The following is a 72,089-nucleotide window of genomic DNA, read 5'->3' on the forward strand; positions in this document are numbered from 1 at the left end:
TAAGTTACTGTTGTATTGTATCCTTCTATGGCCAGATCTTATTGAAGCCTGTAAATAAGGTTATGTGCATCAATTGTATAATTAGTGTCAACAAGAACATGTCCACTTTCTGCATTTCAACGTTTCACAACTATGTGAAATCCCCTGACGTTGCGGCGGTAATTTGAGGAATAACTTTAATAAATTTGTTGCTCCTGGTATTGATTTCCCTAGTTCTGCAGGTTTTCCTGGCAAAACATGGATCGTGTTGTACAATAACTCAAATTAGTTTGTCAATTGCTTTAGTACGGAAAAACTAGCTGCTGACCTGCTGTAGGGGACAAGAATTTTCACTCGCTCTTTCAATCGATGGGTGGGAAATTTGTGTAAGAACAAAAACGAAAACAGCAAGTTGCTACGCTACCGGCCCTACTACGTGGGCTGCCAAACTGGCCCATGCAGCCCTCGGCTCCGGCCCTTTAGCCTGCGGTGCGGTGCGGTGGCCTTGGAGCTGTCACCGCCTGGCCGTTTTAGGCCTCGTTCGGTTATTCCGGAACGGCCTGTTCCGGGGCTCAATCCAGTTGGATCCGAACAGCCTATTTCGAACAATGTAGCAAATAGCGGGCTATAGCCGCTATAGCGTGTGGACGAGGCTGCCGCTACGCAAATCCAATTTCCTCCGCTACTTCAAGTACAAGCGATTTTGCGTTATTTAGCGGCGCTAATTGCCGTAGCGGCCATGCGATTTAGGCCTCGTTCAGCAGCCCAGTTTCATAGCCGGGCCTGGTTTCCTTTCAGGCTAGGATCGAGTGGATCCTTGGCTGGCACTCAAACCTGGTCAAGGATTGATTCCGGCCCGGAATGGTTTCTAATGTGTATTTTCTACCGTTTGGCTGGAATGGTTCCTGACCACTTCTTTTTTTCTTCAGCTGTTTCCTAAAATCTATCTACCTACCATACATTTCAGTCAATTTAACAAGAGACAAACAAGCCATCAATCAAAAAAACTGGCTTCCTTACGGATCCTTCATCCGTTCAAAATTCACATGAGCATGCATCAGCCAAATTTAATAGGAAAGCATTTCATTTCTGAGATAAATAATTCTGCTCCTTCAAACCTTGTTTCCTTGGTAAGTTCAGGCAAAATGACAAAGCTGAGATAAGTCTAGTCTACTGGCCACCAAATTCAACCAAGCAAAGCTGAGACATTGCAGTTAACTAGCTAATTTGGGTTTCAATAAGAGCTACAACCAAATCATGCCCAGCCATTACAAAATGACAAAAGTCTAGTCTATTGGCTACGTGCGCTTCATCAAATGCGCTGAACCACTGTAGCTACTTTATGCAGCATATCATCGCCTTCCTCAACTTGCATGAACAAACAAAAACCATGCAGTATATATTAATGTACAAATGACTCATCAGATGGTATAATAATGTTGAGCAAATGTGTCCAACCTTAATGAATATGCAGTGAAATCAATGTATGACTACTTAGATGGATCCCAAGAAGGGGGAGCTTCACCTTCTCCAACTCGAACAGGTGGGGGAGGGATCTACAAGTACAAAAGATTTGATAGAAAAGAGTATTTTCAGATTAGAGAACCACAATAATTTGTTAAGCTCCTGCTATAATACTAATCTACAGCTATCATAACTACAAGAAGCCAAGTAATAAGTCTATTCAAGTTGACTTTGAGGTGGTCACACTCAGTTGGTGCAGATGAATAATTACATACCTTAAGCTTAATGCAGTGTCTAAGCTGGATAAGTTAGTGTCTAACCAATGGGCTGCAATATCATACATACCTACCAAGCCATCTCACTTCTGAGCCAAATCAAGGCTAATTCTTGATCTACTTCACAAGCACATATGAAAGCCTCTCTATTTTCTTTGCTCTTGATGAAGATTGCATATGCTTTTGCCTTTTCTTCTTTCGTCACTTCCATTGTGTTCAGAACTGAGATGCACTTTTTTATCGAGAAATCGGAAGCTTGAGCAGCATCCTTTTCTCTTGCCTCCCTTTCTCTTGTCTCCCTTTCTCTTTCCTCCATTTTTTTTGCACGATGTGCAGCTTGAGCTTCTGCTTGCTTGGTCCTCATTTCTAGGTATGCCCCCATCATGCCTACTATATTTTCATTCTTCTTAGGCCTCTTTAGTTCCTTTTCTTGTTTGTTTCTTGATGCAGCAGGTCTTTGTTGTCCACTTCTTTCAATAGCTGGAGCATCATTTTTTTCATCTCGTGACAGAGTATCAGCCATTCCTTGAAGCCCCTCTTCATTCCTTTCAGTGTCATCACCACCTTCAACATTTATCTCATAAACCACATTGTCATCAAAGCCTTGTGGCTCATCTTCAGGATGCTGAAGTTGCTCAGGGGGTTCTTCCTCTTGCGGTATCTCAAGAGAAGTGACATTGTAAATCCCTTCATCCAAGTGCCCTACACAATAACAACGAAATATGAGATCATCGCAGCAAGCAGGTCACAAGGCATCTATTATGGCAGCAAAACTTACCATCATAAAGTTCTCCCAAAGCATCAAAGAGTGGAAAGGTTGCCTTGTTGTTGTTAAACTTCTTAATTTTAGGGAATGTCTGCACAATTAAAGAAAATATTGATCAAATACGAGGTTATCACTATGAGGTTATCCACATTGATAAAAGAATTCAACTTCAAGAAATCAACTCACCACCATGAGATTTGTCCACATAGCTAGTGGTCCTTCAACCATATTCCTTTTCTCGTTCCAGCTCGACCCGCTCTGTTGCTTTGCCGCTTTGAGCATCTTGTAGTCTCTCTTTAACTAACCTTCTTTCTCCTGAATCTGAGCCTTTGTGTAGGAAACATACTTGTTCCTCAGATGGAACTCCTTGACCATCTTATTCCACCCTTCAGAGTTCCATCCATTGTCACTTCTATAGCCACTATCTTTATACTCATGGAGAATGTTGACAAGGGACCTCTCTAGGGCTGGATTCCAATCCGCTCTTTGTTTCACTACATAAAACAATAGTCAGGCATCAATAATAGAAATTTCATAGCATCAATAATAGAAAACTTATAAGAAAGCATGAAGAAACATTAAACACCATACCTCTTGGAGAACCTTCACTCTTTTTTGCCCCACTGCATTTAGGAGAAGGCTTCTTTTTACTAGCACTTGTTGTAGACATGTACCTACGCAGCTTTGGTGAACTGCTCATATTGAACCTTGGGGAGCCTTTTCCAACCATAGCTTTGTAAAGAAAAAGCTTATTCAACAACTTATTCATAATACATGCTTATTAAATTATTACAACCATGAAAAGACTACTTTACATGATACAAGACTATTAACTTATTACAACCTATTCAAAGACTAATTTAAATGTTGCTGGTACTGAGCCCACATTTCTTGGGCGATGGTATCTCTTAAAGCATTGCCTTGTGCAGTTCCTAGATCACTGATTTGATCACCATTTGGTAGAGCAACAAAGTTTGATGGGTCGATATTATCCGGCTGATGATCTAACCATTCCTCATCTCCATGAAGTAATCGGATTAGATTGTGGAAGATGGCAGCAGCTATAGGTATCTTTACTTGATTTTCCAACATGTGGAATGTGGCAACTTTGAGAATGGGGAAGCGCTTTTTAAGCACCCCCAAAGCCCTCTCCACATGGTTCCTAAGTAGCGCGTGGCGGTGGTTGAAAAGCTCCTTTGGGTTCTGTGGTCTTCGATGTCCAGCCCCAAATTCTTTCAAATGGTACCGAACTCCTCGGTATGGAGCAAGGAAAGATGTAGTATTTGCATACCCTCCATCAACCAGATAGAATTTTTCTGGAGGTACCTGGAAGCCCTTGCTCATTGCTGACCTTAGCACTCTGGAATCTGTAGCCGATCCCTCCCATCCACTAGAAACAAAAGTGATGTTGAGATCAAAATCACATGCTACCATCACGTTTATGCTTAGTGTTCCCTTCTGATTTCTAAAAGGAGAATGTTTCTCAGAAGATATGGAAATAGGAATGTGAGTTCCATCAATGGCACCGAGACAATTCTTGAAGAAAGGATAGAATCTAGGATTGTCATGGATTCTCGGCTGCACTTGATGAGGATCAGGAGGCTGAAGGAAACGGTGAGCAAGTGTGGGAATGACCACCTTAAAGAAGTGGTTGATGTGATGGTGGAAGGTGTCGTTGCTGTGCCCAAAGAATACTTGGAGATCCTCATATGAGGCGCTGTGACTTAGCATGTATAAGAAAAAACCCAACTTCTCCTCCACCGTGATCCTTGTATCAACGACAAGCCTTCTCCTTCTAAGATAAGTCGCCACCTCTCTGAAGATGTGGGGTTCCATCCTAAATGTAACTTGGCAGTTCTTGACATGTCCCTCGAGGAGTCACGAACCTTAATCTCGCCTGTCTCTTCTGATGTATGACGTTTCTTTTTTTCTCCCCCACCTCAGTAGAACCCATGAGATATAAGGCAGGGAAAATAAACAGCATCATGTCATCATCTTCATCCTCCCTCCTCTTTCTAACGTGATCTCGCAATGAGATACTCATTGTAGAACTAAATCATGTAAATTTATTATGTCATATACTCATTGTAGAACTAAACCATGTAAATTTATCGATGGGAGACTAAGCATAAACTCATTGTAGAATTTTAAAATAGAATAGACCACTGACATTTATGAACTCATTTCAGCATGTAGGTAAAAGTTGGAGTATATTTTGAAGTTTGTACCGGATCCCAAGAAGGGGGAGCTTCACCTTCTCCAACATGAACCGGTGCTGGAGGGATCTACAAGTAACAATAAAAAGTATCAAGAAAGAGACTTCAGCAGGTAGGTGATAACTCAAGTGACAGCACATAAGAAAGAAATAGTATCACTTATAGAATAGACAACTCGAACTGGTATTTCCCAAGTGAAAACAGCGACAAGGAGCAATACCCTATAAATCCCCAGCTTACGGCAAAGCTCTATAAAACTTGCACTTAGTTTTTGTGTGGTTACAAAGATCTAATTGGTCATGCTATAGACATAGTCAATATAATCTTTTTGTACAACAGGTTTTTAGCTACAAAAAGAGTTTTTCAACTCCTATGTTCGGCCCTCCCACTCCACCCACTTACACTTGCAGGAGTGGCAGTGGATAATAGAAATTTTTGCAAAGGAAACATACGTATTGCAGTCACTTCTTATTTGTTTTATATCCTTTGAGGAATCCCTGCTTGCATGGAACCGGGGGGTCTCTTGCGGGGCGTGGTAATCCTGATCCTGGGATGATTACGGCGGCAAGCATACTTAACCTACTCGTAACACTATGGATGCTGCAAACCAGATTTCCCCACGCACGAGAAAGTTAGCGTATTTCTCAGACTGTCAATCTGAACTCTGAACAGAGCAGATAACAGCAGCCAGCAGCGTCAATGGATCGGATGATGCCAAACGATCCATTGGCGATGGCCCGTGAGCCAGTCAAGTGGACAGCAGTGGACGGCGGTGGTAACTGCTATTCTTGGGGTGAAGCTGAACGGCATCATCGTGCCAATTTGCCTACGCAGGGCTGTGCGCGAGCGTGCACACGGGCACCGGCAAACGGAGCAGCACAGGGGCTAGTTTTAGTGGCCGGATTTTTCAAGTACCTAGAGGAGATCCTGCGCCATTCTCCCTCTCGAAGATTATACTTTTCTTCGTTCCACCCAGCAAGACATCCAAAAATCAAAACCAACAATTCTACCGCACAAGAAATGGATCGCGTCATCCAGGAAAACAAGAGAAATTGTGTTGCAGCGATCTAGCTCGTCCACTGACATTTTCCATCCTACCATCTTTTGTGCTAGTTGTTGTAAAATAACCAGACTTTGAGTACAGAAGGAAGGGAGGATAAGAAGTGCTATTCGTACTCTGGTTGCTTGCAGGCTCTTACCAAAACTGTAAACTTAGTTAGAGTGTATATATATGAGGGAAGACTTCAGGTAAATTAACGATATTCAGAGTTTAAAGAATAGCCTCTCGTATCTCCGTCCTACACTGCACGCCCTCTCCATCCTCAAACCCTTCCCTTTTTCGTCATGTAACAAGCAAGGAAGCAATCTCCCCCAGGTGATTCCAAATCACCTCCCTCTCCTCCTCTGTCTTCACCCATTCCTCTCCCGGTCTCCCCCGCCTCTGCTCCGCCCCGCAGCCCGCTCACCCCCTTCCCCATTCACACTGCCCCATAGCAACTCCCCCATTGCCATTGGCGCCCCCAATCCTAAGCTGCAAACCTCAGGAGCCGTCACCCCAGGGTCCGAATCCATGCCCCCACTACCCTCACTCCGCTGCCACTGTCCTGCATTGCTATAAAATCCGCTACATCTTGGCTCTGGCCCATCTAATCCGCCAAGAAGCCATGGCTGGAGCCCCCAAATCCACCGGCATTGCCCTCTTCCCCCTCCTACTGCTCGCCGCCGCCACCACCTCAGCACTCCCCCTGCTCAACTCCTCGGTCCCCGACCCCGCCGCCGTCGTCGCCGACTTCCACAGGTACGGAGTCTTTCGAGTCCTTGGTGCCGCTGTACGTGGTGACGGACTCCTCCGACCGCGACCCCGTGAACCCCGTCCCGGGCACGCTCCGCCACGCCGCCATCCAGGAGGGGCCCCTCTGGATCGTGTTTGCCGCCGACATGACCATCCGCCTGAACGAGGAGCTCCTGGTGAACAGCTACAAGACCATCGACGGTTGCGGCACGTGCGTGCACATCGGCACCGGCTTGCTCTCCTGCTCTACTTCGCTTGACTTGGCTTTGCTTGAATTGAATCGAATCGCGATGGGGAGAGAAGAGGGCAAGAAAGACGAGGACGATGCGTTACTGGCAAGAAGGCGATGAAGAGCGTGGATGATGGATGGGAGCGGTCGCTGTCGCCTCCCTTGCGCCGCGCCATCGCCCCGTCCCCAGCCGTCGCACGTGAGAGCTCCAGGATGGGATCCGGAGGGTGAGAGAGGAGGCTCTGATCCGGGCCATGGGAGGGGAGGAATGGCCGTTCCAGGCCTCTTTTCCTTCCGGGTTGGTCCAAACCGAACAACAGTTCCAAGCCAGGACTTATTTCAAACCAGGCCAGACGGATCCAGCCGGAATGGCACCCGGAACGGGCCATTCCGGGAAAACCGAACGGGCCCTTAGCGGTGCTCGTCGCTGGAAGGGGGAAAGCGATGGCCAAAGCCTAAGCATGATGCGGCGAGCTCTGGCTGGCGAGCGAGGCAAAAAGGCAGCTTGGCGAGCTCAAAATAGTGAGTGTAGTCCTGGTGCCGCGGCGAGCTCGGGGCGGCGTCGTGAGCTCAGGGAGGCCTCCCATGGTGAGCTCTTGGTGGGAAGCGAGCTGCTCGCTCCACGGCTCCATCGCGACACGTGGGCTGCCACCGGTGGCTGCCATCGAGCTCGAAGGCACGTAGGAACATGCGGGCAGCCGCCATCGGTGTTTGCTGTGTCCAGGGGGGAGATGACACAGCATTTTCGGCCATGCATGGCTGCATGGGGATGACTGAGCTGGTGATGGAAGGCAGGGATAAGGAAGAGTGGTGGGTCCCACGTCCATGTCCTTAGGTCTGACGTTTGTTTAGCTCCTTGCTTTGCAGTTTGCACATGTAGCATACTCCTTTTTACGCATCCGCTAAATGGCTTAGTGCCGCTATAGCGACCGCTATAGGTCTCTTAGCTGTTGGAGCATGGTGCCGCTAAATAGTATAGCCCGCTATTTCCTACATTGGTTTCGAGACCTGGGCTGGGCTGAATTGGAACGGTCGTTCGGTTTGGCCTGGCCCGGAAACTAAACAGGTCTGGACCGATCTGTCCACGCCTCCCACGGCCCCGAATGAAACCCCATCTCTTATCATCCTGAACAAAACCACGCGACGTAGGAGCTCACTTGAGGCGCAGTCTGCGTAGAGGCGGTGACGAGGCGGTAGCGCGAGGTGGCGGCGTGGCGGCGCGACGTGATGGCGTGGCGGGTGTTTTGTTCTCCCATTCCGTTCGGCTCGGTTTAGATTCATTCATATTCGTTCTTGCTCGTTTGATTGGGGCTAGCCGCCGCCCAGATTTCTTGCTGCGCTGTGTGGATCTGGTCTCGCTGAGCCCCCACCGCCCAGAATCCCGATTCGATTAGGCTCCGCCCAGTGCCGCCCCGCCTCGGCGCGTTCAGATCTTATCGGACTAGAGGGGAACAGAGGCTTCTTGATTCATCTTGGGACGAGATGGATCATGTGGTTGGGGGCATGTTCAAATTTGGAAAGAAGATCGGGAGTGGATCGTTCGGGGAGCTCTTCCTCGGTGAGTTCTCTGCTATCCCATATTTACACATTCAAGAAAAAAAACCCATATTTCGTTGTATTTTTAGGAGAAAGATGCTAAATTTTCTCCTGTTCTTGTTTGCAGCTGTGAATGTGCAGATTGGAGAGGAGGTCGCCGTCAAACTGGTATTGAATTCTGTCTGATTTTGATGCAGTTTTTTGTTTCTAACACAGTTTGATAAAATTTTCTATGCTGGGTGTTGACGACCAAAATTGACACATGTTAGTGAGAATCAGATGTTCTGGTTATGGAAATCAGAAGTTCCGATTTTCGGTGAATCCGAGTAGGGAATCCAGACCTGTTAAGATTTTGTAATCTAATTTGGTTTGTACTCAGGGCAAGACCTCCCTACCCTATAAATATAAATATAAAGGGTCATGGCCGATTGAGACTTTTTGAATCCAATTGATCAAATACAAAGCACTTTATTTTCATTCACCAAACCCTAATCTCTTTCAAACCCTAACTATTGTTCTTCTTGCGTCTCTACGGTGTTTGAGGACATCCTACCTAGCCTACCGACATTAGGGAAACCCAAGGTGCACCATCCCCGACGGGGTCTCTCCTAGAAAGGCGTTCGTTGGTTTTCACGGCGAGCTTGTGAAAATCGGAAGTTCTGGTTTCTCAAAACTGGAAGTTCTGGCTTTGGCAGGGCAGCCGTGAGGTGCGCGATCCGCGACGTGTCACACGTTCAGTGCTCAGTGCTTGGCATACTTTTGTGACAACACACTTTTTGGCAACTTCGCTAGGGAAGAAGATCTTTGTTCCAGAAACCGATCCAATCTACTCAAGCAAGATGGGCGCCAACACCAAGCTCGACAAGGATAACATCATCACCGCATCTCTCGAGGAGCTCAACGAGGAGGAACGCAAAGATTACTTGGTGGCCGAGGAATACTTGAAAGCACAATTCTTGAAGGGATTCAAGAAAAATTGGCAAGGCACGGTCACGAGGGTGCAAGACTTCGTGATGCCTTCCTTCACGCTCAAGAACAAGCAAATTGAGGTAATAAGCAATGTAAGCACTTCATCATCCAATTTGCTTGATCAACTATCATCTATCATGAACCAAAAAATTGCTGATTCTCATAAGTCCACCAGTAATTTGCTTGCTAGTCTAACGGATGAATTGCATACCTTAAAAAGGGGAAAATCAGTAGATGATAATTCTATTCCTGCTTTTAGTCCTAAAACTGTTAATCCTAGTTCATGGTCTACTCTGGTTAATGCTCTGAATCCACAGTACGGTATGCCATTGAACTATTTTGCAGGACAAAGCCCACCACCGTAGCAGCAACTGCCGAACATGATAGGACCGGTTTTATCGGTCCACGAGACCAGTCAGATCGGGGCGCTGGTGGTCAGCCCAGCAGCACTTGAACCGATTGTTTCCAGACACAGTTCGACTGCCCCTAGCCGAACGAATGAGGTGGCAAATTTTATGCCACCTTATTCTATAGTAGCATATAGTATACCGCCTATTCCTCCACAAGGGACGGGTATTCCTTATTGTCTGGTGCCCAATGAAGTATATGATAGCTATTTGCGGCGTGCACCTATAAATTGGGTTCAAACGATGTCACATGCTAATCCTACTGCACATCATGTTACATCTACATCACACACACCAGTGAATAGTAAATATGAAGCTGATTTTGGTAAATTAAAGGAAGATCTGGCTAGTATGATGAGAACCAAACTTGGAGTAGATATGGGAAGTTCTAGGTTATATCAAAAACCATATTCTACTGAGTTTGATTTAATTCCTTTACCAGTTGGTTGGTGTTGATGGCTCTTAAATACTAAATATATGCTGTCAACTCCTGTATGAACACATAAAGAACGAACATCAACAATAGTGGTAGGAATTATTACTAACAAATTCCACAAGTGTTGGTGAATCATTGATTTCAGGAAGCATGTCTGAAATAAGAGGAAACCACGAAGAAGACGCAGCATAAATGCACAGAAGATCGTCTGCTGCGCTACACAGGATTGAAGGGCCAACAAATCAGACCAAACGAGCGCGCCAAGGCACAAATCACCGAGGATCAATACCAGGGCCCACCTATCAGCTGTCCAGAGGAAGGCAGACCTGGGGGAGCACCATCTAGGTTCGGCCAACCCCTAGGTTCGGCCGAACCTGGACGGCTTCCTGGCTGCCCAACCTTTGGCGGGAAGATCGTCCTTATCTCTTTGGATGCGGTGACTAATGTTTCCATACGAAGAGATGGTAGGAGCCGCCCTTGGAGGCTATAAAAGAAGGCCTCCCCCCCTCATACACACACCACCACCAAGATCTCCAACAACTTCACTTGAAGATGTCGTGCTCCACTCCATGGCACAAGCCCTACTTAGGCTAGTGCTTAGAATAGGGGGGGAGAGAGAGGGAGTAGGTCGGAAGAGTGCTGAGTCTCTCATCACTCTACTCCAGCCATGTACCTCTACGGATGCTGGCTTCCTCTGGTATGAGTAAGTTAGTATTTGTGATTCCTATCTTGTATAGTACTTATATTTGAGTGAGATCAGTTATCTTACTCGCGGGTTTGTTGCTCTGTATTTATACAGAGTGCCCTAGTTTGCATCAGGAATTCAGCCGTAGTCAGACTGCGGTAGTAATCAGTAGCATAGACGTTGTGTCTAGGCTAAGGGTTCCTATCATTTGCCTTATATCCCATGGTTTGTTATAGGTAGGCCGCAGGTGGTGACAGCCCTTTGGTCCTTCATAATCCTCCATGTTTGGATGTAGCGTAGAGCCGTTGGCCGGAGTCTTCTGACAATTTTAGGGGTAAGCCGGTGCCGAAGTGAGTATTTCTGCCCGAGAGATCGACCTTTAACTCATCTCTAGTACTACCTCATGAATCCTCTCCACCCTCACCACTTATCTTTGTGTAACCTTGGACAGACTAAAGAAGAAGTTAGTGCACACACATTCCCTGTGGATTCGATACCCTTGAATACTCTCGGGTGAAAGCTACGGCGGTATCCGTGCGCTTGCGGATTTATTCGCAGTCATTAAAATACCCAACAAGGTTTCTGGCTCCGTTGTTGGGGAACGGTTGCTGTATCTTTCTTGGAACCTAGTTCGTCCTTGTATCTTTATCTTTTCTTTTCCAAAAAAATCATATCCTTTGTTTTTCCTTACCTCTACCTTCACCCCAGTTACCTAGTTCACCCTCGTATCTTTTTGCTTTTCTTTATCTCTAACTTTACCCCTGCTATACATGAAAGGTTATCCTTGGATACACCTTTCGACCCTTTGCGGTGAGTCTTTAGAGCCATCCTTTCTGGAACCCAATCCCTCATCCGACTACGAGATTCATCCCTCACTCAAAGAGCTAGTTCAGGAAACTTCCTTCTTAGGGATAAGCTATGAGAACCCCTAAAATCACCGCAAGAGGAGGAATAGGCGTAGCATGGGCTTGTTTTTATGTTCTTATGCAGATTTGCCTAGTCCTGTCCAAACCTGAACACGTGCTGTTCAACACTTTTGGTTCGAACTTTCTGAGGACGCTGGCCTATAGCTTGATGCCCTCTCCGAAGGCTGTTTTTGCTTAAAGATTCAGCTGAAGGGGAGGAAATCTTGGATCATATCCGAGAAACTACTCCCTTGATCGATCTGCATAACGATGCCCCATCAAGAGGAGAGCGCATTGAGCAACCAAGGACTATCATCAGCAGAATTCGAGCTTTCATCTCGATTGTATCTAAATTTTTCTAAAGGAACCTCTCCTGAACAACAGAAATCTTGGGGAAAGAGCACTTCGTGCGAATCCTACCCCCAGATTCACTTATGGTGCTTTCTTCTTAATTTTCCTCGAGACCATGTCTCGTGGGAGGTTAAGGAAGAAGGAGCGGTTGAAAGAAAAGGATCATTTTTTATGACTCGTCTATTTCAACCACAATTTCCTGGAAGAGGTACTATAAGAAAGCCCATCTTGTTCCCGTGTCAAGGTAACATCCGAGGTGTTCCGTATACACCAAGTAATATGCCTTGACATTGACCACCATATCATAGTCTGTCGGGCTCATTTTTTTGGTCAAGGGATCATAGGGGCCATGCCGTTCGAATCGAGTGAACCAAACTCATATCATCAAGATTCATGTGCACATCGTATACCCACTTGCTATGCTTTTATGAGAAGTTAGCATTGTACCATCAATTTCATTCCACAAAATAAAAAAGCTCCATAATATGTGTTGGTCTCTCTCTCCATCTATTGTTACAAAAGAGACATCGGGCTATCGAAAAAAAATATATGGACACGTGAGGGTCCAAGCATTAAAAAAAGGGTTGAACACATGAAAGTCCAAGAAAAAAAGAAAAAATAAAAAGGGGAAGAAAAGAAAAAAAAAGAAAGAGAAAGATAGCCATGTTCTCAAAAGGATTTACAAAAGGAGAGAGATCATACAAAAGGAGTTCTCATCCACCATTTAACATCCACTATATCCATACACGTGCACAACTTGATCTGATTGTATGACTTGTTTTTCTCCTTGGATCCGGTCTTTAACTTTGCAATATATGTGATGCAAGTGTGCCTTATCCTTCATACCTACCTTAAGCTCCACATATAGCCACCATTAGAAGTAGGATGAAGAAAAAGGCAAGTCAAATGCCTTGGTGAGGACATATACACATTGTGCGATCTAAGAGAATCAAATGAGGAGCTAAGCAAGGTTTGTGTTGAAAACTCATTGAAAAATCCCAAGCTAATTGACATAAGGAGTTGAGGTGACATGATTCATGACCGTTCCATTCCTCGACTACCCAAGATGGCATGATAGACACTTCAAAATTCAAAAGTGCAAGATAAGGTTTGGAATATCTCTTGTGCTCTCTTCATACTTTGGAAGTTTCGTTTTACCTTAGTCCTTTCTCCTTCACTCGAGGACGAGCAAAGGCTAAGTGTGGGGGTGTTGTTGACGGCTCTTAAATACAAAATATATGCCATCAACTCCTATATGAACACATAAAGAATGAACATCAACAATAGTGGTAGGAATTATTACTAACGAATTCCACAAGTGTTGGTGAATCATTGATTTTAGGAAGCATGTCTAAAATAAGAGGAAAACACGAAGAAGACGCAGCATAAATGCACAGAAGATCGTCCGCTACGCTACACAGGATTGAAGGGCCCACAAATCAGACCAAACGGGCGTGCCAAGGCACGAATCACCGAGGATCAACACCAGGACCCACCTGTCAGCTGTCCAGAGGGAGCACCATCTAGGTTCTGCCAACCCCCAGGTTCGGCCGAACCTGGATGACTTCCCGGCTGCCCAATCTTTGGCAGGAAGATCGTCCGTATCTTCTAGGAGGCGGTGGATAAGGTTTCCATACGAAGAGATGGCGGGAACCGCCCTTGGAGGCTATAAAAGGAGGCCTCCCCCAAACCTCCCCTCATACACACACACCACCAAGATCTCCAACACCTTCACTTGAAGATGTAGCGCTCCACTCCATGGCGAAGCCATGCCTAGGCTAGTGCTTAGAATAGGGAGAGAGAGAGAGAGAGAGAGGGAGTAGGTCGGAAGAGTATTGTGTCTCTCAGCACTCTACTCTAGCCATGTACCTCTACGGATGCTGGCTTCCTCTGGTATGAGTAAGTTACTATTTATGATTCTTGTCTTGCATAGTACTTATATTTATATTTGAGTGAGATCAGTTCTCTTACTCATGGGTTCGTCACTCTGTATTTATACACAATGCCATAGTTTGCTACGAGAATTTAGACGTAGTCAGACTGCGGTAGTAATTAATAGCATAGACGTGGTGTCTAGGCTAAGGGTTACCTTCGTTTGCCTTATATCCCACGGTTTGTTAGAGGTAGGCCGCAGGTGGTGACAGCCCGATTGGTCCTTGATAATCCTCCACGTTCAGATATAGTGTAGAGCCGTTGGCCGGAGTCTCCTAGCCATTTTAGGGGGTAAGCCGATGCCCGAAGCGAGTATTTCTGCCCGAGAGATCGACCTTTAACTCATCTCTAGTGCTACCTCAGAAATCCCCTCCACCCTCGCCACTTATGTTGGTGTCCTTGGACCGACTAAAGAAGAAGTTAGTGCACACACGTTCCCTATGGATTCAATACCCTTGAATATTCTCGGTTGAAAGCTACGATGGTATTCGTGTGCTTGCGGATTTATTCACAGTCATTAAAATACCCAACAGTTGGCGTGTTCCTGATTTTGTGAAATTTAGTGGCGATGATGCTAGAACCACCTGGGAGCACATTAGCCAATACATTGCACAACTAGGGGTAGCTAGTTTCAGTGATGCTTTAAAAGTTCGTTTGTTTTCTTTATCTTTAAGTGGAACTGGTTTTTCTTGGTTTTCTTCATTAGCCCCTAGCTCTATTTATGCTTGGAATCAATTAGAGCAAAATTTTCATGGTCACATTTATAGTAGGGATAATGAAGCAAAATTGACGGACTTAACATCGGTTAAACAAGGTATAGATGAATGTGTGCTTGATTATTTCAAAAGATACAAGGATACCAAAAACCATTGCTTTAGTTTGTCAATTTCTGAAAAAGATCTAGCTAATTTGGCTTTTGGTGGTTTACGCTCGCATCTTAGAGAAAAGCCTGAGGGTTTTGACTTTCTTTCTATTAATCAAGTGCACGTGAGAGCTTTAGGACAAGAATACAAATTTAAGAATGCAAAAGAAAGTCATAAAACTCATCTGTCCAATGTGCATATCGTTGATTGTGAATCTGATATTTCGGACGATGAAGAAAAGGATGTGTATGTTGCTGAATTTGTGTGGCCATCTAAAGCCAATTCTGTCGGTACATCCGGACAGGGGTACCTCCTGTTAGGGTGTCCAGGCCCTCCACGTGGCGCACGGCCCGAACCTGTCAGCTGGGATCTTGGTCCCGGACCTCCCCCGAGCTCTTACAGGTTCGGGGCCCCCGTGTGCCCACAAGGGCAGGGGCGCTCCCAGATGGCTCTCCACGCACCCGGACCCCTGGGGAGGTCCGGGGCCGCCGCGTGGAGGCCAGTCCTCCGCAGACCCGGACCCTCAGGGAGGTCCGGGTTCGCTCCAACCAGACCCGGACCCCCAGGGAGGTCCGGGCCGCCGCGTGGAGGCCAGTCCTCCGCAGACCCGGACCCCCAGGGAGGTCCGGGTTCGCTCCAACCGGCCTCGGGGGCCCGGCCCCCCTTTTCTCCGGGAAGGGGTCCGGGGCCGCCACGTGTCTCCTCCTCCTCCTCGGTGGCCGCAGAATGGCCCTGCCACTTGCCCATGGCAGGTGGCCCCTCACGGGTGCCCCAGCCCAACTACCGCATTAAATGCGGGTAGGTGAGCTGTGGGCGCACAGGTCAAAGGCGTGGCCTGCCCCTGACACCGCGGTAAGCCCGTCCGATTTGATGGGCGGCGCGTCACTGTGCTCCTCGCACAGTGTGGCGGCGTGTTGTCCCATCACGGTGCGGCGCACATGCGAAATGATGGCCTGCAACAGTAATCCGAGGCGTGCGCTGCTGCAGAGCGCGCGGAGGCGACAGCGCGGCGGGTCAGAGCCGTTTCCTCGCCTGACGGTTTCTGACTCAACAGTGGCAGCACGGCTTCACTGTTGGGTACCACTGACAACAGTCACTATGCAGACAAGACTCCACACAGCCATACCCTGGCTGTACGCACACCAACTCCCAGATCGAGGGCTACAGGGAGAAGCTGGAGATGAAGATCTCCATATCTTCCATAGAATAGGCTCCTGTTGGCCGGGCCCACGTGCCGGGGCCCCGCTCTGTGTAAGCACCTCCCTTGAGATATAAAAGGGAGCGTGCACCCGTTAGGGCACGGACACACGCAGACTTCCTAGCACACTCACAAGCTCTCAAGTCCAAGAACATCCACACGCAAAAAGGCTCAGAAGAACACCCCAAACAGATCAAGGTCTGGTTCCAGAGCCCAAGGTCAATACAACTCCCAAGTGGACGTAGAGTGTTATGCTCCGGCGGCCCGAACCACTCTAAATCCTTGTGTCTTTCCTGTCTTCGTTTGCCCATCGATCAAGCGCTCCTAAGTCTCCTCCAAACCCATCCTTAACTAGGATTAGGCGGGTGCATTCCGCCACCCGGCTGGAGATTTCCTCCGACATTTGGCGCACCAGGTAGGGGAAGTTAGGTTTGGTTTGCGCTTGGTCGAAACTCAAGACCACCATGGCGCAGGAAGATAGTCATCACGACCTCCTATTGACCGAGGAAGTGGCATCCACGACGCCACACGCCTCACACCATCCCCCGTCCAGGGCGGCGACGCGCGCTGGACAGCAGCGCCATGTGGCGCGGGCTTCAGTGGTCCAACCGGTGCCTGCGCCAAATGGGCCGCTCGAGGTAGCCAGGGAGCTGCTCCGCAACCCTCCTGGAGGGGCAGCCTCACCTGAGGTCCAGAGGTAATGGCGCGACGACGTCGACTGCCTCCTCAACCTGGTACAGGCCTCCCCGAGTTCTGCGGGTGGATCTGTATCCAGGCAACGCCATCATCAGGGCAGCACATCCGGTTCCGTGCACTCTCCGTCAGTAAGGAGTGCACGGACCGAAGACCTCCGGGCGGAGCTCAACCGCAGGCGTGCGGGAGAGGACGCCCGGGTCTCTATCGAGCGGGCGCGCACCCGACGACTCAACATTGAGGGTAGGAGTCTTGCGCCCGAGCTCGATGCGGCCGTGGCCAAGCCGCAGGGGCTCGCCCAGGTTCCGGTGTTAGGTGTAGGCTGCGCAGCGGTCGCAGACCACCTTCGCGCAGTCGCATGGCCGTCCAAGTTTCGGCCCCACCTACCGGAAAAGTATGACGGGACAACCAACCTGTCAGAATTCCTGCAGGTCTACATCACCGCCATCACGGCAGTAGGAGGCAACGAAGCCGTCATGGCCAGTTACTTTCATGTAGCCTTGACCGGGCCAGCCCGGACTTGGCTCATGAACCTCACTCCAGGGTCCATCCAGTCCTAGGGTAAGCTGTGCACACAGTTCATGGCAAACTTTGCCAGTGCGTACCAGCAGCATGGAGTGGAGGCTCACCTCCACGCCATAGGGCAACAACCCGGGGAGACCCTCCGGGCTTTCATCTCTCGCTTCACCAAGGTGCATGGGACCATCTCGTGTATCTCCGATGCGTCAATCATCACGGCCTTCCGACAGGGGATCCGTGACGAGAAGATGCTGGAGAAGCTGGCGACCCATCAGGTGGAAACCGTCACCACCTTGTTCGCTTTGGCGGACAAATGCGCCAAGGCTGCAGAAGGCCGAGCATGGCACTCTGCAACCCAGGTAGGACCCGCTCAGATGAGTGGGCCCAGTGTCGCTGCCCCTGGAAGCGGCAAGAGGAAGAACAAGAAGATCCGTGGCCCTGACAAGCCACAGATAGGGGGTCCGGCCGTCGCTGCCGCGACGATCGAAACCCAGCACTCTCGTGGCAAGCGCCCACGGCAGCAGCGCCCCGTCTCCGGGTCGTGCCCTGTCCACCCAGGGGCTCGCCACAGTGCCACTGAGTGCCGCGAGATCCAGAGGCTCGCGGAGCGCCTCAGCAAGAGGCGCGACCAAGCCTCTAAGGAAGGCTCTCCCCCTCCTCGGCGGTCCGGCAAGGAGAAAGCCTCCAACGTCGACAAAGCTGCGACGGACCGGGAGTTGGGGTATCAGACCCCCAACAAGGACCTCAAGGGTCTCTACCACTAGTCTGACTCCGAGTCCGATGGAGACGAGCGTCGCAAGAAGCTGTACGTCATGTACGGCGGCGGTTCGGAGCTCGTCTCCCACCGAAACGTCAAGACCCTTCGCCGAGAGGTCCTCTCGGTGACGCCTGGGACGCCGAAGGCGGCGCCCCACTGGCGGTGGAAGAACACCACCATCTCCTTCGGGCCATTTGACTGCCCAGAGAACATGGCGGGCGCTGGTGTGCTGCCACTCGTCAAGGCGCCCACCATCGCCAACGTCCGCCTCCACCACGTGCTGATCGATGGAGGTGCGGGCCTCAGTATCATCAGCTATGCAGCGTTCAAGCACCTACAGATCCCGGAGTCCAAGCTGACTCCGTCACGCCCATTCTCCGGAGTGGGGCCTGATCCTGTGTACCCGGCAGGGCCTATCTCCTTGCCGGTCACATTTGGGACGGAGGACAACTTCCGCACTGAGAACGTCCAGTTCGAGGTTGCGGAAGTTAACCTCCCCTTCAACGCCATCATTGGCAGGCCGGCCCTGTACTGGTTCATGGCCGTGGCCCATTATGGGTACCTGGTCCTGAAGATGCCTTCTCCGACAGGCGTCCTCACCATCCAGGGCGACCGGGCCGCCGCCGTCGTGGTGCTCGAGAAGCTCCACGTGCTGGCAAGCAGTCTTGCCCCCGCAGCCATTGCCGAGGGGTCCGACCCCTCATCCTTGCGTGCCAAGGCCATCGCCAGGGCACCTAGGGTCTGTCCGTCTGACACGGACAATGTTCCCGTGAAGACCATCCAGGTCGGAGCGGAGGCCTCCCAGACCACCCGTGTCGGTGGAAATCTGGGAGAGAAATAGGAAAGCGCGCTCATCGCCTTCCTCCGAGCAAATGTCGACGTGTTCGCCTGGGAGCCGTCACAGATGCCCGGGATCCCTAGGGAGGTGATCGAGCACCATCTGAAGATCCGCCCTGATGCCAGGCCGGTCCGGCAGAAGCCACGCAAGCAATCTATCGAGCGGCAAAACTTCATCCGTGAAGAGATCCGCAAGCTGCTCCAGGCTGGCTTCATTGAGGAGGTCTACCATCCAGTGTGATTGGCCAATCCGGCCATTGTTCCCAAGGCCAACAGGAAGCTTCGGATGTGCATCGACTACACCAACCTCAACAAGGCATGTCCAAAAGACCCTTATCCACTACCCCGGATAGATCGGATTGTAGACTCCACCTCCAGGTGTGATTTGCTGTTCTTCGTAGATGCCTATTCTGGTTTTCATCAAATCAAAATGGCTAGGAATGATAGGAAGCATACAACTTTTGTAACAGTGGACGGTCTTTATTGTTATGTAGTAATGCCTTATGGATTGCTTAATGCTCTACCCACCTTTGCTCATGCAATGAACATCACTTTAGGTGATTTGGTTAGAGATATAGTTGAGGTGTACGTTGATGACATCGTGGTCAAGACTAGAGAATCAAATTCCCTCCTAGAAAATTTAGCTCAAGTCTTCGGCAAGCTACGCGCGACCTCCACCAAGCTTAACCCCGAGAAGTGCGTCTTTGGCGTATCGGCGGGAAAGCTCCTCGGTTTCCTGGTCTCCCACCGGGGGATTGAGGCGAACCCGAACAAGGTCTGGGCAATCGAGGTAATGAGGCCCCTGCGCGTCTCAAGGACGTGCAGAGGCTAACGGGGTCCCTTGCAGCCCTCAGCCGGTTCATCTCGAGGCTGGCAAAAAGGGCCCTTCCCTTCTTCAAGCTGATGAGGGGGTCCGGTCCATTCACATGGACTGAAGAGGCAGAACGAGCCTTCTAGGAGATGAAGCAGTACCTCACCTCCTTGCCGGTCCTGGTCGCTCCAGACCCTGGTGAGACACTGTTTCTTTACCTTGCAGCAACGGCCGAAGTGATCAGCATGGTGCTTGTCACAGAGAGGTCCGAGCATCTCCCACAGGGGGCCCCTGCGGATCCCCCTGTAGGGAAAGGAGGTCTGGCCTCCACCAGTCTAGCGACCGACCCTACTTCGGAGGGTCCGGCCGGGTCCCGACCTGGGGAAGCACCTTGCGACCTGGGGGCCGGCGAGTCCCCAGTCCAGAGAGAAGGATCCAGTCCTACAGTCAGAGTCAAAACCATCCAGAGGCCAGTCTACTATGTCAGTGAGGTCCTTCATGAGGCAAAGGCCAGGTATCCGGAGACGCACAAGCTTCTTTATGCCATACTCGTTGCGTCCAAGAAGCTCCGCCACTATTTCCAGGACCACAAGATTGTGGTGGTGACCTTCTACCCATTGAGGGCCATCCTCCACAACTCCAACGCCACGGGCAAAATCGCCAAGTGGGCAGCCGAGCTCGCTGGATTTCAACTCGACTTCCAACCACGCCATGCCATCAAGAGCCAGGTCTTGGCTGACTTTGTTGCGGAGTGGACACCTGCACCAAGTAACCAGGGGGGTCCGGACCATGGGTCGGACCCCCACGTCCGGAAGTCAGGGCTCCGGTGTTCACCGGACCCCACTGGACACTCTTCTTTGACGGGTCCGCCCGCAGCAAGAAGGCAGGGGCAGGCGTGGTTCTCATCGACCCACATGGTGAACAGGTGAAGTACATGGTGCGTCTCGACTTTGAAGCCACCAACAACATGGCGGAGTATGAGGCCTTAATCTTTGGACTCACGGCGGCCCTGTCCCTGGGGGTCCGGGAGCTTCTAGTCAAAGGAGACTCCCAACTCCTCATCAGGTAGGTCCGGGGGGAGTGTTGTTGCAATAACCCCCAACTCGCAGCCTACCTCATCCACGTGAAGAGGGTGGAGAAGGACTTTAATGTGCTGGAACTGCAACATGTTCCACGCGAAGGCAACTCAGTGGCTGATGCACTCTCCGCGGGGGCATCGACTCAGGCATCCGTGCCTGAGGGCGTTTTCCAAAGACGTCTGCTGAAGCCTTCCGCCCAGCCTGCCGAACTGGGCGAAGGGGGTCGGACCAGCACCTCGAAGCTGGCGGTCCCGGCGGTCCATACTTGGAGCCCGTCAAGGGTTGTGTGCCCCCTCGAGGGCCCCGAAGACCTCAGGGAGCCACACCCAGGTTCTCAGGAAGGTCCTGATGCATGGATCTCTGAGGTCCGGGACTACCTGAAAGATAATTTCCTTTCTGAAGACCAAGCATCTGCTGAGCGTATAGTCCGGATGGCAAAGCGGTACACGGTGGTAGAAGGGGATCTCTACCGCCGTGGCGCCAACGGCATCCTCATGCGGTGCATCACCCAAGAAGAGGGCCGCGACTTGCTCGCGGAGATCCGTGGAGGCGAGTGCGGAAGTCACTCTTCATCCCGCACGCTGGTCGGTAAAGCCTTCCGCCATGGCTTTTACTGGCCAACAGCGCTCCAGGATGCTGCTGAGTTGGTAAGGTCCTGCAAAGCGTGCCAGTTCCATGCAAAGCAGATACACACTCCAGATCAGGCACTGCAGATGATTCCTCCCTCTTGGCCCTTTGCTGTCTGGGGGTTGGATATCTTGGCGGGTACCGGTACCTTTACGTCGCCATCGACAAATTCACCAAGTGGCCGGAAGCAACTCCAGTGGTCAACATCACCAAGGCATCAGCAACTGCCTTCCTCAAGTCAATTGTGTGCCAGTTTGGGGTCCCGAACCGCGTCATCACCGACAATAGAACTCAGTTCACGAGCCAATACTTTCAAGAGTACTGTGAAGACGTTGGCATCCAGCTCTGTTTCACCTCAGTGGCGCACCCCAGGAGCAATGGCCAAGTCGAGCGGGCTAATGCTGAGATCCTCAGAGGGCTCAAGATCCGGACCTATTGTGATCTTGAGAAACATGGCGCAAAATGGGTTGACCAGCTTCCGTGCGTGCTATGGGGGAACCGGACCACACCCAGCCGGACGACTGGGGAAACCCCTTTCTTCCTGGTCTACGGGGCCGAAGCATGCCTTCCCCCGGAGATCGCCATGGGCTCTCTGTGAGTCCAAGCCTTTGATGAGGACTTGCAAGAATAGCAGTGTCGCCAAGACGTGGACCTCGTCGACGAGCGAAGATGGCGAGCAACAATCCAGAACGCACGGTACAGCCAGGCGCTACCATCAGCAGTTCGTGCGTAGCAGGGAGATCCGGGTCGGGACCTGGTACTAAGGCGAATCCTGAACCGAGAAGGGTTACACAAACTCTCCCCCAGCTGGGAAGGACCCTTCAAGGTGACAAAGGTGTGCCGACCCGGGTCTGTTCGCTTGGTCACGGAGGAAGGCATGCAGCTGCCCAATCCATGGAACATTGAGCACCTCCGTAAGTTCTATCCTTAAGAGCCTAGTTGAGGAAAAATTTTCCTTTGTAATTCTCCTGTACCAATTCGTTAAGGAGAAGTTTCTATCTCAATGTGCCTTAGAAGTTTATGCAACTCTATTTTTTCTTTACTTCTCGCTACACTAACCCCCCACGTGGTCACCCATGTTTGTGCCGTTCCTGCGGTCTTTCTCGGGTTTCTGCGTTGCGTCTCTTCCCCAGGTCCTCTGTTTCGCAGGAGAAAAGGGACCGGACCTCGAGGAACTGGCTTCAGGGAGATGGGCTCGTTCTTTGCTAGGGTCCGGGGTTTTGTAGCCGCTTAGCCTGGTTCTGTACCGTAAGCCCGCATACCCCGTCCTTGGGGTCCAGGGTCGTGTAGTCGCTTAGCCTGGTCCCGTACTGTAAGCCTACACACCCTGCCCCCTTAGGGCAAGTACCGTTCTACCTTGAACTACGGACCTGGGGGCCGGGACCCCTTTAATCCCCGAACCTAGGCCCTGGTGCTTTGACCTGCTACGCAACTTAGAGGACCCTTGCTGGTAAGACCGGGACCTTGTGGGGACGTCTACTAAGCGTAGATCCTAAGTCATGTGCAGGACCTAGGTACTGTCGCAGCTGGTCCTGACCCATTGCGGCTACCTCCGAGGGGACCTCGATGTTAGACCTGCTGTTCTGGTGGTCCAGAAGTGTCTCCACTTCGTGCAGGTCCGGGACAGCGTCAGCATAGGAGCTGCTCAACGGCCAGGAGGTCGTGGTGGTCCGCTGCGAGGCCGGCCCCGGCATGTGCGCCAAGCGCATCGTGGTGGACATGCGCCACCACTTGCTCGGGCGACTTTCCTCCACCATCGCCAAGGAAGCAGAAGCCAAGACGGAAGCAACCTGTCCACCCGGCGCATTGCTGGGATTTGGCCCCACCTGCGGGTTCATTCTTCACCTGAGGTGGGCCCGGGGGCCTCTGTCGGTACATCCGGAAAGGGGTACCTCCTGCTAGGGTGTCCAGGCCCTCCACGTGGCGCACGGCCTGGACCTGTCAGCTGGGATCTTGGTCCCGGACCTCCCCCGAGCTCTTACAGGTCCGGGGCCCCCATGTGCCCACAAGGGCAGGGGCGCTCCCAGATGGCTCTCCATGGACCCGGACCCCTAGGGAGGTCCGGGGCCGCCGCGTGGAGGCCAGTCCTCCGCAGACGCGGACCCTCAGGGAGGTCCGGGTTCGCTCCAACCGGACCCGGACCCCCAGGGAGGTCCGGGCCGCCGCGTGGAGGCCAGTCCTCCGCAGACCCGGACCCCCAGGGAGGTCCGGGTTCGCTCCAACCGGCCTCGGGGGCCCGGCCCCCCTTTTCTCCGAGAAGGGGTTCGGGGCCGCCACGTGTCTCCTCCTCCTTGGTGGCCGCAGAATGGCCCTGCCACGTGCCCGTGGCAGGTGGCCCCTCACGGACGCCCCAGCCCAACTATCGCATTAAATGCGGGTAGGTGGGCTGTGGGCGCACAGGTCAAAGGCGTGGCCTGCCCCTGACACCGCGGTAAGCCCGTCCGATTTGATGGGCAGCGCGTCACTGTGCTCCTCGCACAATGTGGCAGCGTGTTGTCCCATCACGGTGCGGCGCGCATGCAAAATGATGGCCTGCAACAGTAATCCGAGGCATGCGCTGCTGCAGAGCGCGCGGAGGCGACAGCGCGGCGGGTCAGAGCCGTTTCCTCGCCTGACGGTTTCTGACTCAACAGTGGCAGCACGGCTTCACTGTTGGGTAACATTGACAACAGTCACTGTGCAGACAAGACTCCACACAGCCATACCCTAGCTGTACGCACACCAACTCCCAGATCGAGGGCTACAGGGAGAAGCTGGAGATGAAGATCTCCATATCTTCCATAGAATAGGCTCCTATTGGCCGGGCCCACGTGCCGGGGCCCCGCTCTGTGTAAGCACCTCCCTTGAGATATAAAGGGGAGCGTGCACCCGTTAGGGCACGGACACATGCAGACTTCCTAGCACACTCACAAGCTCTCAAGTCCAAGAACATCCACACGCAAAAAGGCTCAGAAGAACACCCCAAACAGATCAAGGTCTTGTTCCAGAGCCCAAGGTCAATACAACTCCCAAGTGGACGTAGGGTGTTACGCTCCGGCAGCCCGAACCACTCTAAATCCTTGTGTCTTTCCTGCCTTCGTCTGCCCATCGATCAAGCGCTCCTAAGTCTCCTCCAAACCCATCCTTAACTAGGATTAGGCGGGTGCATTCCGCCACCCGGCTGGAGATTTCCTCCGACAAATTCTTATTCGTGTTCATCTCTTAAGCCGGTCCATAAGAATCGGCAAGAAGAGATTTGGTTTACTTTTGATGTTTCTAAATGTGATCGTATATTTGATGAGTTATTTAAGAATGGAAACATCAAGATGTCGCATAATTTACCACCTTATGATGAGTTGAAGCGGCGTGCTTACTGTAAATCGCATGCGACTAATGATTGTAATATTTTTCATCGACAGGTGCAATCGGCCATTAATGAGGGATGATTGACATTACATGAGATGCAGGTTGATAAGGCACCTTTCCCTATTCACACTGTTGATTTGCAGCATGCCAAGGTACTGGTTCGGCCGTCTCAAGCTGAAACAACTAAAGGAAAGGCTGTGATCATTGGTGATGAAAGACCTCAAAATTTGAAAGGTACAAATCTTACAAAGGAGGTGGTGTTGGAGAAAGCTCCTGATGGAAGGGAATCAGTGAAGGTCACACTAAAGCCCTTTGGTCATGTGGGGCAAACGAGTTCAGAACAGGCCGCTGATGTGCTGGTGCAGGAAAAGTCGGAAGTTCGGGTTTCTGTAACCAGAAGTTCTGGTTTTGGTCATGGCAGGCCAAGAATGATCAAACCGAAGCGTCCAAAGGTTGGTATCTGGAAAGTAAATCAAGCTAAGGTGCAGGGGAGATTCACAAAGCCAAAACCCACCTTTGATAAGCTTTTTGACAAATACGTGAAACAAAGGGCCGTTTCGGAGGATCGGCCATCAAAAAAGAGAGCAAGATCACCTCCGCAGCATGTGCACCATATGTATTGTCCTCTGCGTTCGATGCATGATCAGGATGGGATGGGGACGCACTATGGTTCTATGCAATTTCCACGATATCAACATGGATGGATGGAGCAAAGGGGATTTGCGTTTGATAGGCTCTCACTACCGATGCATGATCGGTTGGGTCCTGACCAATCTAGTTATAAAGGGGAAACTCAAAGGTTCAAGGTTCAAAGGCTTAACGATTTGACTTCAAGGAAAAGGTCACCACCTTTGGTCAAGCAAGTGTATCGCGTCAGGAGGAAGGATGAGGATGTGCAGCCCATGAACGTCGATCCTGAGAGGACTACAAGCAATGACATTATTTAGATTGCCACTGCAAAAGTGGTGGTCAAGGACGTTGGCAAGCCACCATTTGTGATTGGTGATTCGGTTGGTCCATCTGTCCAGGACGTTCCTAAGGCTAACAATAACAAAGCCAGCAGCAGTAATACCTCTTCTAAGTACTTCCAGCCGAGGTGGTGTCCTCCGGGCTTAACGCGTACTCAAAAGAGAAAATTGCAGAGGCTGCGGTTTCAAGAGAATAATGAAAAAGAACTTGAGAAACAGAGAGATGCAAGCTTCAATAGGATTAGACCTATGTTTCCTCAAGAGAAACAGTGGAGAGTCAAGGCTAACTCAGGATCAGCACCAAAACCAGATGTTCTTGTTCCAATACCGGAAGTTCCGATTTCGGTTTTGGAGGTTTTGGTTTTGAAACCGGAAGTTCCGGTTTTGTCAGAACCAGTGCAAACAGCAGAGCCGATGATTATGGATTCGATTGCTCAAGAGCAAAAACTTCTGTCTACCTCTGAAAATGATGATGAGGAGTTGGTAGATTATGGTACATCTCCAGAGCGTGGGGATCTAGAAATTAATGTTGTTCGTTTGTCTTCAGATTATTATGTTATTCCTGATGAAGACATTGCTAAACTTTCATTTGGTCCTAGAGATGCTGTATTTCAGAAACCTAAGGAATTGGAAAACCATTTGAAAGCTCTTTACATGAAGGGTCATATTAATGGCAGACTGATTTCCCGGATGCTTGTGGATGGAGCGACAATAGTTAACTTGATGCCCTATACATTGTTTAAGAAGTTGGGTGGAGTGGATGAAGAATTGATCAAGACTAACATGACTTTCAGCGGTGTTGGAGAAGGCGAGCCTATGGTTGCCAAAGGAGTCGCCTCAATGGAACTCACTGTTGGAAGCAAGATGCTAGCTACTGCCTTCTTCGTTGCCGAGGTGCAAGGTAATTTCAATTTGATTTTGGGGCGTGATTGGATACATGCGAATCAGTGTGTACCTTCTACTTTGCATCAATTTGAGATTCAGTGGGTTGACGAAGAGGTAGAGGTGGTCCATAGAGACACATCGGCTTATGTTGCTACAGCTGATGTTTCTGTTGGAGGTGTCCGTGATGATATCAAATGCTTAACAGGTGTGGATCTCACGGATGTTGAGCTCCTTAGTTATACTAAGGATGGTTTTGTTCCTGCTGTACTAAAGCCGATTGATAATCGGCTGAATCACTTTATATAGTTTGTGATGGATGCAAATTCAAAATGGTTGCAGCAAAGGATTGAACACTATCGGGCGCACCAGAACGATACGTGAGAAGCTATTGAAGACTTTGATTCATTAGAAAAGTTGGGGCAAGGTTTCACGTCGGCTGATCCTTTAGAAAAGGAAGACATTGGGGATGGATCCATCCTAAGGCCGACGTTTGTAAACAAGAATTTGGAAGCCAATTATAAGTCTGAATTAATTGAGCTTTTGAAAGAATATATGGATTGTTTTGCATGGGAATATCATGAAATGCCCGGTTTGAGCCGAGAGTTGGTTGAACATCGGCTGCCCATTAAACCTGGGTTTAGACCATATAAGCAACCTGCCAGGAGATTTAATCCTAATATGTATGACCGGATTAAAGAAGAAAGTAATCGGTTATTTGAAGCTAATTTTATTAGAACTTGCATGTATGCTGAAATGGGTCTCTAACATTGTACCTATCGAGAAGAAAGACTCTAGTAAGTTAAGAGTTTGTATTGATTTTAGAAATTTGAATAAAGCTACTCCTAAAGATGAATATCCTATGCCTATAGCCGATATGTTAATTAATGATGCGTCTGGACATAAGGTTATTAGTTTTCTTGATGGAAATGCCGGTTATAATCAAATTTTTATGGCTGAGGAAGATATGTCTAAAATTGCTTTTAGATGTCCAGGCTTTGTTGGCTTATTTGAGTGGGTTGTTATGACTATTGGTTTAAAGAATGCCGGCGCAACTTATCAAAGGGCATTGAATTTAATTTTTCATGACTTACTTGGTGTTATCCTAGAAGTCTATATTGATGATATTGTGGTGAAATCGGCTAGTTTAAACCCTCATTTAGCTGATTTACACCTTGCTTTTGAAAAGATGCGTCGGTATGGTTTGAAAATAAACCCACTCAAATGTGCTTTTGGTGTATCAGCTGGCAAATTTTTGGGTTTTATTATTCATGAGCATGGCATAGAGATAGATCCTAAAAAGATAGAGGCTATTAGAAAAGTTCAGGCACCTACATGTAAAAAGGATCTGCAAAATTTCCTACGCAAGGTGAATTACTTGAGGAGATTTATATTAAACTTGTCGGGGAAGATTAATGCCTTTACTCCTATACTTCGGTTAAAGAATGAAACCAAATTTACTTGGGGGGTAAAACAACAAGAGGCATTTGAGGAGATAAAGAAATATCTATCTACGCCTCCTGTGCTCAAGGCGCCAGTTAACGGGATTCCTTTTCGATTATATATTGCGGCCGAAGATGGAGTGATAGGGTCTGTTTTGACCCAAGAAACTGAAGGGAAGGAACATACCATTACATATGTAAGCCGGTGATTGTTGGATGTAGAAGCAAGGTATACCTTTATCGAAAAGTTATGCTTATCGTTATATTATGCTTGTACTAAGCTTAGACATTATTTATTATCAAGTACATGCATAGTCACATGGCAAACCGATGTTATCAAGTATATGTTGCATAGACCAATTTTAAGTTGTAGAGTTGGTAAATGGGCATATGCTTTGATTGAATATGATTTGGTCTATGAATTTTTGAAAGCTATAAAAGGCCAAATTGTTGCTGATTTTATTGTTGAACATCGGGTTGAAGATAAGCATGATTTAGACGTCGGTTATATTTCTCTTGTTCCATGGGAATTATACTTTGATGGGTCATCTTGTGGTGTCGGCCAAGGTCTAGGTGTAATTATTATTTCACCTAATGGTGCTGTTTTTGAGACTTCTAGCCGACTAGAACATTATTGCACTAATAATCAAGCCAAATATGAAGCTCTATTGTTCGGGCTACAAATGTTGCAATCCATGGAAGTAAAATGTGTCAAGGCTTTTGGTGATTCTTTACTAGTGGTTCAACAGATTGATAGGATTTGTCAATGCCTCAGTGGTTTGTTGAATGTTTACCTTGACAAATGCTTGGAGGTAATATCAAATTTTGATGAATTCACAGTACATCATCTACCTAGGCATGTGAATTCCAGAGCCAATGTACTAGCTTAGCAAGCATCTGGTTATGATATTCGCAAGAGACATTTTAATGTAAGGAAAAAAACCAATGCTTGAAGAAGTTATTACATTAGTTCTGCAGAAGTTGGAGGTTCCGGGTTTAGAAAACCAGAAGTTCCGGTTTCTCAACTGTTGTACATCCGAAACAAAAGCAAAACCGGATGTTCCGTTTTTAAAATCTGGAGGTTCTGGTTTTACCTCTAAAAATTTGCAATGGTCGAAACTCTTGTTAATGATAATGAGGCTGAGACAGGGGATTGGAGAAAGCCTATTATTAACTATTTAAATAATCCAAGTTTTAAGTTTGATCGCAAAGTTTGGCATTTGGCATTCAAATACATATTACGTGATGGTGATTTGTATTGCCGAACATTGGATGATTTATTGTTGAAGTGTCTGAATTCTGATCAAGCAAAGGTGGCTATGGGTGAAGTACATGAAGGGATTTGCAGTACTCATCAATCAGCTCCTAAGATGAAATGGTTGTTAAGACGAGCTAGTTTTTATTGGCGAACCATGATAGCCGATTGCTTCCGTTATTACAAAAGGTGTGAAGAATGTTAGAAATTTGGTAATGTTCAGTTGGTACCTGCTGCATTTTTACATCCTATTATTAGGCCATGGCCATTCCGATGATGGGGTTTAGATTTCATTGGTCAAATAAATCCTCCATCATCAAAAGGACATCGTTTTGTGTTAGTAGCTACTGATTACTTTACTAAGTGGACCGAAGCGGTGCCTCTCAAGAATATTTCACAAAGAGGTAATTGAGTTTATTACTGAGCATATTATTTATAGGTTTGGTATTCCTCAGACTTTAACTACAGATCAAGGAACTTCATTTGTTTCTAAAGAGGTACGCGAATTTGCTGAATCTTACAGAATTAAATTGCTCAATTCATCCCCTTATTATGCTCAGGCCAATGGATAGGCTGAGTCGAGTAATAAAATTTTGATTAAGCTTATTAAAAAAAGATAGAAGATAATCCTAGAAGGTGGCATGAAGTTTTATCTGAAGCCTTTTAGGCTCATCGCATATCTAGACATGGTGCTACTAAAGTTACTCCTTTTGAGCTTGTGTATGGTTAGGAAGCCATTTTGCCTATGGAGGTAAATCTAGGCGCTTATAGACTTGCTAAGCAAAATGATTTATCAGTTGTTGATTATTATGATGCAATGATGGACAATATTGATGAAGTTACTAACAAGCGTTTGAGAGCTTTGAAGGAGATTGAGAAGGATAAAATTCGAGTCGCCAAAGCTTATAATAAGAAGGTAAAAGAAAAGATGTTTTAGGTAGGAGATATGGTATGGAAGACAATTTTGCCTCTTGGAGCGAAAAACAATAAATTTGGTAAGTGGTCTCCAAGTTGGGGAGGGCCATATAAAGTTGTGAAGGTGATTGCCGGTAATTCCTACATGGTAGAGACATTGCAAGGAGAACGTTTACCAAGGGCATTGAATGGACGATACTTGAAGCAGTATTATCCGAGTGTGTGGCAAGATGCATGAAGGAGTATGGCCAATAGCTTGAAATATCGCCCTTAGAGGTAAAAAGGCTGGTGCAAAATTAAAGGTATCAGTCTAGGGTTAGTTTTGGTCTATAAATATTTTTTAGACAATGCAAATTATTCTAAAAAATAGGGTGGCATATGTTGACGACCAAAATTGACACATGTTAGTGGAAACCAAAAGTTCCGCTTTTAGGTGAATCCGAATAGGGAGTCCAGATCTGTTAAGATTTTGTAATCTAATTCGGTTGTACTCGGGGCAAGATCTCCCCACCCTATAAATATAAAGGGCCGTGGCTGATTGAGTTTTTTTTAATCCAATCGATCAAATACAAAGCACTTTATTTTCATTCTCCAAACCCTAATCTCTTCCAAACCCTAACTGTTGTTCTTGTGTCTCCACGGCGTTTGAGGACATCCTAACTAGCCTACCGACATTAGGGCAACCCAAGGTGCGCCATCCCCGATGGGATCTCTCTTGGGAAGGTGTTCGTTGGTTTTCACGGCGAGCTTGTGAAAACCGGAAGTTTTGATTTCTTAAAACCGGAAGTTCTAGTTTTGGCAGGGCAGCCGTGAGGTGCGCGATCCGCGACGTGTTGCACGTTCGTGCGCAGTGTTTGGCATACTTTTGTGTCAACACTGGGCTAGTTCATGATAAGATCACAAGATGCAAAATGTAGAGAAATGAAATGTCCGCGGTCAAGGCAAATGATGGTCCACTAGTACTGTTTGTAAATACTGTTAGCTGTTTGGGTTGGTGGAAATTTTTTCCAATGTTGTTGCTTTTATTTGACAGGAAAATGTGAAGACAAAGCACCCACAGCTTCATTATGAGTCGAAGCTCTACATGCTTCTCCAAGGAGGAAATATGTTAATGTCCTAGAGCCTATACATCCAGTTAGAATTATTGAAATGGTACTTTGTGATTAGGTTCTAGCACAGGGATGGGTTGGGTTGACCTTTTTGTTCCCTTTTGTTACAGCTGGCATTCCACACTTGAAGTGGTTTGGTGTTGAGGGGGAGTATAATGTCATGGTGATCGATCTTCTTGGGCCTAGCCTTGAGGACTTGTTCAACTACTGCAGAAGAAAGTTCTCGCTGAAGACTGTGCTCATGCTTGCTGATCAAATGGTGACTGCAAGAATCCCTTTGTTTTCAAACTTATTATTGTTCCAGTTCATCTCTGAGCTTAATCACAGTTTGTTGTCAACTTGTAACGTGATAACGTGATTGTCCTCTCCTTACTCTGTGAATTTTGCTGGTGTTAACACATTCCTTATTCATGTTTCAGATTAATCGGGTTGAATACATGCATCAAAAGGGGTTTCTTCACCGTGATATAAAGCCTGATAATTTTCTTATGGGGCTTGGTAGGAAAGCCAATCAGGTTTGATCCTATATCTGCGCTTAACTCTTGCTGTTCAAGTCGATATGTAAAGCACATCCCCTACGGGTTGGCGAACTCTACTCATCTGAATAGCTAAATACATTTCGTAAATAACTGTATATGGATATGCTTTTGTTTTCCAGCAAAAAAATGTTTGAAGTTATGTTCTCAATGATAATGATGCCACTACTGTTCTTGCTGTAGTTTTACGATGACATAATGCTCATTTCAATATGCAGAGAGAACAAGAACCTCACTGGAACTGCACCATATGCAAGTGTCAACACGCACCTTGGTGTTGGTGAGTTTCTGACATCATTTAGCTGATTTCTCGAGTATGATTTTGCCTAACCTTAGATTTTGCTTGTATGCAGAGCAAAGCAGGAGAGATGATTTAGAATCTCTCGGTTATGTCCTTATGTACTTCCTTAGGGGCAGGTTAGTTTGCGCCATCCAACTTTTCATCCGGCTGTTGTAACGGTTCCACCTCATAAGTTTCTCCAAATAATTAGAATATTAATACTCTTAGCATATCATTGATCTTTTGGCCTTTGAATAGCCTACCATGGCAGGGGCTGAAAGCAGGAACCAAGAAGCAGAAATATGACAAAATCAGTGAGGAAAAAAATGCTTACTCCGGTGGAGGTAGATCATAGATTAAACTTTGTTGATTCTTTATTTATGTGAACTACAATAAACATACATTTTTATATTGTTCGTTATGGATTAGGTACTCTGCAAATCGTACCCATCAGAGTTTATCTCCTACTTTCACTACTGTCGTTCGTTGCGGTTTGAAGACAAGCCTGATTATTCTTACCTAAAAAGACTATTCTGCGATCTCTTCATTCGGGAATGTATGATTTTTGAAACAATAGTTTCCCTTGTAATGTTCTTACTAATGCAGGATACCAGTTCGATTATGTGTTTGACTGGACCATTTGAAATATCCCTATTTTCTGTATATCTGGTTTTTCTTTGGAGTTGACATGTCACTGTAAGTTCTAGATGATTTCAGATTTAATAATTCAAATGTTCTGTTATCATTTCAGGAAGTGTGCAATGCTTGAGTTTGTATAGTGCCCCTTCTCATCTTTGGCTTCCTAGAAGAAATGTCTTGTGGTTGATTTTAACGTATAAATGAGAGGATGCGTACATGTTGTTAACTAGAATAGGCAGCGCACCTCTCTAGGCTGCGGTACCCTTGTTTATATAGATGATCATGAGGCGGTTACAATTAGAGATAGACTCGGAGAGAGATTAAAGGAAGGCGCAGCTCCCTGAAGACAAGGACTCTATCCTAGCCATATACAGAATATATATACCATATGTCTAACACCCCCCTCAATCTGAATGTAGTGTGACGATGTTCAGATTGCGCTGAAAAAAGTTGAACGATGTCACTGGTAATGGCTTGGTCATGATATCTGCGACCTGATCCTTCGTTGATATGATTCGGACATCAAGCTGTTGACTAGACACCCTCTCTCGTACAAAATGATAGTCAACTTCAACGTGTTTTGAGCGACGATGAAAGACTGGATTTGCAGATAAATAACTGGCCCCAATATTATCACACCAGAGCGTAGGAGGTCTCGACAGATTGACACCTAATTCTCGCAGAAGAACTTGCAACCAAATGATTTCAGCTGTGGCATCAGCAATCGCCTTATATTCTGCCTCGGTGCTTGAACGAGATACAGTAGATTGTTTCCGTGAGCCCCAGGAAATCAGATTGCCTCCAAAGAATACTGCAAAACCCCCAGTACTTCGCCTATCATCCGAATCACCAGCCCAGTCAGCATCTGAAAAAGCACTTAGTAATAAAGATCCAGACTTGGCAAAATAGAGCCCCATATCAATAGTATCATGAAGATATCTTAAAATGCATTTGACTGCCAGCCAGTGATCGGTCGTCGGATTAGAGAGGAATTGGCATACACGGTTGACACAGAAGGAAATGTCCGGACGGGTCAATGCCAGATACTGCAAGGAGCCGACAATGCTTCGATAATGGGTAACATCTTCTGATGACAATGGAGTACCACCACTGAGAGACAGCTTCTCCTTCGGTAGCATCGGTGTAGGCATACCTTTCGAATTCATCATATTAGTTCGGTTGTAACAGGTCCTGAGTATACTTACGTTGTGTCAAGAGTAGGCCCTGCTGTGTGTGCCGCACCTCAATACCAAGAAAGTAACTTAAGGAGCCAAGGTCTTTGACAGCAAAGTCAGTTCGAAGCTGCTGAAGGAGTCGAGTAACTGCGGCATCAGAAGAGCTGATGATAATGATATCATCCACATAAATCAGAATATAGATTTGAACACCTTCTTTGGTGAATATGAATAAGGAGACATCTGCTTTGGATGGAGAAAACCCAAGATCAATCAATTTGGAGCTTAATCATGAAAACCATGCTCTTGGAGCCTGTTTAAGGCCATATAATTATTTATCCAGCTTGCACAAATAATTAGGATATTGAGAATCCACAAATCCAGGAGGTTGTCTCATATAGACATCCTCATTAAGAAAACCATGCAGAAAAGCATTCTGAATATCAACTTGTCGAATAGACCATCCTCGAGTCACTGCTAGAGATAGTAAGAGGCGAATAGTGGTTGGCTTGACAACAGGACTAAACGTCTCATCATAATCAAGACCGTATTGCTGCTTAAATCCTTTCGCAACCAGACGAGCCTTGTGGCGATCAATAGTGCCATCAGATTTTTGCTTGAGCTTAAAAACCCATTTGCAGTCAATGATGTTATGGTCATCACGTGGTGGAACTAGATGCCAAGTGTTATTTCTGATTAATGCTTGAAATTCATCAATCATCACTTGCCGCCAAAGAGGATGTTGCAGGGCTTCAGTATGAGATGTAGGCTCAGTAGAAGAGGTACGTACCATGGAGTATGTGACAGTACCATCGGTGCGTTGCTTCGGTTTCTTGATATTGTTTTGCAACCGTGTACCATATGGATGGGGCTGTAGCTTTGCTGCAATATCGTCTAGAGGAGACATAGCAGAAGTGGGAACCTCAGCCGAATCAGATACAACACCTGTGCTATTGGCGCCCTCAGCCATATCGGGTGCCTCGCCTGAAGAAGAGGCCAAAACAGTTGATGTCCGCTGCAGAGAGATGTCCGGTGGAGACGAGTTGATGTGTGGTTGAGGCGATGTTGTCGGTGCTGGATCATCTGCGGCCAAAGAGTTAGCAGGCACGAGTATACACATATGATCACAATTCGAGTTAATACTGCTGGCACCCAATGGAATTGCATGAAGATTTAAATAGGCAGGGGATGATGGCACGTGAGAGGGTTTAGTTTGTGGTGGTCCTGAGAAAGGAAAAACACTCTCATCGAAGATCACATCGCGAGAAACATAGACACGGCCAGAGTCAACATCTAGACATTTATACCCTTTGTGAAGAGAACTATAGCCAAGAAAAACACACTCCTTTCATCGAAAAGACAATTTGTTTTTGCTGTATGGACGAAGATGAGGCCAGCATGCACACCCAAAAATTCGGAGAAGGGAATAATTCGGAGGTGTATTAAAGAGACGCTCAAAGGGGCACTTATTATCGATCACACGAGTTGGCATGCGATTAATTAGATATGTGGCAGTAAGGAAAGCCTCATCCCAAAATTTGAGAGGCATGGATGCATGTGCTAGAAGTGCTAGACCAGTCTCAACAATGTGGCGATGTTTGCCCATTTTGTTGATGAGTATGGGGACAGAAAACTCTATGTGTAATGCCCAAGGAACGGAAAAACGTGTTATGAATTTTCTGGTACTCACCACCCCAATCTGATTGAACAATTTTAATTTTTGTATCTAATAAACGCTCAACATGTGCCTGAAACTGAAGAAAGAAACATGGGGCTTCAGATCGATCATGCATCAAGTAGGTCCAAGTAAATTTACTAAAATCATCGATAAAACTAATATAGTATTTGAAGCCACCAACAGATTGAGGTGCAGGACCCCAGACATCAGAATAAATAAGTTCTAATGGGGACAAAGCACGATGAATGGAACTCGCATATGGCAACTGATGACTCTTAGCTAATTGACATGAATTACAAACTTGTATAGAAGACTCTGATGAACACGGAATATTATTGAGATGTAAGATTGACTGAACTACTTGCATGGAAGGGTGACCTAGACGTGCATGCCACTGATCACGTGTGGAGGATGACCGAGTAACAAGAGCTTGCTTTAAGTCTGCAACATCCAAAGGCTTGAGGGGGTAAAGGCCGCCTTCACTGCGGCCGGCCAGCAACGTTTTCCACGTCATTGGATCCTTGATATAAAAATGCCACGGATGGAATTCAAAGAAAACGTTGTTATCAAGAGTGAATTTATGAACTGAAAGGAGATGTTTAGCAATTTGTGGCACATGTAATATATTACACAAGACAAGTGGACGTTCAGCAGTAGAAATTGAAGAGTGACTAGTATGTAAAATATCCAAACCTGCGCCGTTGCCGACCTGAATTTATTCTCCTCTATTATAGCGTTCATGAACAGCAAGACGATCAAGATCACTCGTGATGTGATCTGTGGCACCAGTGTCATTATACCAATTAGGATCCACCTTGTGCGATGACGTAGATGCGAGTGCAGCGGATGGTATTTCTTCATGATAGGAATCATCCATCCTATAGCAACACCGGATGGCTGTGTGGCCTAGCTTCCCGCAGATTTGGCATGTGGGACGATTACCGTTCCCACGGCCACCTCCACGAGACGATGCACCACCACTTCTGTTTGATGCACCACGGCCACAGCCACGATTAGGACCAAAACGACCACGACCGCCTCTGGAACCACCCCGGCCAGCAAAGCTCGCGGAAGCACCAAGATTCAATTGGAGTTCTGTATGATGACGTAGCTGCCGGGCTTGAAACGCCACCAGATGAGCAAAGACGTCATCTAGCGTTGGTGTAGTAGGTAGAGTGGTCATCGATGGGACGAACGGATCGTAGTCGGCAGGTAGACTTGCAAGTAAATATGCAAGAATCTCGTCATCGTGAAGAGGAGCATCGGCCGCGGCAAGGTCTGTAGCGAGACCGCGGATCTTGTGGAAGAAATCTGCCGCCGTCATGTTGCGCTTTTTACATGTGGCAAGTTCCACACGTATTTGCACCGTACATGCGCGAGTGGATGATGCGAATCACTTCTGCAAGGAATCCCAGGCTTCCTTGGCAGAGTTGGCGCTGACGACATCTCGCAGCACGTCTTCGGTCATGGAAGATAAGAGACCGCTCAGAAGTTGTTGATCAGCATCATACCACTTTTCGTAATCTGGATTGGAGATCTGCTCGGCGCCAGTCGCTGTTGAGGCAGCAACCTGCATTGGGGGCGCCGGCGAGGAGCCATCGAGGTGGCCCAACAGCTTCGTGCTTCGTAAATACGGCAGGAGCTGGGCGCGCCAGAGGAGATAATTCCCCTTGGTGAGCCGTATTGTCACGGCATGATGAAGAGGCAAGGACGCCATCGTAGATTGATAGGTGGATTCGGTGGTTGGGGAGGAGGAGGAGATCGCAGAAGAGCTGGTGGACATTAAAATTTCCTTGGCTGGGATACCATGTTAACTAGAATAGGCAGCGCACCTCTCTAGGCTGCGGTACCCTTGTTTATATAGATGATCATGAGGCAGTTACAATTAGAGATAGACTCGGAGAGAGAGATTAAAGGAAGGCGCAGCTCCCTGAAGACAAGCACTCTATCCTAGCCATATACAGAATACATATACCATATGTCTAACACATGTAACATGTGGTTCAAATTTTATTTCTGTCAGTGTAGTTTGGATGTAATTTCTGAATTAGAAACTTTTAATGGATGAGTGGAAACACTTTGGTGCTCATTTGGTGTCAAGACCGAACATTTGTTGGAGCCATGATTGGTCCCCTTTGTACAGCTGACTTTAGTTGTTTTGTTTGTTTTTCTATTGCTATTCGTTCTGGGAATCATGCAGATTTTACAGATTGTAATTTGTGTATGGCTGAAGATATTTTGGACTAAAGTGACGGGATCCAATCCTTTGCTGCCGAACGCATGATAATTGCTTGCCTAGAATCATTCCTGCTGGATTAATTCCACGCCGGGAATGAGTGAAAGGCCCGGATCCACTTATTCCTGGCCTGGAACCGTTCCTAGCCTGATTCTTTCCCGATCTTCGATGAGAGCTGGGGATAACTCGATTTGGTGGTGGATTCGACGTTGGCTGTCCGACTACAACTCCCACAAGGGCTGCGCATTAGCAACAAGTATACCGTCTCCGATTGTGATGTTCTTGCAGTGCCAAGAACACTTTTGAACCTGCTAGCAACGGAGAACAAGCAAGAACAAGAAGAACAAGCAAATAACTCACGAAAATAAAGCCAAAGGCTGAAACTGAATCACGAGTTGGGGATCTTGACTCAAGCAAATGGGTGGTCTAATCGACACACGCGCTCACTAGGAAATAGCTGAAGCTAAACTTACAAAAGAAACCAACCTTCTCCTGGCGTCTAGGGCATGTATTTATACCTGGAAGACAGGTGTGGGAGGGTGTAAACCCTAACATAGAATGGGCCCCTGGTGGGCTTAACTTGATACAAGCCTGTTAGCCCAAGACTGGAGGTCCGAATATCTCTCTGTAGTTTCTGGGCGACTCCGAACGAATCTGACGGTGTTTCTTCATCCATCTGAAAGTAGACTTCAAGATCTTTCCAACAAGTGCTCATGGGCCTCAAACACCCATCAGAGCAAAGAATTATATCCGGAGGAAGTTATCAGTTCCTAGAGGTCTGAACTGGCTGTCCAAACTTGCTAACTGATTCTTTGGTCCGATCCTTCCTTCCCTCATGCCTCCTTTCACCTGTTTGTTGTCATTGTAGTCCATTCTCCAATCTGGTTTGTGTTCCAAGTTCCTAATCATAAGAAAATCATCACAAGGCTTTAGTAGCACCCTATTCAGAGGATAACTTGTTTGGACAGCAAGAAACGATTTTACCTGATAGTTGAGTTGCCGTGCACGAGCTCAAGTCGTTGGTCTTTGCTGTGAAATAGGCATGGCTGTATCGGTAGAAGGGATGTCCTCATCATCCTTCCCTTCTTGCATTTGAGTCGTCCTCGATTCAAGCTCATCATCGGCTCCCAAATAAGGCTTCAAATCTGCAATGTTAAATGTGGGACTAACCCCAAAATCTGCAGGTAGCTCAAGTTTATATGCATTATCATTAATCCTTTCCAACACTTTGAAAGGACAATCAACTCTTGGTAGCAACTTAGATTTTCTCAAATTAGGGAACCTATCCTTTCTCAAATGTCACCAAACTAGATCACTAGGTTCAAAAATAACATGTTTCTTTCCTTTGCTACTAGCAAGTTTGTACTTTGCATTCATGTTGAAAGGATCTTTGTGATGCCTAGAGGGGGGGGGTCAATAGGCGTATCTGAAAAACCTGAAAAATTCTTCGCAATAATTAAATCTGTCGGAACTTCCGACACTGTGTAGGAAGTTTCAATGGGTCGGAACTTCTGACACTGGACCGGAAGTTCCGACAAAAGGAAAGTTCTTATACGAAATTTAAAAATAAACTTGAAACTGCAGAACTTGGCTGAATCAAAGGTTGAGCAATGATACTAGGACACTTCTGCAAGTGAACTTTGCAAGCACAACAATTTGAGTACGTTGATCGGCACAAAACAAACTCTAATTCAACTAGAACTAAATAAATGCAATAAGCACAAGACACCAGAGATTTGTTCCTGAAGTTCACTCCCACTAAGGAAGCTACGTCTCCGTTGAGGAGCTCACAAAGAGCTGGGTTTTACACTAACCTTTTACCTCACTCAATCAACCACAAAGGAGGATTGAGTCACTTACTATGAAATCCACAAAGGATGAGTAATACAAACTTCCTAGGGCGCACACACACGAGAGGATGCTCAACCGGGCAATGTCGAACCGTCTAGAAGCAAGCTTCAAGAGTAACAAATGCGAATCGATGGATGGAGATGCTTCAAGTGCTCTTGAGATGAACTTGGCTGCCTCATACTTAAATGCTCAAGCCTCACACCTCACTCTAGCTCTCACCCAAGCCGTAGCTCAAATCAACTAAAGGATTAGCTGTGGCAGAACCAAACTGAATTATACCAGCTCAAGTACGTGAGTCCATTCCTGAGGGCTCCAACGTGCTTCAAACGGTATAATCCCTTGGCCTGTCAGGTAACGTCCCGATAAACCACCGAACACAGGATCAATAAGGTTACCTCACACGAAGGTGAGTCCAGAGATACAATCACCATCACATTTTTACATCACTAGGAATTATATTCCAAGAGTTTCCAAATGAAGTATGAAGTTTCAAATCTAGAGAAAAGATTACAAACCGTTAAAGCTATGGTTTTTAGCAGCGGAAAACATACTGTGACACCCTAGGTGTCAATTTGTATCACATTAGGTATGAAATGTAATGCATGTGTAACTTTATAAGACCCTATGTGTAACTTTATAAGAATATGAGTCCTTTTGTGCAAAATGCATGAGTTACAAAAGTAATTTTCAAAAGTTACTAGGGGCCAAATTATAAGAATGCAAGTAATCATGACTTACCTGAAAACTTGCATTAAGGCCCAAGTTATGTGTGAAATATTTAGCAAGGACAAAATCTTATAAAATTTAAAGTTAGTCCAAAGTTTTAAAATAAAGTTGCATACTTCGAGTTTTTGATTTCAAACCCTAAAACAAAGTTGTAGAGCTTGAAAAGTTTTACAACTTTCATTTTGAACACTTTTCCTTTTGAGCCCTAGCTTAAAAGTTATCGCTGGTTTACAGACAGGTCCCTGGAACTTTGGAAAATTGCAAATCAGTCCAGTCGTCTTCAACCCTCCCACGGCTCCTCTGTTTTTACTGCTCGCCGCCGCTGCCGCCGTTCCTCGGAAACCCGGCCGGTCAGTGCAGCCCCCTTGCTTCCCCCTCACTCCTAGGCGCCGCCCTAGCCCTGCCCTTTGCCCTAGCCCACCCCCGTGGCCTCACCTCGCGCCCCCACGCGCTCAGCGCCGCCGCCGGCTCTGCCACCTCCACGCCGCCGTGGCGCCCGGCCATGCGCCCCTCCCTTCCCTTCTCCTCTCTATAAGAAGCTACCCCGGGACCTCCTGAAACATTTTCCCCATCCCCTTGTGCCTCTCCCTCGCCGAAGCGTTGCTCCCAGTACCACCCCGCCGCCGCCCTTCGGCCTCCACGCCGGCGGACCTCCTCCGGCGGTCCCCTCTCCTCCCAAGCACGCCAATCGGTGCGCCTCAAGCTCCTAGTGCCCGTAGGCCAACTCTTCTCCACCCTTGACGCCCCACCTCACCAGAATTTGGCCTTAACCCGCCGCCGGTGCCCTGTTTCCGGCCATAGGGACCACATTGCGAGGTCTCAAATCTTTCCGAGGGCCTATATGAAACTTTTCAATCCTTTCTCCCTTTTCAATGTGCTGAATTTTGGAAATTCCTAGGAAATCATAGAAAATTCAAAAAAATATAAAACCAGTTGGGCCTGAATCCTTATTTCAAACTCTATTACTCTTGTTTAATGACCATGTTATGAAAGTATATGATTCGTGCTGTGTTTAAAATAGAAGTAAATGAATGCTTGTTATTTCATGTGAGTGGTATTTTTGAATTGTAAATTCAATAGAAAATTGTAGGAAATTCCAAAAATTGCAAAACCAGTTTTGTTGAAAACTAGATTTTGAACTCTACAACTTATATTGAGTGAGTTTGATATGAAACCAAATAGATTTGAATCTATGTTAAATCTAAGATAAGAGAGAGTGTAATATCCATAGCTCTTACATGTTAACTTTATTGATTATGATTTTTGATATGCAATCTCCATAGATTAAGTATGAATTGATGTGGAATTTTCAAACCTAATCTTGTTTTGTAATTTAATTCTTTTAAGTTGATCAATTCAATTTGTTTTATAGTAGAATTAACTAAGTCTTTTCGGTAAAGCTTATCTAATTAGATCTTTTAGTCAAAATCTTTTAAGTGTGCAATAGAGCTGTGTTTAAATTTTCAAAACTTTGTAACTTTAATTATCCAAGCTTCACATTCAAATTTGAATTTAATTTTGAATATTTTAACTCTTGTTTACAATTAAATCAATGTTATAGTCATGAGTTAAATGTTTATGATTCAAAGCTTAGGTTCCTTTTTGTACCATGAGTTCTTGAGTGTTAGCTTTTGGATTGCAACTTTACCGTGAATTGAGATGAAAGTGTGTGTATCCATTGAACTCCATGTTGCATATCATGTAGACTCGACCACTCTTGCCGACGGAAATTACCAGCTAATCCCGGAACCAGAAGGAGGATGTTCTGAAGATCCTAAGGACTTCATCAGGGGATTCTCTGAAGGCCCGAACCAAAGTTCGGACGTTATTAACTTGACTAACCTCAGCCCCACCAGTAAAGGCAAGCCCCGGTGCATAACCCAGTAATTAAATTACTACATTATGCAATCTTATACTTATATATTATATCTTGCATTAAGTCTAGGAGTTGAAATGGAACCCTAGATGCATTGATACTAGGAACCAATGTTTTGAACCTGAGTCCATATCGGCTAGATGCTCTGCTAAATAGGACCGGTAGAAGTCGGGTGATTTCCTGTCACTCGCGCGATATAGGAATTGTAATGTTTACATTCCTGTTATCACTATAAGGATGACGGACGGGAGTTTTATGAGGTATCATGGTTGAGGTGATACCCCGTCTGTGTTGATGAATTTTGATAAGGTCGCGGTGTGTGCCGATCGGGGTTAAGCGTTTGAAAGTACTAACTACATGCCGCGAAATATGGTAAGCGGTAAGCCTAGTAGCCAATCGGCCCGAGGAGTGGACATACCTCCCACCACTCGTCTTGCTTCTTCTGGTTACTTATGTTCGATTGAGGAAATACGTGTTGCAAGGGCAACCAGGAATACGGGTTTTGTAGTCGCGCTACAGACGTATGTCCTGCACTTTGGAAGTGCGTATGTTCCTGCAGTCGCTTGTGGTGGACCTGTCCACAAGTTGGAATGAAAGGCAAACGGTTGCTTCGGAACTATCGTTGGATGTTCCAAGCGTGTGAGTTAGGTTTACCTTGCAAGGTTAAATTCGATTCAGAATCGTCCGCTTCTCACGAAGATTGAGACTGCTTAATCCCTTTATCACACAGAGTAACAAGAGCAACTATATGATGAGTAATACTGATGGTTGAGATAAAGAGCTCTACCTTGCTTGCTTAGTTATAAGTGCTTATCTAGAATGGATAATCACATAGAACTTGAAAACTAAAAGTTGAAAATAAGGATTTACTCTTAGATGCTTTTCAGCTGAAACTAAACCCAGAACTATTATAAGCCTTCATAAGTCTAGTTATGGGCTAAAGTATACCCAATTCCGGGTAAGCCTTGCTGAGTATTAGTATACTCAGCCTTGCTAGTTATATGTTTTGCAGGTAATGTCTTGAAGACCCTACTCTTCCCTTGCCTTGGCCCTGTGCTCTTTCAGAAGGTTGGTCCGTGGAATGGGATCCGTTCCCGGCCAGCACTGGTGATATCGAGTGATGTCGTGCCCGGGCTTAGCATGACATCCGTCTTGACGACGCGTTGTAATCGTCGCGTATGTTTTTCCGCTGCCAAAAACCATAGCTTTAGCAGTTTGTAATATACTGCTTCTGAAACTCTTGTAATGTAAATCTCTATGATGTAAAAATATGTGATGGTGATTGTATCTCTGGACTCACCTTCGTGTGAGGTAACCTTATTGATCCTGTGTATCGGTGGTTCATCGGGACGTTACCCGACAGGCCAAGGGATTATACCGTTTGAAGCACGTTGGAGCCCTCGGAAGTGGACTCGCGTACTTGAGCCGGTATAATTCAGGTTGGTTCTGCCACAGCTGGTATCAGAGCTATAAGGTTACCCTGGAGATACATTTTACCTTAAAAATGCTTTCAGTATAAAAGTTTGACCAACAAAATGTTTGGCAAAACTACGTTGGGTTCGTTAAGGTTGTACTTAGTACGTAAAGCCCTAGGGTAATGCTTATGAGGGAAATAGAGGTGGCTATACATATATATATAACTCTAACTACCAGCATTACTTTTCTGTCAAAACTTAAATTCATGCACAACCCAATCTTATATTCTGTAACGACTCCTTCGACGGTGAGGTAAGAAGGTAAGGATCCTCAGCCAACTGAGGGAGCTTGGCCTTCCCGTCGGTGATGCGAACCGAACGCTGTTTCTCAAGCAGTGGCCTACTTGAGATGCTGCCAATGTACCAAGCTCGGTTGACTACATTGGGAGTATATGGTTCAGCGCAGGGTATGGCGATCGCAGATCATACCCCCGCATTTTGCGGTACCCCCGTGAATACGTTATCTCGATAACGTATGTTAACGTTGTCTGTACGGTGGTAATTGTACAGATGCTATTTCTATAGTGAACAGTAATGATTGGGGACGCTTTCATGACATGCTGGCATGAAAGGTTCATTGGTTATATATATATATATTTTGGTTTTCTGCAGGTACACTAACCACGATTACGAAACTAGGACGGATAGGGTTTATCGACTAGTTAATAGTGAGAGACGTATGTATAATGCCACCGAGATTAACTACGTAAGTCCGAAGATATTCGGCAGTTATTTTTGGTTGTGAGGTCGAATAGTACGTGCATGCATAATACACTAATCAACAAAATGGGTGTTTAATTTTGTTGTTTTCCTAAGGATAGGTGACATGTTGGTTATTCCTAGCAGGGTCTCAATAGAATCTTTAGTTGGGTGTCTTAGGTATCTCTCTGATTTCCAGCCTTTGCTGTTATCAGAATCAGTTGTCTTGTTCCATTTACCTTATAAATTTTCAGCAGGGTAAATAAATTTCGTCATCCAAATCCTTGTTTCAGATGGTTGGAGCCACACGTAGAACCCCGGAAGGTTTCCGGACAGAACAGATCAGCGGTTGCCAACCACCATCACCACCACCTCCGAATCTAGCCGACGTTCTGGCTCGGCAAACTAAACTTCTCAATCTATTGGTACAAGCACAGCAGAATCAACAACACCAACAGTTACGAGGTCGTGATGAGCCTCTGGTAGCAACCTATCAAGATTTCCTCAGTACTCAGCCCCCGCTGTTCAGCAAAGCGGAGGAGCCCTTGGATGCTGATGCTTGGTTCCGCACCATTGAATCTAAGTTTGCTCTTCTTATGATTCCATGTGCGGACTCCAACAAGGTTCATTTCGCTGCCCAACAATTACGCGGAGCTGCCCGTATCTGGTGGGATAATTATTGTGCTATGCAAACGGATGGCCATGTTATCTCCTGGGAAGAATTCCGGAATGCCTTTAGGGCACATCATGTACCTGAAGGGCTGATGGAACGGAAACTGACTGAGTTCTTAGCACTTACTCAAGGCGCCCGCACCGTACTGCAGTATGCACAGGCTTTTAATCACCTGTGTCAGTATGCGGGCTATCATGCTGATAATGATGCTAAGAAGCAAGATCGTTTTCGTCGAGGTTTGAATACTAAGCTCAATGAACATCTGAATCTTATCAAGGCGAATACTTTCAGCGAGCTGGTCAACATGGCACTGACTCAGGAGGATTGTATTACGGCACACCATGCCGAAAAGAAGCAAAGGAGTTCCACTGGACCCGCGGGCGTTCAACCCTCGCAATATCAGTTTATTCAGGATGCACTGCCTAGAGCACCCTAAGGGAATGTTCCATTTGGTGGACTGGTTTTCAAGCCGTTTCAACAACAAGAAGAGTATCAACCTCCTGTACCTCTGCAACTACCCCAACAAATTGGCCCACGGCCAAATGTTCAACAAGTCCAACAAAGAAGCAGTACCTATCACGGTTTCAATTGCGGAAGTGCGGATCATTTCATCCGAGATTGTCCGCAGCCCAAGAAACCGAATCAAGGACAGAGTTCCAGTCAAAATGACCAGAACAAGGGCAAGAGGCCGATGATGCAAGTCCGGCAAGGACAAATTAACTTCACTACCCTTGCAGAACTTTCGGATGGAACTCCTATCATGTCGGGTACATTTTCAGTACACCACAAACCAGTTGTTACATTATTCGATTCAGGAGCAACTCATAGTTTCATTAGTAACAACTGTAGTACCCGAATAGGACTTGATCTTTGCCCTACTAAGGGGTCATATGTGATCTCTACCCCTGGAGGAAAAATTACATCTGGCCAAATAATCAAAAAGGTGCCAATTCAATTGGGTAGCAAGGAAATCAGAACTGATTTGATTCTATTAAACCTAGAGGGTATTGATATTATACTTGGGACAAATTGGATGACAGAACATAGAGTACTGCTAGACATCTCTTCCCGAGTTATTGAGATTGACTCACCACATCAAGGAGCAACTACCCTCTATCTGCCCCAGCAGGAGTATCTGCACTCTTGCACTTATGCCATCACAGATGTCAAGGTAAAAATATTCCTGTAGTCTGTGAGTACCCCGATGTCTTTCCAGGCGATTTACCTGGAATGCCACCGGACAGAGACATTGAGTTCATTATTGAACTTCAACCTGGCACCGCTCCTATTTCGAAGAGGCCGTATTGCATGCCTCCAAATGAATTGGCTGAACTGAAAATCCAACTCCAAGATCTTCTTGATAAAGGTTTCATACGCCCAAGTGCGTCACCTTGGGGTTGTCCCGCTCTCTTCGTCAAAAAGAAGGACAATAGCCTAAGGCTATGTGTCGATTATCGTCCACTCAATGCGGTCACCATCAAAAATAAGTACCCTCTTCCCCGCATTGACATCTTGTTCGATCAGTTAGCTAGAGCTAAGGTCTTTTCCAAGATTGACTTGCGCTCTGGTTATCATCAAATCAAAATCAGGCCTTGTGACATTCCAAAAACGGCCTTCTCAACCAGATATTGACTTTATGAATATCTGGTTATGTCATTTGGGCTTACCAATGCACCGGCATATTTCATGTATCTCATGAACTCAGTATTTATGCTGAAACTTGACAAATTCGTCGTGGTCTTCATCGATGATATTCTGATATATTCCAAAACTAAGGAAGACCATGCTAATCATATACGTGTCGTTCTTCAATGACTACGTGATCATCGTCTGTATGCCAAATTCTCAAAATGTGAATTTTGTCTAGATAGTGTGAAATTTTTGGGACACACTATCACTAGTAAAGGCATATCGGTTGACCCAACTAAAGTCCAGGAAGTTATGGATTGGAAACCTCCAACTTCAGTCCATCAAATTCGAAGTTTCCTTGGATTGGCGGGATACTATCGCCGATTCATTCCAGACTTCTCCAAGATAGCCAAACCTATGACTGAGCTACTTAAGAAAGAAGTTAAGTTCCGCTTGGTTGATAAGTGTGATGAAGCATTCCACACTTTGAGAAGACTTCTGACAACTGCCCCAGTATTAGCTCAGCCAGATAATACCCAACCTTTTGATGTCTATTGCGATGCTTCGGGAACTGGCCTTGGTTGTGTTCTTATGCAAAACAACCGAGTCATTGCTTATGCATCCCGAGCACTTCGGAGCCATGAACAAAATTATCCAACTCATGATCTTGAATTGGCAGCTGTTATTCATGCTCTCAAGATCTGGAGACATCATCTTATGGGTACTAAGTGTAACATCTACACTGACCATAAGAGCCTCAAGTATATCTTCACCCAAGCTGACTTAAATATGAGGCAAAGGCGTTTGTTAGAATTGATTAAAGACTACGATCTTGAGGTACATTACCATCCTGGCAAGGCCAATGTGGTTGCGGATGCCCTTAGCCGCAAGGCACGTTGTCACTGTTTATCCGTAGCAACCATCAGTGACACTCTTTGCCATCAGATGAGGAAACTCAATTTAGAAATCATTTCTCAAGGTAGTCTGAATCATTTATCCATCGAGAATGCCCTTCAAGATAAAATAGTCATGTCTCAACTACATAATAAGGGTATCAAAATTATCAAATCGAAGTTATCTCTGGGAGAAGCCAAATATAAGTGTTTTCACACCGATCATCAAGGAGTTCTATGGTTCAACAATCGTATTGTTGTACCTAAAGATCATCAGCTTCGCAAGCAAATCCTTGATGAGGCACATCTATCCAAGTTCTCTATTCATCCTGGTAGTACCAAAATGTATCAAGATCTTCGACAGAATTTTTGGTGGACCAGAATGAAAAGAGAAATTGCCAAATATGTATCCGAGTGCGATACGTGCCAGAGAGTCAAAGCTAGTCATCTCAAGGCATCTGGTACACTTCAGCCATTACCCATTCCATCATGGAAATGGGAAGATATTAGTATGGATTTCATTGTTTGTCTTCCCAATACACTTCAAAAGCATGATTCTATATGGGTAATTATAGATAGACTTACCAAAATGGCTCATTTTCTTCCTGTGCATACCACTTACTCAGCTAAGAAGTATGCCGAAGTCTATCTTGATCAAATTGTTCGGTTGCATGGTGTTCCTAAGACTATTATTTCTGATCGAGGGGCACAATTCATTGCACGCTTCTGGGAACAACTACAGTCAGCTCTTGGATCCAAAGTAATAAGAAGCTCTGTGTATCATCCTCAGACGGATGGACAGACTGAGCGAGTTAATCAAATTCTTGAAGACATGCTCCGAGCTTGTATTATTCACTATGGTACAAGTTGGGACAAGTGCCTTGCTTTAGCTGAATTCTCTTATAACAACAGTTATCAAGCTAGTCTTCAAATGGCTCCTTTTGAAGCGTTATACGGTCGCAGATGTCGAACTCCTTTGAGTTGGTCCGAGACCGGTGAACGCAAAATCTTTGGACCAGACCTAGTTGTCGAAGCCGAAGATAAAGTCAAGATTATTCAAGCCAACCTTAAAATAGCTCAGTCCAGACAGAAAAGCTATGCAGATAAAAGAAAGAAGCCTCTGCAGTTTCAAGTAGGAGATTTTGTCTATTTTCGAGTATCTCCTACCAAGGGTGTTCAGCGTTTTGGCATAAAAGGGAAGTTAGCACCACGGTATGTTGGACCCTTTGAGATTCTTAAGGTCTGTGGCCCCGTGGCTTAGAAAATACGCCTTCCATCTCAATTGGCTGCCATTCACGATGTCTTCCATGTCTCTCAATTCAAGAAATGTATTAAAGTACCTACGGAGATCGTTGAAACCACCGCCATTGAGATTGAACCTGATCTATCTTACGCTGAGCAACCTATTCAAATCTTGGATACCAAGGAGAGAGTCACCAGGAGAAAGATGATTAAGACGTACAAGATTTTATGGGATCACCACACCGAAGAAGAAGCAACTTGGAAAACAGAATCTTATCTCCAACAAAATTTCCCAAACTTCCTTCAAGCCAATCCCCAAATCTAATCGTCTGATTCTTTCTGCCTTCGAATCTCGGGACGAGATTCTTTTTAGGGGGGAGGGCTGTGACACCCTAGGTGTCAATTTGTATCACATTAGGTATGAAATGTAATGCATGTGTTGATTTGTATAAGGTTGGATGTATTTGTAGAAGTAAGACCCTATGTGTAATTTTATAAGAATATGAGTCCTTTTGTGCAAAATGCATGAGTTACAAAAGTAATTTTCAAAATTTACTAGGGGCCAAATTATAAGAATGCAAGTAATCATGACTTACCTGAAAACTTGCATTAAGGCCCAAGTTATGTGTGAAATATTTAGCAAGGACAAAATCTTATAAAATTTAAAGTTAGTCCAAAGTTTTAAAATAAAGTTGCATACTTCGAGTTTTTGATTCAAACCCTAAAACAAAGTTGTAGAGCTTGAAAAGTTTTACAACTTTCATTTTGAACACTTTTCCTTTTGAGCCCTAGCTTAAAAGTTATCGCTGGTTTACAGACAGGTCCCTAGAACTTTAGAAAATTGCAAATCCGTCCAGTCGTCTTCAACCCTCCCATGGCTCCTCTGTTTTTACTGCTCGCCGCCGCAACCGCCGTTCCTCGGAAACCCGGCCGGTCAGTGCAGCCCCCTTGCTTCCCCCTCACTCCTAGGCGCCGCCCTAGCCCTGCCCTTTGCCCTAGCCCGCCCCCGTGGCCTCACCTCGCGCCCCCACGCGCTCAGCGCCGCCGCCGGCTCTGCCACCTCCACGCCGCCGTGGCGTCTGGCCATATGCCCCTCCCTTCCCTTCTCCTCTCTATAAGAAGCTACCCCGGGACCTCCTGAAGCATTTTCCCCATCCCCTTGTGCCTCTCCCTCGCCGGAGCGTTGCGCCCAGTACCATCCCGCCGCCGCCCTTCGGCCTCCACGCCGGCGGACCTCCTCCAACGGTCCCCTCTCCTCCCAAGCACGCCAATCGGTGCGCCTCAAGCTCCTAGTGCCCGTAGGCCAACTCTTCTCCACCCTTGACGCCCCACCTCGCCGGAATTTGTCCTTAACCCGCCGCCGGTGCCCTGTTTCCGGCCATAGGGACCACATTGCAAGGTCTCAAATCTTTCCGAGGGCCTATATGAAACTTTTCAATCCTTTCTCCCTTTTCAATGCGCTGAACTTTGGAAATTCCTAGGAAATCATAGAAAATTCAAAAAAAATATAAAACCAGTTGGGCCTGAATCCTTATTTCAAACTCTATTACTCTTGTTTTATGACCATGTTATGAAAGTATATGATTCGTGCTGTGTTTAAAATAGAAGTAAATGAATGCTTGTTATTTCATGTGAGTGGTATTTTTGACTTGTAAATTCAATAGAAAATTGTAGGAAATTCCAAAAATTGCAAAACCAGTTTTGTTGAAAACTAGATTTTGAACTCTACAACTTCTATTGAGTGAGTTTGATATGAAACCAAATAGATTTGAATCTATGTTAAATCTAAGATAAGAGAGAGTGTAATATCCATAGCTCTTACATGTTAACTTTATTGATTATGATTTTTGATATGCAATCTCCATAGATTAAGTATGAATTGATGTGGAATTTTCAAACCTAATCTTGTTTTGTAATTTAATTCTTTTAAGTTGATCAATTCAATTTGTTTTATAGTAGAATTAACTAAGTCTTTTCGGTAAAGCTTATCTAATTAGATCTTTTAGTCAAAATCTTTTAAGTGTGCAATAGAGCTGTGTTTAAATTTTCAAAACTTTGTAACTTTAATTATCCAAGCTTCACATTCAAATTTGAATTTAATTTTGAATATTTTAACTCTTGTTTACAATTAAATCAATGTTATAGTCATGAGTTAAATGTTTATGATTCAAAGCTTAGGTTCCTTTTTGTACCATGAGTTCTTGAGTGTTAGCTTTTGGATTGCAACTTTACCGTGAATTGAGATGAAAGTGTGTGTATCCATTGAACTCCATGTTGCATATCATGTAGACTCGACCACTCTCGCCGACGGAAATTACCAGCTAATCCCGGAACCAGAAGGAGGATGTTCTGAAGACCCTAAGGACTTCGTTAGGGGATTCTTTGAAGGCCCGAACCAAAGTTCGGATGTTATTAACTTGACTAACCTCAGCCCCACCAGTAAAGGCAAGCCCCGGTGCATAACCCAGTAATTAAATTACTACATTATGCAATCTTATACTTATATATTATATCCTGCATTAAGTCTAGGAGTTGAAATGGAACCCTAGATGCATTGATACTAGGAACCAATGTTTTGAACCTGAGTCCATATCGGCTAGATGCTCTGCTAAATAGGACCGGTAGAAGTCGGGTGATTTCCTGTCACTCGCGCGATATAGGAATTGTAATGTTTACATTCCTGTTATCACTATAAGGATGACAGACGGGAGTTTTATGAGGTATCATGGTTGAGGTGATACCCCGTCTGTGTTGATGAATTTTGATAAGGTCGCGGTGTGTGCCGATCGGGGTTAAGCGTTTGAAAGTACTAACCACATGCCGTGAAATATGGTAAGTGGTAAGCCTAGTAGCCAATCGGCCCGAGGAGTGGACATACCTCCCACCACTCGTCTTGCTTCTTCTGGTTACTTATGTTCGATTGAGGAAATACGTGTTGCAAGGGCAACCAGGAATACGGGTTTTGTAGTCGCGCTACAGACGTATGTCCTGCACTTTGGAAGTGCGTATGTTCCTGCAGTCGCTTGTGGTGGACCTGTCCACAAGTCGGAATGAAAGGCAAACGGTTGCTTCGGAGCTATCGTTGGATGTTCCAAGCGTGTGAGTTAGGTTTACCTTGCAAGGTTAAATTCGATTCAGAATCGTCCGCTTCTCACGAAGATTGAGACTGCTTAATCCCTTTATCACACAGAGTAACAAGAGCAACTATATGATGAGTAATACTGATGGTTGAGATAAAGAGCTCTACCTTGCTTGCTTAGTTATAAGTGCTTATCTAGAATGGATAATCACATAGAACTTGAAAACTAAAAGTTGAAAATAAGGATTTACTCTTAGATGCTTTTCAGCTGAAACTAAACCCAGAACTATTATAAGCCTTCATAAGTCTAGTTATGGGCTAAAGTATACCCAATTCCGGGTAAGCCTTGCTGAGTATTAGTATACTCAGCCTTGCTAGTTATATGTTTTGCAGATAATGTCTTGAAGACCCTACTCTTCCCTTGCCTTGGCCCTGTGCTCTTTCAGAAGGTTGGTCCGTGGAATGGGATCCGTTCCCGGCCAGCACTGGTGATATCGAGTGATGTCGTGCCCGGGCTTAGCATGACATCCATCTTGACGACGCGTTGTAATCGTCGCGTATGTTTTTCCGCTGCCAAAAACCATAGCTTTAGCAGTTTGTAATATACTGCTTCTGAAACTCTTGTAATGTAAATCTCTATGATGTAAAAATATGTGATGGTGATTGTATCTCTGGACTCACCTTCGTGTGAGGTAACCTTATTGATCCTGTGTATCGGTGGTTCATCGGGACGTTACCCGACAGGCCAAGGGATTATACCGTTTGAAGCACGTTGGAGCCCTCGGAAGTGGACTCGCGTACTTGAGCCGGTATAATTCAGGTTGGTTCTGCCACAGCTGGTATCAGAGCTATAAGGTTACCCTGGAGATATATTTTACCTTAAAAATGCTTTCAGTATAAAAGTTTGACCAACAAAATGTTTGGCAAAACTACGTTGGGTTCGTTAAGATTGTACTTAGTACGTAAAGCCCTAGGGTAATGCTTATGAGGGAAATAGAGGTGGCTATACATATATATATATATAACTCTAACTACCAGCATTACTTTTCTGTCAAAACTTAAATTCATGCACAACCCAATCTTATATTCTGTAACGACTCCTTCGACGGTGAGGTAAGAAGGTAAGGATCCTCAGCCAACTGAGGGAGCTTGGCCTTCCCATCGGTGATGCGAACCGAACGCTGTTTCTCAAGCAGTGGCCTACTTGAGATGCTGCCAATGTACCAAGCTCGGTTGACTACATTGGGAGTATATGGTTCAACGCAGGGTATGGCGATCGCAGATCATACCTCCGCATTTTGCGGTACCCCCGTGAATACGTTATCTCGACAACGTATGTTAACGTTGTCTGTACGATGGTAATTGTACAGATGCTGTTTCTATAGTGAACAGTAATGATTGGGGACGCTTTCATGACATGCTGGCATGAAAGGTTCATTGGTTATATATATATATATATTGTGGTTTTCTGCAGGTACACTAACCACGATTACGAAACTAGGACGGATAGGGTTTATCGACTAGTTAATAGTGAGAGACGTATGTATAATGCCACCGAGATTAACTACGTAAGTCCGAAGATATTCGGCAGTTATTTTTGGTTGTGAGGTCGAATAGTACGTGCATGCATAATACACTAATCAACAAAATGGGTGTTTAATTTTGTTGTTTTCCTAAGGATAGGTGACATGTTGGTTATTCCTAGCAGGGTCTCAATAGAATCTTTAGTTGGGTGTCTTAGGTATCTCTCTGATTTCCAGCCTTTGCTGTTATCAGAATCAGTTGTCTTGTTCCATTTACCTTGTAAATTTTCAGCAGGGTAAATAAATTTCGTCATCCAAATCCTTGTTTCAGATGGTTGGAGCCACACGTAGAACCCCGGAAGGTTTCCGGACAGAACAGATCAGCGGTTCCCAACCACCATCACCACCACCTCCGAATCTAGCCGACGTTCTGGCTCGGCAAACTGAACTTCTCAATCTATTGGTACAAGCACAGCAGAATCAACAACACCAACAGTTATGAGGTCGTGATGAGCCTCTGGTAGCAACCTATCAAGATTTCCTCAGTACTCAGCCCCCGCTGTTCAGCAAAGCGGAGGAGCCCTTGGATGCTGATGCTTGGTTCCGCACCATTGAATCTAAGTTTGCTCTTCTTATGATTCCATGTGCGGACTCCAACAAGGTTCATTTCGCTGCCCAACAATTACGCGGAGCTGCCCGTATCTGGTGGGATAATTATTGTGCTATGCAAACGGATGGCCATGTTATCTCCTGGGAAGAATTCCGGAATGCCTTTAGGGCACATCATGTACCTGAAGGGCTGATGGAACGGAAACTGACTGAGTTCTTAGCACTTACTCAAGGCACCCGCACCGTACTGCAGTATGCACAGGCTTTTAATCACCTGTGTCAGTATGCGGGCTATCATGCTGATAATGATGCTAAGAAGCAAGATCATTTTCGTCGAGGTTTGAATACTAAGCTCAAAGAACATCTGAATCTTATCAAGGCGAATACTTTCAGCGAGCTGGTCAACATGGCACTGACTCAGGAGGATTGTATTACGGCACACCATGCCGAAAAGAAGCAAAGGAGTTCCACTGGACCCGCGGGCGTTCAACCCTCGCAATATCAGTTTATTCAGGATGCACTGCCTAGAGCACCCCAAGGGAATGTTCTGTTTGGTGGACTGGTTTTCAAGCCGTTTCAACAACAAGAAGAGTATCAACCTCCTGTACCTCTGCAACCATTTGAAGCATGTTGGAGCCCTCGGAAGTGGACTCGCGTACTTGAGCCGGTATAATTTAGGTTGGTTCTGCCACACATACGCGACGTTTACAACACGTCGTCAAGATAGATGTCATGCTAAGCCCGGGCACGACATCACTCGATATCACCAGTGTTGGCCGAGGACGGATCCCATTCCACGGACCAATCTTCTGGAAGAGCACAGGGCCATGACAGGGAAAGAGTAGGGTCTTCAAAGGCTTTACATGAAAAACATAAAACTAGCAAGGCTGAGTATACTAATACTCAGCAAGGCTTACCCGGAATTGGGTATACTTTAGCCCATAACTAGACTTATGAAGGCTTATAATAGTTCTGGGTTTAGTTTCAGCTGAAAAGCAACAAAGAGTATAACCTACTTTCAAGTTTTAGCTTTCAGATTCTAGTTTGATTAGCCATTCTAGGTAAGCACCTATACTAAACAAGCAAGATAGATATTATCATCCATCATGATTATTCCATCAACAATTATACTTTTTACTCGATGTGGCAAAAGGGATAAGCAGTCTCAATCTTCGTGAGAGGCGGACGATCCGAATCGAACTTAACCTTGCAAGGTACACCTAACTCACACGCTCGGAATACCAACAGGGCGTTCCAAGCAACCGTTTCCCTCATATTCCGGGTTATGGATCAGGGCCACCACAAGCGACTGCAGGACCGTACGCACATCACTCGTGCAAGACATACGTCTGTAGCGCGACTACAAAACCCGTATTCCTGTCTGCCATGCAGAACGTACTCCCACACGTCGGTGCGTGTAAACATAAAATAAAAGTCGAGTGGTGGAGACAAGTCCATTTGCCGGGCCATTCGGGTACTAGGCTTACCGCTTACCATATTTCGCGGCATGTGGCTAGTACTTTCAAAAGCTTAGCCACCACTACCACACATTTCGACCTTAAGACTTTTATTAAAACAGACAGGGTAATCCTCAGGTCATGATACAGCACATGACCCCGTCCATCATCCTTATAGTGGTTGCAGAATTGTAAACAAGCAACTCCTATATCGCGCGAGTGACAGGAAATCACCCGACTTTTACCGGTCCTATTTAGCAGAGCATCTACGCGATAAGGACTCGAGTACAATACATTGGATTCCTAGGATTCATGCATCTAGGGTTTCACTTCAACTCCTAGACTTAATGCAAGATATAATATAGATAGACATAGATTGCAGTGTAAATAAAGTAATGGGATATGTCCGGGGCTTGCCTTTACTGGTGGGACTGAAGTCAGGGATGTTAGTATTGTTGTCTTCCGAACTTTGGTTCGGGGCTTGCGATATCCCTTGGTGACGTTGACTTGGTCTTCAGAAACATCCTTTGCAGACTCCGGGGAGATCTTGTAGGTACCGTTTGCAGAAGTAGTCGTATCTACGTGCAATGCAACATTACATTCAAAGTGTGCATATAAAACTATCTTACTTCACAATAAAGTTGCAATCCAACACTCATTTAACATACTACTCACCTAACAACCAAAAAGATAAGAAACTAAACTTAGATAGAGCTTTAAGAGGACATCTAATTAGAATCGGCTACTTGTTGAAGATTACAACAGAGCCGATTGGAAACAATGGGGGTTTAGCTGATTGATGAGTGCATCCGGTTCCTAGATGATCGATGAAAGCATCGATTACTTTAGCAGAGGGATGATTCCTAGAGCAGTTGTGTCTTAACTGAGATGTGCTTAAGTGTTATCCTAGGTAACTAGGTGGGGTTGCATCGTCTTAATTACGTCAGCACAATAATTGAGTGACGTACAGCCGACTGGAGTGTGGTTAAGGGTATATGACCGATAGACATATAGCCGATCTCTCAGTCGATAATTCGGCTGATGGAAGTGTGTGGACAAGGATGGGGAAACTAAGGATTGATCGGCCGTGTTTGACCGATATGGAAAAGCAACCAAAATCAGCTTGGGTTGGCCGATGGCAAAAACCCTAAGATTGTGTGTGCATCTCCGATACATCGATTATGTACAGCCGATGTAGGACAGAACAGAAGAATCGTATCGGCAGTAGCCGATACGAGAAAGGTAACAACCGTATCAGCTAACCAGCCGATGGTAGAAGTATCGACTGACAGCTGTCACACAGAAACATCCTAGACATAAGGAAAGCGGATGCTTAGCGACTAAGCTAATAGCCGCCACTGAAGCATAGCTATAGAGATGTATTAGCTAAGCAGCAAATACACCTGAACTAACAAGAATCTTTATACGACAAGGAACTTAAAGAAACAGCAATCAAGATGAGGACAATGTCTTGATGGTAGGGATATGAGCGTTTGTGTGATGGATTAACTAATTACCACACTTTTCCACTTGAAACATACATTCTATAATCTATACTCAGCTACAACACATGCATATCACAAAAGACACAATAAAGCATTAATTTCCTAATATTTAACCTAGATTACAAATCAAAGACTTTCAACTCAAAATTACAACACATAACTTGTAGATTTTGATCTAGGGTTTCAAACAAAACTGATTTTACATTTTTATGAACTTCCTGCGAAAAAAATCTATGAAATGTAGAAGTTCACGGATTTGAAATAAAGAAAGCTTTAGAATTTTACAAATAACAACCTAGAACTTTCTAAAACAAAACAATTAAGTCCCTGGTCGGGAAAACAGATAGCAGAAAATTAACGACGATATTCCGGCAAAGGAGTCGCCGGCATTAGAAAGATTCAATGACTCAGGGCAAACCTTGGTTATGAAGGAGAACACGCGGAAAGTGAATTCTCGCGGTGAACAGGATTGGCGACGAGAAGAGCTCGACGATGATGAGATTCCATGAGTGACGAAGAAGCTCGCCGGGGATTGTAGTGGTTAGAGAATGGCCGAAGAAGTAGTCTTCGCGGTGATTCGTGGTGATAGCGGTTGAGCGATCCACGAGGGGAGGAACTGCTGAACGTCGTGGACCCTGGGACGAGACGATGGAGCCGAATGGGTTCGTTATACCGACTTCTCCGCGAACCCCAGGATTTTCCTGCTCACGAGCTGAGCCGGCCACCGTTAGAACGCTTTCGCTCGCACTCGCGAACGCGCCGGTTCAGTTCCGCTCGGTCCTCTGGGTCCTGCAACTTCGCCGTCCCCTCCACCGGTTGCGACGCCATTAGGGCCGGTCTACCACCGCCGCCAGTCTTGCGCTGTACGTCGAACCCGCGCTACGTTGCTCCTGCCTTGACTTCCGCACGGATGAAGGGAGTTCGCCGTGCGTGGCTCCTCCGAGCTCGTTGCATCCGGTCGCCACCTCCGCCTTGCCGCCTTTCCTTTCGGCTCGCCGCTCCTCATGCATCTCATGGGCGAGCGAGCTCGTATCCTTCTTTTCAATTCGTCGGCCTTCGTCGGGCGTGCTCCATTGATGGCGGTGCCCCAGACTGGTGACCGCCTCCTTCCCGTGCTTGCTCGCATCGGCGCCGGCCTGAAGATTGGGTTCCCGTCTTGCACGCCGAGCAACTGCTCCTCCGCTTTCTGCTGCCGAACCCATGTTCGCTCGGCCTTGCCGCGTCACTCCCGGGCTCGCATACGCGTCCCAGCGCCGCTCGCGCCGCCTGTCCTTCGGCCGCCTAATACCTGCACACCCTGCCAGCTTCTGCGCGTCACTACGCGCACGCTCGCGCCACCCGCTCGGTGTCGCTCACGTTCTTGTCGCTCCAGCACCTGCACCGGCTCTTCAGCACACGACCTCCTGCACCGCCGAAACCATGCCGCTCCAGCTCCCGTACTCGCTCGACGCCAGTTCGCTTGCGTCGTGCCGCATCAGCTCATGCCGGAGCTGTTCACGCCAACTCAGCTGCGGTCGTCGCTCGTGCGCTCTGCTCCCGCGCAACAATTCCTCCTGTGCCACCCAGCTCCTGCTCTCTCTGCTCCGCACGCCGCCGTGCGCTTGCTCGGGCCGCCTACTCCCGCGCGCCAGTCCTCTGCTCGCCCCAATCGCCCGCGCGCGCCTGAGCCGCCCTGCTCTCGCCCCTGCGCGCCGCCGCCTCGGGCTCCTGCTCGCGCGCGCCGCTGCTCCACCACCGCGCCAAGCCGCGCCAGCCCGCTCGGCCCAGCGCCAGCCGCCGCCTCCGCCTGCCCGAGCCGCCGCTCGCCTCCGGCTCCCGCGGCCCGCGCGCCTGGGCCCGCCTCCGCCCCGACCTGGCGCTCGGGCCCCGCCGCTCCGCGCGCCTGCGCGCACGCGCCCACGCCGTGCGCCTGCTGCCGCCGCCACCGCCCCAGCGCTCGCCTCCTGCTTCTGCTTCCTATGTTGACGAGAGAAAGGGGAAGCAGGAAGGGATAGAGATGGGGATGGCATCGGCAGGGGATAAGGGAGCACCAGGGAAAAGAAAAACAAAGGAGAAGAAGGGATGAAATTCTCCAAGGACCTATGCGTAATTTCCGAAAACTGCAGGGACCTGGTTGTAAAACAAAATTTCCCGTTGATTTAAAACCCAAATGAGGAAATGCCCAAAACGAAAGTTGGAGAGTTTTTCAAGCTCTACAACATTGCTTTAGGGCTCAATTTTAAAAACTGAAAACTTGTATTTTTGCACGTGAATGTTTGAACAAAAGTCAGATTTGAATTGCTTTTGTCCTAAAGAGCGTAACTTTATAAAATTCAGGACCTAAATGCAAGTATTTATGACACGTCATAATGACGGGATAGACTCGTCATAATGGTTGGATAAACATGTCATGATGACTTGCACTTTCACACTTTAGTCTTGAGTAATTTTGAAAGTTACTTTTGTAGATCAAACATTTGCATAAAAGGACTTGTACTTTTATAAAATTACATAAATACCCTTATTTTTACCACTTTACCCAAAATTTTTTTACACAGTTCAACACTTGCATTTCTAATGCAACTTTTGAATAAATAAATATATATTTTTACAAGGGATAAAATAAAAAAAACATGTTTACAAAACCACCTTTCACTTATTTTGAAATTACCCTAATCCAAATACATTTTACAAAAACAACCCTAGGTTTTTCTGTAATTACAAAAATACCCTTTTTACTTGCACTTTAAATTTTCAAAAGCTTCACACAACACAAACAAGCTTTACGCTAACAAGCATATATTTCACACTAACAAAATATTTGTCTAGCATTACAAATACACAAACTGTCACAGCCTTCCCCCCTAAAAAGAATCTCGTCCCGAGATTCGGACGAAAGACTCTGAAGGGAAGAGAAGCAAATCACCCATCAAAAATGGCAAAAAGCAATCACATCAGAGAAACTTGAGGTTGATGACGAGAGCATGACGAGAGTATAGATAGATTGTACTTGGATGAGTTTGACGAGATAAGAGGAAGAACGGCGATCAAGTTTTCATAGAACTAAGATCACAACATGAGGACGATAAATGTCGGTGACATTCGTCACAAAGCTTATGAATAGAAAATGAAGATAGTACGAAGGATTGATGAGTGATGTTTGAAACATTCCTGCTCAGAGTTTATTATCTGAATGATTTAGATTATGTTGATTGTAAAACATGCCTATTTCTACTGATGCAATCAAGGAATAATGACAAAATGCTCGAACTCAAAGTGCAATGCTCGATATATAACCATGAACGCGATGCACTGTTGTAATGTATGATTACTATGATGGTGCAACATGAGGATGAGGGATCCCATGCACGACCGAGATGATGCATATGATACAATGCAATTACCATGATGTTGACCAAATGATGCATACACTATGATGCAAGGATGATGATACTTGCGATGTATGCATGTAAGAAATGCATAAAGTAGGATGCATGAGTTGATGATGCACATGACTCGCACCCTACAACCGTTCTCTCGTGACTAACACCTGGGTAGTCCTATATCCTTAAATGAGGATCAAAAGTTAGGACACTAGTAAGGTTGCATAAGAAGAGTTTGCAGTGGGGTTACGTCACATGTACCTAGTCACCAGTGCGCTCCTAATGGCTCAATCATATGGCTGCAGCGCACATGAGGCCTTAGGTTCCGACACGGCATCATGGTCATGTGATTAAACACCACTACAAAAGAGGAATAACAACCTTGTAGTGCCAATAGCAACAAGATAGACCTTAGGAAACCCAAGATAACCCGGAGTTGTACTGGATACACACCCGTTAGTCAGTCTACGGATTTTCGATGACGATGCAACACCATGCACTGACCAGAAATGGTATATGTTATGATGCATGACTTTTGCCGGGAGAATTGTATTCAAAAAGTAATTATTGTCATACATCTTTTTAATTTATCCAAAATTATCTGAGCAAAAATTGAAGGTGCAACTTTCAAATGTTGTATCCAGAATAGCCAATAATAGAAGGTACAATATCAAGAGAGGATAGATGGATCACTAAATGATGGATTGAAGGATTTCCTGATGATTATCAAGGTTTAACCATCAAAGGAGAAGCTCAATGGTTCTACCGAAACAGATTCAAAGCAGAATCAAGGATTTGATTTAGCTGTCAAGCTAAGATCGGTGACAAGGTCCAAACATGACCCATCCACGGGATTCACAAAAGACCCTCTCACTTCAGGTTAGCCTAGCAGATTATATTGGCTCCTACAACACAGAGTCTAGGCAAGCATTCAGATACAAGCACATATTTCAGTACATCAACATAACAAACAAGGCAATCAGGTCAATCCAAGATAACATGATGCATGCACGTTCTACACGTCCTCACAAACAAAAATAACTGCCAAGTAATCTTGGTCTTACGTGGTTAAGTACGGTGGCATCATATAGATACGTCTCTCCCTATAATATCTAGTCGTTCTTAAGTTCAAGCTTACGCAACGAGGTTAGCGTACCTGCAGAAAACACGAGATATATACACTGAACCTTTCATGCCAGCATGTCATGAAAGCATTCCCAATCATTACTGTTCACTATAGAAACAGCATCTGTACCATTACCGCCGTACAGACGACGTTAGCATACGTCGTGAAAACAACGTATTCACGGGGTACCGCAAAATGCGGGGATATGAACTGCGATCGCCATACCCTGCGCCGAACCATATACTCCCAATATAATCAACCGAGGTTGGTATATTGGCAGCATCTCAAGTAGGCCACTGCTTGAGAAACAGCGTTCGGTTCGCATCACCGACAGAAAGGCCAAGCTCCCTCAGTTGGCTGAAGATTCTTACCTTCTTACCTCACCATCGAAGGTGTCGTTACAGAATGTAAGGTTGGGTTGTGCATAAATTTAAGTTTTGACAGAAAAGTAATGCTGGTAGTTAGGGTTATATATATATATATATTATAGCCACCTCTAGTTCCCTTATAAACATTACCCTAGGGCTTTACGTACTAAGCATAATCCTTAACGAATCCAACGTGACTTTGCCAAACATTTTGTTGGTCAAACTTTTATACTGAAAACATTTTTAAGGTAAAATGTATCTCCAGGGTAACCTTATAGCTCTGATACCAGCTGTGGCAGAACCAACCTGAATTATACCGGCTCAAGTACGTGAGTCCTCTGAGGGCTCCAACGTGCTTCAAACGGTATAATCCCTTGGCCTGTCGGATAACGTCCCGATAAACCACCAAACACAGGATCAATAAGGTTACCTCACACGAATGTGAGTCCAGAGATACAATCACCATCACATTTTTACATCACTAGGAATTATATTCCAAGAGTTTCCAAATGAAGTATGAAGTTTCAAATCTAGAGAAAAGATTACAAACCGTTAAAGCTATGGTTTTTAGCAGCGGAAAACATACGCGACGTTTACAACACGTCGTCAAGATAGATGTCATGCTAAGCCCGGGCACGACATCACTCGATATCACCAGTGTTGGCCGAGGACGGATCCCATTCCACGGACCAATCTTCTGGAAGAGCACAGGGCCATGACAGGGAAAGAGTAGGGTCTTCAAAGGCTTTACCTGAAAAACATAAAACTAGCAAGGCTGAGTATACTAATACTCAGCAAGGCTTATCCGGAATTGGGTATACTTTAGCCCATAACTAGACTTATGAAGGCTTATAATAGTTCTGGGTTTAGTTTCAGCTAAAAAGCAACAAAGAGTATAACCTACTTTCAAGTTTTAGCTTTCAGATTCTAGTTTGATTAGCCATTCTAGGTAAGCACCTATACTAAACAAGCAAGATAGATATTATCATCCATCATGATTATTCCATCAACAATTACACTTTTTACTCGATGTGGCAAAAGAGGTAAGCAGTCTCAATCTTCGTGAGAGGCGGACGATCCGAATCGAATTTAACCTTGCAAGGTACACCTAACTCACACGCTCGGAATACCAACAGGGCATTCCAAGCAACCGTTTCCCTCATATTCCGGGTTATAGATCAGGGCCACCACAAGCGACTGCAGGACCGTACGCACATCACTCGTGCAGGACATACGTCTGTAGCGCGACTACAAAACCCGTATTCCTGTCTGCCATGCAGAACGTACTCCCACACGTCGGTGCGTGTAAACATAAAATAAAAGTCGAGTGGTGGAGACAAGTCCATTTGCCGGGCCATTCGGGTACTAGGCTTACCGCTTACCATATTTCGCGGCATGTGGCTAGTACTTTCAAAAGCTTAGCCACCACTACCACACATTTCGACCTTAAGACTTTTATTAAAACAGACAGGGTAATCCTCAGGTCATGATACAGCACATGACCCCGTCCGTCATCCTTATAGTGGTTGCAGAATTGTAAACAAGCAACTCCTATATCGCGCGAGTGACAGGAAATCACCCGACTTTTACCGGTCCTATTTAGCAGAGCATCTACGCGATAAGGACTCGGGTACAATACATTGGATTCCTAGGATTCATGCATCTAGGGTTTCACTTCAACTCCTAGACTTAATGCAAGATATAATATAGATAGACATAGATTGCAGTGTAAATAAAGTAATGGGATATGTCCGGGGCTTGCCTTCACTGGTGGGACTGAAGTCAGGGATGTTAGTATTGTTGTCTTCCGAACTTTGGTTAGGGGCTTGCGATATCCCTTGGTGACGTTGACTTGGTCTTCAGAAACATCCTTTGCAGACTCCGGGGAGATCTTGTAGGTACCGTTTGCAGAAGTAGTCGTATCTACGTGCAATGCAACATTACATTCAAAGTGTGCATATAAAACTATCTTACTTCACAATAAAGTTGCAATCCAACACTCATTTAACATACTACTCACCTAACAACCAAAAAGATAAGAAACTAAACTTAGATAGAGCTTTAAGAGGACATCTAATTAGAATCGGCTACTTGTTGAAGATTACAACAGAGCCGATTGGAAACAACGGGGGTTTAGCTGATTGATGAGTGCATCGGGTTCCTAGATGATCGATGAAAGCATCGATTACTTTAGCAGAGGGATGATTCCTAGAGCAGTTGTGTCTTAACTGAGATGTGCTTAAGTGTTATCCTAGGTAACTAGGTGGGGTTGCATCGGCTTAATTACGTCAGCACAATAATTGAGTGACGTACAGCCGACTGGAGTGTGGTTAAGGGTATATGACCGATAGACATATAGCCGATCTCTCAGTCGATAATTCGGCTGATGGAAGTGTGTGGACAAGGATGGGGAAACTAAGGATTGATCGGCCGTGTTTGACCGATATGGAAAAGCAACCAAAATCAGCTTGGGTCGGCCGATGGCAAAAACCCTAAGATTGTGTGTGCATCTCCGATACATCGATTATGTACAGCCGATGTAGGACAGAACAGAAGAATCGTATCGGCAGTAGCCGATACGAGAAAGGTAACAACCGTATCAGCTAACCAGCCGATGGTAGAAGTATCGACTGACAGCTGTCACACAGAAACATCCTAGACTTAAGGAAAGCGGATGCTTAGCGGCTAAGCTAATAGCCGCCACTGAAGCATAGCTATAGAGATGTATTAGCTAAGCAGCAAATACACCTGAACTAACAAGAATCTTTATACGACAAGGAACTTAAAGAAACAGCAATCAAGATGAGGATAATGTCTTGATGGTAGGGATATGAGCGTTTGTGTGATGGATTAACTAATTACCACACTTTTCCACTTGAAACATACATTCTATAATCTATACTCAGCTACAACACATGCATATCACAAAAGACACAATAAAGCATTCATTTCCTAATATTTAACCTAGATTACAAATCAAAGACTTTCAACTCAAAATCACAACACATAACTTGTAGATTTTGTTCTAGGGTTTCAAACAAAACTGATTTTACATTTTTATGAACTTCCTGCGAAAATCTATGAAATGTAGAAGTTCACGGATTTGAAATAAAGAAAGCTTTAGAATTTTACAAATAACATCCTAGAACTTTCTAAAACAAAACAATTAAGTCCCTGGTCGGGAAAACAGATAGCAGAAAATTAACGACGATATTCCGGCAAAGGAGTCGCCGGCATTAGAAAGATTCAATGACTCAGGGCAAACCTTGGTTATGAAGGAGAACACGCGGAAAGTGAATTCTCGCGGTGAACAGGATTGGCGACGAGAAGAGCTCGACGATGATGAGATTCCATGAGTGACGAAGAAGCTCGCCGGGGATTGTAGTGGTTAGAGAATGGCCGAAGAAGTAGTCTTCGCGGTGATTCGTGGTGATAGCGGTTGAGCGATCCACGAGGGGAGGAACTGCTGAACGTCGTGGACCCCTGGGACGAGACGATGGAGCCGAACGGGTTCGTTATACCGACTTCTCCGCGAACCCCAGGATTTTCCTGCTCACGAGCTGAGCCGGCCACCGTTAGAACGCTTTCGCTCGCACTCGCGAACGCGCCGGTTCAGTTCCGCTCGGTCCTCTGGGTCCTGCAACTTCGCCGTCCCCTCCACCGGTTGCGACGCCATTAGGGCCGGTCTACCACCGCCGCCGGTCTTGCGCTGTACGTCGAACCCGCGCTACGTTGCTCCTGCCTTGACTTCTGCACGGATGAAGGGAGTTCGCCGTGCGTGGCTCCTCCGAGCTCGTTGCATCCGGTCGCCACCTCCGCCTTGCCGCCTTTCCTTTCGGCTCGCCGCTCCTCATGCATCTCATGGGCGAGCGAGCTCGTATCCTTCTTTTCAATTCGTCGGCCTTCGTCGGGCGTGCTCCATTGATGGTGGTGCCCCAGACTGGCGACCGCCTCCTTCCCGTGCTTGCTCGCATCGGCGCCGGCCTGAAGATTGGGTTCCCATCTTGCACGCCGAGCAACTGCTCCTCCGCTTTCTGCTGCCGAACCCATGTTCGCTCGGCCTTGCCGCGTCACTCCCGGGCTCGCACACGCGTCCCAGCGCCGCTCGCGCCGCCTGTCCTTCGGCCGCCTAATACCTGCACACCCTGCCAGCTTCTGCGCGTCACTACGCGCACGCTCGCACCACCCGCTCGGCGTCGCTCACGTTCTTGTCGCTCCAGCACCTGCACCGGCTCTTCAGCACACGAGCTCCTGCACCGCCGAAACCATGCCGCTCCAGCTCCCGTACTCGCTCGACGCCAGTTCGCTTGCGTCGCGCCGCATCAGCTCATGCTGGAGCCATTCACGCCAACTCAGCTGCGGTCGTTGCTCGTGCGCTCTGCTCCCGCGCACCCATTCCTCCTGTGCCGCCCAGCTCCTGCTCTCTCTGCTCCGCACGCCGCCGTGCGCTTGCTCGGGCCGCCTACTCCCGCGCGCCAGTCCTCTGCTCGCCCCAATCGCCCGCGCGCGCCTGAGCCGCCTTGCGCTCGCCCCTGCGCGCCGCCGCCTCGGGCTCCTGCTCGCGCGCGCCGCTGCTCCACCACCGCGCCAAGCCGCGCCAGCCCGCTCGGCCCAGCGCCAGCCGCCGCCTCCGCCTGCCCGAGCCGCCGCTCTCCTCCGGCTCCCGCGGCCCGCCGCCAGAGCCACGCGCCTGGGCCCGCCTCCGCCCCGACCTAGCGCTCGGGCCCCGCCGCTCCGCGCGCCTGCGCGCACGCGCCCATGCCGTGCGCCTGCTGCCGCCGCCACCGCCCCAGCGCTCGCCTCCTGCTTCTGCTGCCTATGTTGACGAGAGAAAGGGGAAGCAGGAAGGGATAGAGATGGGGATGGCATCGGCAGGGGATAAGGGAGCACCAGGGAAAAGAAAAACAGAGGAGAAGAAGGGATGAAATTCTCCAAGGACCTATGCGTAATTTCCAAAAACTGCAGGGACCTGGTTGTAAAACAAAATTTCCCGTTGATTTAAAACCCAAATGAGGAAATGCCCAAAACGAAAGTTGGAGAGTTTTTCAAGCTCTACAACATTGCTTTAGGGCTCAATTTTAAAAACTCAAAACTTGTATTTTTGCACATGAATGTTTGAACAAAAGTCAGATTTGAATTACTTTTGTCCTAAAGAGCGTAACTTTATAAAATTCAGGACCTAAATGCAAGTATTTATGACACGTCATAATGACGGGATAGACTCGTCATAATGGTTGGATAAACATGTCATGATGACTTGCACTTTCACACTTTAGTCCTGAGTAATTTTGAAAGTTACTTTTGTAGATCAAACATTTGCATAAAAGGACTTGTACTTTTATAAAATTATATAAATACCCTTATTTTTACCACTTTACCCAAAATTTTTTTACACAGTTCAACACTTGCATTTCTAATGCAACTTTTGAATAAATAAATATATATTTTTACAAGGGATAACATAAAAAAAACATGTTTACAAAACCACCTTTCACTTATTTTGAAATTACCCTAATCCAAATACATTTTACAAAAACAACCCTAGGTTTTTCTGTAATTACAAAAATACCCTTTTTACTTGCACTTTAAATTTTCAAAAGCTTCACACAACACAAACAAGCTTTACGCTAACAAGCACATATTTCACACTAACAAAATATTTGCCTAGCATTACAAATACACGAACTGTCACATTAGCTCTTGGAAGGACTAGGGAGGAGTACTAAATGCTCTTGGAGGTGTTTTTCTCGGGTTAGTTCAGCAGCAAATGAAGGAGGGGCTGAGGGGGTATAAATACCCGAGCCTAAAAACTAGCCGTTAGTGTGCAGAATAAGTGATTGTCGGAACTTCCAACACAGGATCAGAACTTCTGACCCACCTAAAATCAACTGGCCGAGAACCCCCTGTCCGAAGTTACTGCAAACTTCCGACAGGTGTCGGAACTTCCGACACACATTGAAACAGTCAGAAAACTAGGTGCACAAGTGTGTGATTCTGTGTCTCTCTTTGATGGTTAGCATCTCAAATAAGCACTTTGACACCATCATGCTATCCATTCGCATCCCTCTTAATAGTACGGTGTTTTCTATACTCAAATTCTAAATAAAAATATTAAAAGATCTTCTTTTAAGCCCAGCACCGTCCTTTAAGCAAATTTGGCGTCTTTTCTTGCTTTTTTTCATTTTATTGAATTTTAACCCATCCATAACTCGATAAACTCATAACTCAATAAACTCATTAGCTTCTTAATTTTATATGTCATCAACACCAAAACCCACTTAGGGGGCCAAATGCACTTTCAATCTCCCCTTTTTTGGTGATTGATGACAACACAATTAAGGCTCACAATAAATTCAATAAAATATTTTGAATGCAATCATATAGTTGAACTCCCCTTTAATATGTGCATTCATCAAGATAAATTCAAAAATGGCCTCAAATGCCATTTGCATATATTCAAATAGTTTCTTCTATATTATTGCATTCGTGGGGTGCAAAGTGTGATAAATATCAATGTGATGCATATGACAAGATACATCACAACTATAAAGTGGAAATAAACAAGCACCAAGTCATGAGCATCATAAAAGCAATAAGGTTCAATAAGGTTCTAAGATCACATTAACATAGAGAATCACAAATAAGTCTTACAAATTTAAAAGTTTCACTTGGCACTCCACACATTACACAAATACAAGTCTCACATGTCCACAAGCACTAGAGTTCAAGTTCAACAACACAAGGATAGATAGATAAAGCGGCTACACTCCAGGTGGATGGTGAGTTCAATGACACAAGGATAAATAGATAAAGCGGCTAGGTGGATGGTGAGCTCACTCCCCCTTTGGCATCAAGCACAAAAAAGAAGAGGCCCTTCCACAACCACTACTTGTCATCGTCGTCGTCATCATCTTCTTCTTCATCATCATCCGTGGGTGTGTCGGCAGCGGGGACATCATTGTCTTCTTTTTCATCCGACTCCTCACGCCCACCCAAGTCTTCTTCAATTTCATCATCATCAACTTGAGGAGCCCCAAACATCATGGAAGGTCCACCCATCTCCTCCCAAGGGTTATAAAAAGTCGATGGAGGAGGAAAGTCCATGGGAGCACGAAGAGGTGAGTGAGGTATGTCATACTTGGCCATGATTTTCTTTTGTCTCGCCTCAATCTTGAGGAGCTGCTCATCCACATGCTTCTTGTGGTCATGGATCTCTTGGGCGTTGTGACGGCCCACGTTGAAGCATGCAAACAAGCCTTGAGAGATGAAACTTAGAATTCCTTCTTTTGAGCATGAGGAGGAGGACCATGGGAGCTCGAAGGACCTTGAGAGCTAGATGGACCATGAGAACTTGAAGGACCATGAGAGCTAGGAGCATGTGATGGTCCTTGAGTGGAGTGGCGAGGTGCATGAGTTTTAAGCTTGAGAAGACACTGAGGTTGACCTTTCTTGGGCTTGTAAACTTGATGGCCTTTGTCAGTCAATATCTCCATGCCGGTCACTTCTTTGATCATGGCAAAGATGTATGGTGCATAGTGACAACTCTTCTTGGGTGAAACTGAGCATATGATAATTTCCTCCCAAATGAAGTCAAAGACACTAAACTCATTTTGATTTGGAGCCATCCTTGCTAGCAGATTTTTGGACATGTTGGAGATGTTGTCCGAGTCACCTCCTTTGGGACACAGAGTGTAGCGGAAGAGTTGGTTGAGCAGCTTGTAGTAAGGTGTCAACCCATGGATTGTCCCAAATTTAATATCTCCATAAGTCCTATCATACATGAAGTGAAGTTCTCCATCCTCTAGCACATTTTCCATCTCATGTATTCTTTCTCTCAAAAGATCATCATTAGAGAATCCAATAATACTTGCGAAGTAAGTATACTCAACATAGAAGGGCTTGCCTTGAATGGTCCAATGGAAGGTCTTGGTTGAGCGGTTGACGTAAAGGGTTGCATAGATCTGAGCCACGACCTCCTCATTCCAAACATAGTTGAAAGACATGATTGAGGAGACATGCATTCTCCGGCAAGCATCTTCTACTTCCCTTACCACTAGCAAATCAATCTTAAACAAATAATCCTAGTTGATGGATTTCATCTTGATGGTGGGATGAGATTTGCAAAGGATCACGGAGGCATACGAATCTGCATGAAAATTCATCCAAAAGCGGGCATCCCCTTGCTGCTCCTTGGCAAAACCAGATGGATCTTCATACCTTTTAGCATATAGATCATGCTTGCCCTTTGTGTAATGCACTGGACGAGTCCCATTGTAATGTGGAGCAATTTGTCTAATTGGGGGCTGCATCCGGATGATGATCCTCTCAAGATACTCCAATGACTCTCCTGCATCTGCCATGTGAGAGCTCGGAGCAGAAGCGCGCTTAATGCAAGGGCGAGCACCTTGAGCAGAAGTTCCTTGTGAATTAGGTCTTCCACAACTACGAGAGCGCAAAGGAGCCTTGAGAACTGCCTTTCTCTTTCTAGTGTGATGAGCCACCGGTGAAGCTTCTTGAGTTGCTTCAGAATCAGATGAAGGAGATTATTCAATTTCCGATGAAGAAGCCCTCTGCTTTTGTTATCACCATAATTTGGCTGGGCTAGAAAGTGGGCCATCAGCAAAACGGGCTCAAAGGAGGGCTTGCGAATCGGCTCCTGCATGGGCGGTTTAAGGCCAGGATTCGCCATGTATCTAGATAAGTATGTGCATTTAAATTAGTTTAGATATAGATAGTCAGGATTCGTGTCGTAGTTGATCAGGATTAGTTAGGAAAGGCATGTCTCCGGACTATAAATATGTACCCTAGGTTACGAATGAATATACGATATACATCTACAAACAAAATCTCGGCGCATCGCCATCCCGATTTTAGGGTTTCTTCTAGGTAATCGCCATGCTGCCCCGATCACGCAAGGCGTGATCGGGGCACCATCGTTCCTACCTGTTATCTTTGTGTTTCTCGTGATGAAGCGTTTTTGATGGCAAGTAACACTAGTTATCTTAGCATTTATAGGATTGCATTGGTTTTTACATTGTATTCATGCTTTGTTGCTACCTGTAAGCGTTTAGCTGTCCTTGTGCATGATCTCGGGTGCAAGGGCAGCGCCTTGCTCTGTTTCAGCTAGTAGATTCAATCCATTATGGTTAGTCTCTGTTCATTAGAGATTTGGTTTAATATCTGCATGGTTAGGCCCTTCAAACGGGTTGAATGCTCCGGTAGCATGTTTGATGCTTTACGTTGATCTAAAGAGGGATCGTTCCAGGAATCGGTTTTCCGTTGGCTCTTAGGCCTCGTCTTGGGTTAGTGCTATGTTATCTTTCATGTTTATTAGGCTTAGCTACGCGTAGGATGTTCCGATCATGTGGTGAAAGCTTTAACCGTCGTGGATTGAATTAGCTTGTTGATCGCAGAGTAAGTTTCCAATACCATCAGATCTATATACTTTATTCCGACGTACAGATCCGATCTGATACAGGAAAACAATCGGCTCTTTACAGCCGATTTCGGGGGTCACCCGGAGAGTCGATCATGACTCGGACTGACGTTTGATTATGTCTGTGTACGCAGGAAACTAACTGAAAGTATGTCGACACCTTCCTGATCAGGTATAGGTCAGGTGGCACGCCTAGCGAATCCTGAAGCCAGGTCGTGTGCCGGATCCTGGGCCGTTGACCGAGGGACCGGGGCCCACCAGTAGTCCCGGGAGCCTCCCGGCTCCTCATGTTGCCTGTCGCTGCTCGCCGGTGGGTTTCGACCGACAACACATTCTGGCACGCCTGGTGGGACCATCTTCATCGACTACATCTTCATCGACTACATCAACTTTCACCGCTAGGATGCCAAAGGAAAACACAGTCATGTACGAGGAGCTTCCTGCTGAGCACAAGCAGAAGAATGATGAGATCAAGGCTCTCTTTGAAGCCGATCTCATCGGCTCTTTTGAGAGGACCCACCACCATGGCATCAGGTGTGGAAGGGGTTCTCACCTGAAGGCGCTCTCGACGATGTGGATCTATCTACCCCTTCAGAGGAGCGCACCAGAGCTCTACGCCAGGAAGTGAACTACATGGTGGCTCATTCACTGCATCGGCACTCCGAAAGCCTGGTGAACGTTCTCGAGCGTGTTGCGCTGCGCGTCGTCCAGAAGATCATGAAGAATCAGTATTCTCCATCGGGGCCTACCCTGGGGAGTCACAAGGAAGAATTG

The 72,089-nt window shown here is 46.2% G+C and overlaps 1 pseudogene; it reads left to right on the forward strand.

The window, feature by feature from the left end:
- Nucleotides 1–8,188: 8,188 nt before the first annotated feature.
- Nucleotides 8,189–32,702, forward strand: LOC112899353 (annotated as a pseudogene).
- The last annotated feature ends 39,387 nt before the right edge of the window (nucleotides 32,703–72,089 follow it).

Source organism: Panicum hallii, chromosome 1, assembly GCF_002211085.1.
Source record: "Panicum hallii strain FIL2 chromosome 1, PHallii_v3.1, whole genome shotgun sequence".
NCBI classification, from domain to species: Eukaryota; Viridiplantae; Streptophyta; class Magnoliopsida; order Poales; family Poaceae; genus Panicum; species Panicum hallii.